Genomic DNA, 72,089 nt, shown 5'->3' on the forward strand with positions numbered 1-72,089 from the left:
CCTGTTGATGGCGTGGCAAGCCGTGTTCACGGCTTCCGACCAAAAGCACTCGGGGGTCTTGAATTCTCCTAGCATCGTCCTCACCATATCAATTAGCGTCCTGTTCTTCCTCTCTACCACACCATTTTGTTGTGGTGTGTAGGGAGCGGAGAACTCGTGCTTGATCCCTTCCTCCTCAAGGAACTCCTCCACTTGAAGGTTCTTGAACTCGGACCCGTTGTCGCTTCTTATCTTCTTCACTTTGAGCTCAAACTCATTTTGTGCTCTCCTTAGGAAGCGCTTGAGGGTCCCTTGGGTTTCAGACTTATCCTGCAAAAAGAACACCCAAGTGAAGCGGGAAAAGTCATCAACAATAACTAAACCATACTTACTTCCTCCTATGCTTAGATAGGCGACGGGTCCGAAGAGGTCCATATGTAGCAGCTCCAGGGGCCTTGATGTAGTCATCACATTCTTGCTGTGATGTGCTCCTCCCACTTGTTTACCTGCTTGACAAGCTGCACAAGGTCTATCTTTTTCGAATTGCACGTTAGTCAAACCTATCACGTGTTCTCCCTTTAGAAGCTTGTGAAGGTTCTTCATCCCCACATGTGCTAAGCGGCGATGCCACAGCCAGCCCATGCTAGTCTTAGCTATTAAGCATGCATCTAGACCGGCATCTTCTTTTGCAAAATCAACTAAATAAAGTTTGCCGTCTAATACACCCTTAAAAGCTAGTGAACCATCACTTCTTCTAAAGACAGACACATCTATATTTGTAAATAGACAGTTATATCCCATATTGCATAATTGACTAACCGATAGCAAATTATATCCAAGAGACTCTACTAAAAACACATTAGAGATAGAGTGCTCATTAGAAATTGCAATTTTACCTAACCCTTTTACCTTGCCTTGATTCCCATCACCGAATATAATTGAATCTTGGGAATCCTTATTTTTGACGTAGGAGGTGAACATTTTCTTCTCCCCCGTCATGTGGTTTGTGCATCCGCTGTCGATAATCCAGCTTGAACCCCCGGATGCATAAACCTGCAAGGCAAATTTAGGCTTGGGTCTTAGGTACCCAACTCATGTTGGGTCCTACAAGGTTAGTGCAAATATCCTTAGGGACCCAAATGCAAGTTTTGTCTCCCTTGCATTTGGCCCCTAACTTCCTAGCAACTATTTTCCTATCCTTTCTACAAATAGCAAAGGAAGCATTCAAAGCATGATATATTGTAGAAGGTTCATTAACTTTCCTAGGAACATTAACAACATTTCTCCTAGGCATATTGTGAACAACATTTCTCCTACAAACATTTCTATCATGCACATAGAAAGAACTAGAAGCAAACATGTCATGAGAATCAAAATCATCATAAGCATTGTAACTCCTATAAGCATTTCTAGTTTGTCTCTTATCATGGTACATAAAAGCATGATTCTTTTTAGCACTACTTGCCATTAGGGGCCTTCCCTTTCTCCTTGGCGGAGATGGGAGCCTTATGGCTTGTTAAGTTCTTGGCTTCCCTCTTGAAGCCAAGTCCATCCTTAATTGAGGGGTGTCTACCAACCGTGTAAGCATCCCTAGCAAATTTTAGTTTCTCAAAATCACTTTTGCTAGTCTCAAGTTGGGCATTAAGACTAGCTACCTCTTCATTTAATTTAGAAATGCAAGCTAGGTGTTCACTATAAGCATCAATGTTAATATCTTTACACCTAGTGCACGTTACAACATTTTCTACACAAGAGGTAGATTTACTAGCAATCTCTAACTTAGCATTCAAATCATCATTGATGCTCCTTAATTTAGAAATTGTCTCATGGCAAGAAGATACTTCACAAGAAAGCATTTCATTTCTTTTAACTTCTAGAGCATGAGATCTTTGTGCTTCTACAAATTTATCATGTTCTTCATACAACAAATCCTCTTGCTTTTCTAAAAGCATATTCTTATCATTCAAGGCATCAATCAATTCATTAATTTTGTCTACCTTGGTTCTATCTAGGCCTTTAAACAAACATGAGTAATCTACTTCATCCTCATCACTAGATTCGTCCTCACTTGAAGAATCATAGGTAGAGTTTCGAGTACATACCTTCTTCTCCCTTGCCATAAGGCATGTGTGACGCTCGTTGGGGAAGAGGGTTGATTTGTTGAAGGCGGTGGCGGCGAGTCCTTCATTGTCGGAGTCGGAAGAGGAGCAGTCCGAGTCCCACTCCTTGCCTAGAGGCGCCTCGCCCTTTGCCTTCTTATAGTTCTTCTTCTTCTCCCTCTTGTTCCCTTGATCCTGATCACTATCATTGTTGGGACAGTTAGCAATAAAATGACCAAGCTTACCACATTTGAAGCATGAGCGCTTCCCCTTTGTCTTGGTCTTGCTTGGCTGCCCCTTGCGGCCTTTTAGTGCCGTCTTGAATCTCTTGATGATGAGAGCCATCTCTTCATCATTAAGTCCGGCCGCCTCAATTTGTGCCACCTTGCTAGGTAGCATCTCCTTGCTTCTTGTTGCCTTGAGAGCAAGAGGTTGAGGCTCATTGATTGGACCGTTTAGAGCGTCGTCGACGTATCTCGCCTCCTTGATCATCATCCGCCCGCTTACGAATTTTCCGAGTACCTCCTCGGGCGTCATCATCGTGTACCTGGGATTCTCACGAATATTGTTTACGAGATGAGGATCAAGAAAGGTAAAGGACCTTAGCATTAGGCGGACGACGTCGTGGTCCGTCCATCGCGTGCTTCCGTAGCTCCTTATTTTGTTGATAAGGGTTTTGAGCCGGTTGTAAGTTTGGGTTGGCTCCTCTCCCCTTATCATTGTGAATCGTCCAAGCTCGCCCTCCACCAACTCCATTTTAGTGAGCATGGTGATGTCGTTCCCCTCGTGAGAGATCTTGAGGGTGTCCCATATCTGCTTGGCGTTGTCCAAGCCGCTCACCTTATTGTACTCTTCCCTGCACAAAGATGCTAATAGAACAGTAGTAGCTTGTGCATTTCTATGGATTTGTTCATTTATAAGCATAGGGCTATCCGAGCTATCAAATTTCATTCCATTCTCTACAATCTCCCATATGCTTGGATGGAGAGAGAATAAGTGACTACGCATTTTGTGACTCCAAAATCCGTAGTCCTCCCCATCGAAGTGTGGAGGTTTGCCAAGAGGAATGGAAAGCAAATGCGAATTCGAACTATGTGGAATACGAGAATAATCAAATGAAAAGTTCGAATTGACCGTCTTCCTGTAGTCGTTGTCGTCGTCCTTTTGGGAAGAAGAGGATTCGTCGCTGTCGTAGTAGACGATCTCCTTGATGCGCCTTGTCTTCTTCTTCTTCCCGTCTTTGCGCTTGTGGCCCGAGCCCGAGTCAGTAGGCTTGTCATTCTTCGGCTCGTTGACGAAGGATTCCTTCTCCTTGTCGTTGATCACGATTCCCTTCCCCTTAGGATCCATCTCTTCGGGCGATTAGTCCCTTCTTGAAGAGAACGGCTCCGATACCAATTGAGAGCACCTAGAGGGGGGGTGAATAGGTGATCCTGTGAAACTTAAACTTATAGCCACAAAAACTTTGATTAAGCGTTAGCACAATAGTTGCCAAGTGGCTAGAGATGAGTCCAAACACAATAACCACAAGAAATCAAACACAGAGATGGCACGGTGTTTATCCCGTGGTTCGGCCAAGTACAAAACTTGCCTACTCCACGTTGTGGCGTCCCAACGGACGAGAGTTGCACTCAACTCCTCTCAAGTGATCCAATGATCAACTTGAATACCACGGTGTTCTTCTTTACTTTGATCTTTTCCCGTTTGCGAGGAATCTCCACAACTTGGAGTCTCTCGCCCTTACAATTGAATTTCACAAAGAAGTGCAGAGTAAGGGAGGGAAGCAACACACACAAATCCACAGCAAAATGCGCACACACACGGCCAAGAATCGAGCTCAAAAGACTATCTCAAAGTTCTCACTAGAACGGAGCTCGAATCACTGAGAATGACAAACGAATGCGCAAAGACTGAGTGTGGATGATCAAGAATGCTCTAAGGTTGCTTGGTGTGCTCCTCCATGCGCCTAGGGGTCCCTTTTATAGCCCCAAGGCAGCTAGGAGCCGTTGAGAGCAAATCTGGAAGGCCATTCTTGCCTTCTGTCGTCGGGTGCACCGGACAGTCCGGTGCCCGATTTCCTTCCTTAAACAGCGCAACCGACCGTTGCAGATCTGGGAGCCGTTGGCGCACCGGACATGTCCGGTGCACACCGGACAGTCCGGTGCCCCCTTCCGACCGTTGGCTCGGCCACGTGTCTCGCGCAGATCGCGCGGCCGACCGTTGGCCCGGCCGACCGTTGGCTCACCGGACAGTCCGGTGCACACCGGACAGTCCGGTGAATTATAGCCGTACGCCGTCGGCGAATTCCCGAGAGCGGCCACTTCACGCCGAGTCAGCCTGGCGCACCGGACACTGTCCGGTGCACCACCGGACAGTCCGGTGTGCCAGACTGGGCTGAGTCTTGGCTGTACACAGCCAAGCTTTTTTCATCTCTTTTCTTTTCTTCTTCTTTCTGTTTCTAACACTTAGACAAGTATATTAGTACACAAAACCAATGTACTAAGGCTTAGAAACATACCTTTACTCTTGATTTGCACTTTGTTCATCCATGAGCATAAATTCACACTTAAGCACTTGTGTTGGCACACAATCACCAAAATACTTAGAAATGGCCCAAGGGCACATTTCCCTTTCAGAAGCTACATGGGAGACTGAGGATTTTCTACGCTCCCGCTTCCCCGACTTTCTACCCAAAGGAGTCGGTACGTAACCCAAAAACCCCACCCCCACCTGCCCTTTGAATACAATTATAAGAAAAACTTAGATAACAAGGATAGTCTAAGTTGTGGATTTAACTTGAAAAGGGCTTCCTTCTGAAGTTGCAAAGAGAATGACATTCGAAGAGCAGTTAACAAGAGAAACTTGGGTATAAAGAAAGAGTAGCACACCAACACACCTTCAAGCACCCCTCCAAGGGACTCTACCTAAAATCTCGGGACGAGATTCCCTTAAGGGGCGAGGGCTGTAACACCCCAGGTGTTACTCAGGGTGTCCACCCAGGGCTACACCATTTTGAGCTACTATCACATGTGGGTTAGTTGAGGAAAGTACATCAAACTTAGATATCAAGGTCCTAAGCAAGTGCAACCCATCTTGGATATCATACCCTAGCTTGTCATGGACATCTAAGGGGAGAATTTCCCAAAACCCTAAAGCAAACCCCTTTTGGACAATAGGAACCCTAGATGTAAGTAGGATCAAAAGGTCATGTAAACCTTATAATCATGGCTTGGGACAAATATAAAAGTTGTAGTACACTTAATAACTTACAAATAATAGTGAGGAAGTAACCCCAAAAATAATTCAGAAAAGCCCTAAAAAGTTCACCCAAGGTTGAGCACAAGAGAAAATTCAGAAATTGCCTAAGTCTAAAAACTAAACCTTGGACAAAGATCACACATGTTCACCTTCATCCAAAATTCAAAACACTTCGACCCAATTGACAAAGTGGCGCCAAATTAACCCTAGAATGCCCTGGAAAGAGATGACCCCTACCCTTAGACGTTTGACACGACTTGGTACCATTTCTGTCTCGGTTTGGACATGTCTGACACAGCCGACTTCCCACCCCCATATCTCTCTAACCCGACCACATCTACTCTTGGAACTCACATGAACTAGGTAGCTCTAGGTGCAGGGAAGAGATCTCCCACAGGCTCTAGGGCAAGATTCGTACGTTTTGGCCGCTCAGCAGAGGGAAGAACACGGGCAGAAGCAAAGAGCCACGTGTTCGACGCGCTATGAGCTCGCCAGAGCACGCCCGCGCGCGCCCCCGCGTGCCCCGCGTCGCACCAAAGGCCAGCCGACGCCATGGCCCGCGCCCGCGCCTATAAAGCCCGCTCGGGTGTCAACCACACTCTTCCGCGCACACTCAAACCTCACCGGAGCTCAACTCACCGTCGTTTGCCCGTATGCGGCGTGTCCGCGGCCACCCGAGCCCCTGCCGCCGTAGACCGGCCAGCCTGATGTAGCTGAGGTGCCCGATCTTTCGGCGAGTAGAGATAATTCCGATTTGGCGGAAGATGACCCTTGCGATCCGACTACGACGAGCAAGCCCGAGGCGCCAATGCAATCGCTGAACCAACTCCTTGTGGTTACCGACCTTGCTGATGCGAGATCGGCCTGATCACGAGGATCGTTTCCTGTGCGCAATCGAAGAACGAACAAGAAAAGATGCGAGCAATCTAATCTATTACTCGAGGGTGGAGTTCTGAATACACGAAGACAGCGCAGATTTGCGCGTGTTTCGAGAGTAGCTAAGGCTAACGTAAAACAAAACTCGAAAATAAAGGAGGCGCAGCTCCTGGATAAATAGAGGGGCGCAGCCCCTACGGGCGGCCAACCCTAGGTCGTCCACTATGGGCCGCAGTTGGGCTGGTCGTCTATTCTTCTGGGCCCTCATTCTTCAGTAGCATGACGAAGTTAAGATCTCTGGCACGAGCCTGAGTGATTGGCCCAGCTAATGAAGGAAGTGGCGCTTGATGTTGAGGTGCTGCTGGTGTAGTCGTACTCATAGTGATGTCCTCATCATCCTCCCCTTCTTGAAGTGAAGTCGTCCTCAACGACAACTCCTCATCCTTGGCCATATATGGTTTCAAATCTGCAACATTAAAACTAGTGGAAACACCAAATTCCGCAGGCAGGTCAAGGATATAAGCATTATCATTAATCTTTGTTAGCACCTTAAAAGGACCAGCAGCACGAGGCATTAATTTAGAACGGCGCAAAGTAGGAAACCGATCCTTTCTCAAGTGCAACCAAACCATATCACCTGGCTCAAAAGTAACATGTTTTCTTCCTTTACTACCAGCAACCTGATTTTTTGCATTAGTAGCAGCAATGTTCTATTTCGTTTGTTCATGTATGGTAATCATTTGTTCAACATGTGCATCAGCATCTACATGTGGGGCGTTCGCAACATTAAGTGAAATCAAATCAATAGGTGCCCTAGGGATGTAACCATAAACAATCTGGAAAGGGCACATCTTTGTAGAAGAATGTGTGGCATGATTGTAAGCAAATTCAACATGAGGCAAGCAATCCTCCCAACGTCTCAAATTCTTGTCTAAAACAGCCCTAAGCATGGTAGATAAAGTTCTATTTACTACCTCAGTTTGTCCATCAGTCTGAGGGTGACAAGTAGTGCTAAACAACAATTTAGTTCCCAATTTATTCCAAAGAGATCTCCAAAAATGGCTTAGAAACTTAGCATCGCGATCAGAAGCTATTGTTTTTGGAATACCATGTAAACGAATAATTTCTCTAAAGAACAATTCAGCAACAATGCTAGCATCATCAGTTTTATGACAAGGTATAAAGTGAGCCATTTTAGAGAATCTATCAACAACCACAAAAATACTATCCCTCCCCTTCTTAGTTCTAGGCAAGCCCAAAACAAAGTCCATAGAGATATCAAGCCAAGGAGAAGAAGGGACAGGCAAAGGCATATACAAACCATGGTTGTTCAACCGTGACTTAGCTTTCTGACAAGTAGTGCAGCATGCAACAAGGCGCTCAACATCAGCGCGCATCCGAGGCCAAAAGAAGTGGGCAGCCAACACCTCATGCGTTTTGTAGACGCCAAAATGCCCCATGAGACCGCCTCCATGCGCCTCCTGTAACAACAAAAGACGAACCAAACTAGCTGGAACACACAGCTTGTTAGCGCGAAACAGGAATCCATCCTGTATGTGAAATTTGCCCCATGGTATCCCATTAATACAATGGCCGAAAGCATCTTTAAAATCAGCATCGTCAACATATTGATCCTTCACAGTGTCCAAACCAAAGATTTTAAAATCTAATTGTGACAGCATGGTATAGCGACGAGACAAAGCATCAGCAATAACATTGTCCTTCCCGTTCTTGTGTTTAATAATGTAAGGAAAGGACTCAATGAATTCGACCCATTTAGCATGACGACGGTTCAGATTTGTTTGGGTACGAATATGTTTTAAAGCATCATGATCAGAATGAATTATGAACTCACGATGCCAAAGATAGTGCTGCCATGTATGCAAAGTGCGCACTAAAGCGTAAAGCTCCTTATCATAAGTAGAATATTTCAGACTAGCACCGCTTAATTTTTCACTAAAATAAGCAACTGGTTTTCCTTCTTGTAACAAAACAGCACCTAGCCCAATACCGCTAGCATCGCATTCAAGCTCAAAAACTTTATTAAAATCAGGCAATTGCAAGAGGGGAGCTTGGGTTAACTTATCTTTCAAAGTGCTGAACGCTACCTCCTGCGAATCACTCCAAGCAAACGGCACATCTTTCTTTGTAAGCTCATGTAGAGGCGCTGCAATGGAGCTAAAATCACGAACAAATCTGCGGTAGAAACCGGCAAGTCCAAGAAAGCTCCGAATTTGTGTGACCGTCGTCGGTGTAGGCCACTCCCGAATGGCAGCAATCTTGCTGCTATCCACCTCAATGCCCTGCGGAGTAACCACATAACCAAGAAACGAGACACGTTGCGTGCAAAATGTGCACTTTTCCATGTTACCAAACAAGCGAGCAGCACGCAAAGCATCAAAAACAGCACGCAAATGTTCTAAATGCTCCTCTATAGACTTGCTGTAAATAAGGATATCATCGAAATAAACAACAACAAACAAACCTATGAAGGCCCGTAGAACTTCGTTCATTAAACGCATAAAGGTGCTGGGAGCATTAGTCAATCCAAATGGCATAACCAACCATTCATATAAACCAAATTTCGTTTTAAAAGCTGTTTTCCATTCATCACCGAGTTTCATTCTAATCTGATGGTAACCGCTACGCAAATCAACCTTAGAGAAAATAACGGCACCACTAAGCTCATCTAACATATCATCAAGGCGTGGAATAGGATATCGATAACGAACTGTGATGTTATTAATAGCACGACAATCTACGCACATACGCCATGACCCATCTTTCTTTGGAACGAGTAAAACAGGAACCGAGCAAGGGCTAAGAGACTCACGAATGTAACACTTATCAAGCAGCGTCTGCACCTGGCGCTGGATCTCCTTCGTCTCCTCTGGATTTGTACGGTACGGGGCGCGGTTCGGAAGAGAAGCGCCGGGGATGAGATCGATCTGATGCTCAATGCCACGGAGGGGAGGAAGACCCGGTGGTAAGTTCGTAGGATAAACATCAGCATACTCCTGCAAAAGGTTAACAAGAGCAGGGGGTATATCCAAAGACGGTGCATCATCAAGCGGAACAAGCATGCGCGAGCATACAAGTGCATAACAGGGCATATGATCTTCATGGAGATCATCAAAATCAGCACGTGTAGCAAGTAAAACAGGAGAGTGCAACTTGATTTTAGATTTAATAGGTGCGGCTGATGTCGATTTGACTTGTTGTGCAGTTTTAGCAGCCCTAGTAAGATCATCTTTCAAAATTTGGTCAGGGGTCATTGGATGTATAATTATTTTCTGGCCTTTAAACATGAAAGAATAATGATTTGAACGACCATGATGTAAACTATCAGTATCATATTGCTAAGGTCGACCCAATAACAAAGAGCATGCTTCCATAGGAATAACATCGCAATCAGCATAATCAGAATAAGAACCCAGCGAAAAGGGGACACGTACCGAACGTGTTACCTTTATTTTACCACCATCATTAAGCCATTGAATGTGATACGGATGTGGATGTGTGCGAGTGGGCAAGGATAATTTCTCTACCAACGCTGTACTTGCCAAATTGTTGCAGCTGCCACTATCGATGATGATGCGAATCGACCGTTCGTGCACGACGCCCTTGGTATGGAATAGAGTGTGTCACTGATTTTTTTCGGCCTGGGCAACCTGTGTGCTGAGAACACGCTGCACAACAAGACTCTCATACCTATCGGCGACGATGGGATCAATGTGGACTTCCTCATTTTCTGCATGGTTAGTGGCAATCATAGCATGACTAGTTTCCTCAGAATCACTGGCTGAAGAGTACTCACCATTGTCACGTATAAGCAAGGTACGCTTGTTTGGGCAGTCCCGAATCATATGCCCAAACCCTCTGCAACGATGGCACTAAATATCCCGTGTACGTCCTGTGGAAGAAGCGGCGCCTTTGGCAGGGGGCGCCACTGGCTTGGTCGTCCCTGTGCACGATGTAGTGCTAGGCGTAGAAGGTGCAGGGCTGGAAGAAGTTGAGCTGTGTGTTGGACCCCGGCCTGCAAAAGAGTTAGTATATGTCTTTGATCGTCGTCCCTGCACTTCACGTTTATATCAAAATAATCCTTATAATCAAGTATATCCTGAATTTCCCTGTTCAAACCACCACGAAAACGCGCCATAGCAGCGTCATCCGACTCAACCAAACCACAACGAAGCATACCCTTTTGTAACTCCTGATAATATTCCTCAACAGACTGTGAACCTTGTTGAAAACGCTGCATTTTGTTAAGCAAATCACGAGCATAATAGGAAGGAACAAATCTGTGGCGCATGGCAGTTTTTAATTGGGTCCAAGTAATGACACTGTTAATGGGAAGTTTTTGTTTATACTCACGCCACCAAATTAAAGCAAAATCAGTAAATTCACTAATGGCAGCCTTCACTTGGCTATTAGCAGGAATATCATGGCATGAAAATTTCTGTTCTACCTCTAATTCCCAATCAAGATATGCAGCAGGATCATATTTACCATTAAAAGATGGAATTTTAAATTTAATCTTAGAAAATAAGTCATTAGGGGGATGACGAACCACACGACGTGCACGACCACGGCGATCTCCATCGTCCTGCTCAGTGTCACCGCCGTATTCCTGCTCCATCTTTGTGGTCAATGCATCAAGGCGTGCCAGGATGGTGTCGAGTGTGGTGCGAGTCGCCGTTTGAGCAAGGTCAAGTTGGTTGAAACGCTCGGTCGTCGAAGTGATCGTTGAATCAAGCCGTTCATGCATCGTCCTAATGTCAGCATCAAGTCCATCAACTTGTCCCCTTACTTCCTACAACTGGGCATCCACCATGTCGTGTGCTCCTGCCATAGTTAGCGCAAACACCAAAATACCAAAAGGAGAAAAACCAACAACAAAAATAGGGGTGTACTGCTCACAAGGCGCTCACACTAGTGCTGTTATCAAGTTCTTATCCGTTCTTACCAAGCCACAGTGGTGAACTGCAACCAACAGGTGGAACCGGTGAAAGATTGGATGAGCGATTGCCTGGAGAAACAGAAACCTTCTCGTCGTAGAAATATGTGGAGTTTTGGGTAGGCTGCACTCAAGTCAAGGATTAGCACGATCAAACAATAATGCAAAGTTGAATTATAGTGCAAAACAAGAAACTATATTGCTGGCCACAAGTGCAAAGGACGGATGGAACTAGCAGAATGGCAGTACCATAAATATTGTACTAGCGAGGCCACTAGTAGGAATCACAAGTGATTTTGTTTTTCTTTTTTTGTATGATTTTTTTGATATTTTTCTCAGCACAAGAAGCAACAAAATAGGAGCTACACGAAGTTTCACCTAAAACAGAAATCAGATGTGGTCTATAGAAAATCAGGAAGTTCTCTGAAAAGCGTGCGAGAACTTTGACGAATTTTTTTTCTTTATTTTCCTGAATTTTTTTGACAATTTTGTCGAACCCCAAACAGACCGTAGGTGAGTTTGGCCGGCCTCAGAATGGTGTCAACAAGCTCCTGTAAAAATTTCAGATTTTTTGGACACCCGAGCGAAAAGTTATGCCCGTTTTACGGAAGGTACCTCAAGTTATGTTTTAAAAACGACCGGGATGAAACAACCGTATCCTTTCTCCTTCGTTTTCTTTTTTTTGTTTCTGTTTTTTTTGACGTAACCGAAGGAGAAAAACAAGGAAGCGGTCGTTGACTCGGTTTGTTTTTTTTCTGTTTTTTTTCGTAACCGAAGGAGAAAATCAAGGAAACGGCCGTTGACTCGGTTTGTTTTTTCTTTTTTTTGACGTAACCGAAGGAGAAAAACAAGGAAACGATGTTGACTCGGTTTGTGACGTGATCAAACGGGAGATGGTGGCGGCGCTAGGGTTTGAATGGTGGAAGAACACAATGCAACCAGCAACAAATGACGCGAAAGCACACAAATTCAACAATGCAGATTATTGAAAGAAAGTGCGAGGCTCAAAAGGGTGCTGGGATAAGATCTAACCTGAATTTTTATGTGGTTTTGTGGACTATAGGAAAAAAACGCTCGATAAACTCACCGATCAACCTGGAGCTCTGATACCAATTGATGTAGCTGAGGTGCCCGATCTTTCGGCGAGTAGAGATAATTCCGATTTGGCGGAAGATGACCCTTGCGATCCGACTACGACGAGCAAGCCCGAGGCGCCAATGCAATCGCTGAACCAACTCCCTGTGGTTACCGACCTTGCTGATGCGAGATCGGCCTGATCACGAGGATCGTTTCCTGTGCGCAATCGAAGAACGAACAAGAAAAGATGCGAGCAATCTAATCTATTACTCGAGGGTGGAGTTCTGAATACACGAAGACAGCGCAGATTTGCGCGTGTTCGAGAGTAGCTAAGGCTAACGTAAAACAAAACTCGAAAATAAAGGAGGTGCAGCTCCTGGATAAATAGAGGGGGCGCAGCCCCTAGGGGCGGCCAACCCTAGGTCGTCCACTATGGGCCGCAGTTGGGCTGGTCGTCTATTCTTCTGGGCCCTCATTCTTCAGTAGCATGACGAAGTTAAGATCTCTAGCACGGGCCCGAGTGATTGGCCCAGCTAATGAAGAAAGTGGCGCTTGATGTGGAGGTGCTGCTGGTGTTGTCGTACTCATAGTGATGTCCTCATCACAGCCCTAGCCCTTCCCGACCGTGTCCAACCCTCGGAGACGAGTGAGCACACCTCAGTGAAGCTCCCCGAGCGAGGAATCGAAGCCTGCTTCGCCGGAGAGGCCAGTCCACGGTCGCCGGAGTTCACAACCCCGCCGGAGTGCGTGGACCGGGTAATCCACTGAATCTTTTTCCGATTCCTTGTGCACACGGTCTCTATGTCACCCCGTGAAGCTCACCGTGCCCTTGGATGGAACTAGATCGCCATGGTTTGGCCGGCACACTCGCCGCCGATGAAGACACACGCCTGCGCACGTGGACCGAGCGATTCCGGCCATCCCCGCCGTCGAGCCGTACATCGTTGTGACCACCAGAGCCTCCCCGAGCCAACCCCGCCCCTCGCCGGACCCCTCTCGCCGCCGGTAAGCCTCGCCGCCCTTTTCTTTCCCGCGGGTACTGTTTACATTAGGGGAAGGACCTCGAGGAAGAAGAAGGAAAGGTCAGGGGGCTTTTTGAACTGTCAGCGACTCAGGGGAATAGTGGCGCAGGGGTAGATTTGAGTGGGTTGATTTAGTTTAAACCCAGGGTCCTCGGTGTAAACTGTTTTTCCAGGAAACCTTTATTTAAATTTGATTTAAATTTGAACAGAAACTTTAATAATTCATAACATCTGTTTAGTTCATCTAAATTTGGTCAAACCAATTTTGGCAGACTTTAAATAATGTAAGCTGCTTAGGAAAAATATAAAACCCTTAAGTACTGCATAAAACTATAAGGTTCTGATTTAATTATTGTTTTGGCTAAAAAACTAAATAATATGACTAAAAATAGTTGCATTATTTGACTAGGGTTAGAAAAATTTGGAGAAGTTTATATCCACCTACTGACCTGTTTAAAAATGCTAAACTTCTCTGTCCAACCCATTAAGCCTATTTTTGCCAATCATTTTACAATATGCTTAAGGTTAAGAAAAATAAAAAAGATGATTTTAAAAATGAACCAGAGAGCACCCCTATTTTTGTTAGAATACTTGTTTAATGTAGTTCACTAGAAAAATCTATTATGCCCTGGTTTAGTATAAAATGAGTAGGATACCTTTCATTTTAATAAAACAAGGAAAACTTAGAAAAACCTTCCAAAAATAACCCCAAGGTGAAAACACCCCAACCCTTGGGATAATTAATGTTTTGTTAATAAGAACTTAGGAAAAATAGGAAATCTGCTGTTTGACATTTTTCAAATAACAATGTAGTAGAAAGTGCCTTTTTGGCATTTAACTTTAGAAAATCATAACTAAATGTCCATCCCTTAGCTTTCTGTAGTTTTTGGCACAGAGGCCTATTAATACTATTAGATGCCAACAAAAATAACCCTTAGGGCAGAACTCACCCCTAATTAAGAGATGTAGTGTAAAGTGGCCCATTTTACACAACTCTTGTTATTTTTGTCTAAAGCATAGCCTTTATATTTTAAGCCTCAAATTCTTAACACACGCTAGAATAGCAAATGGCAACCCACTGTAATTTTTACAGAATTTTTGGAAAATATTAAACCACTGTCATAGTTCAAACCTACACTAGAAACCATAAGTAGAAAATAAAGAAAGGGAAAAATGAATAATAGGAATTAGTGTAATCCTAAAACTCTTTATTAACTTGTCCACTGAAATATATATAGAGGCAGTACAAATCCCTTATGCCTATCCCTAGCAAAACCTAAACCTAGAAGTGATAAGCATAAACCATTAAAAGCCACATATGACCCGGAAACCCTAAGTTACTCATTAACTTAGTTTTTCTTCTCTCAGCATAATGTTATTAAATCTTGCATAATCATGACATACATGTTCATTGCATTTCGATAGACTGTAACCTTGCTGACGGAGAGTACGTCCTCGTGCCGGAGCAAGGAGCTGCTCAGGAGGTAGCCCAGATCCAGCCCTAGAGCCTGCACAAGAGGACCTGCCTGCCACAGCTTTGGAAGGCAAGCCCCGGTTTATGCATAACCTGTTATTTATGCTATTTTACTATACTTAATGGTTGTAGGATTGAATGTGCACTTAGGTGTAGGAGTTGTTTGAAGCCCTAGTTGCATGATCTCAGGAATCCTTTTGAAATGGATACTAGTATGCTAGGTCGAGTAGTTGCTTTATTTAATTAGGATCTCGGTAGAAGACGAGTGATTTTTCTAGCACTCGCGCGAGATCAGGAAATTGGTTGTGCCCACTTTCATACTATCATGATACTAGATGTGGACAACAATCCATGGGGATTGGTTGTTTACGAGATGGGAAAATGGAATAAGGATTAACGTGCGGATACCTGTGTCAAGCGTTTGAATGTACTAAGCACATGCCGATAAATATGGTAAATTGGTAAGCCTAGTACCTGAGTGAACCTGGCAGTGGACATATCCCCTCACGCGACCTGAGACGTGGTCTCCCATTCCGGTTATGGTGGGTACAAGTGCGGTCACTGCATGACGGCAGTCGGGGTCAGTGAGGCATTGTATGCCAAGGCGGTGAGCCCTGATCTGCTGACGGGGAATCGATGGGGACGGTTGATGTGTGTGAGGACGGAGTGCCCCTGCATGTCGTGTGTTTAGGTTTACCTTGCAAGGATAAAAACTCGATTTGAATCGTCTGCTTCTCTCAGCTAATGAGACTGCTTGATCCATTGTACTGCATTGAGTAACAAGTGGAAATATGATGAGTTGATATAAGATGTTGATTGCTAATAATGTTTGCTACTATGTATGAGTAGATAGTACACATTTAGCCTTAAGAGAGTCACACTTAAATTGACAAAGTTAAAACTTGACTTAGAAACTCAGCTAGCGCTTTTGGCAACCAAACCCCACAGCCAAACAGCTGCATTTCTAGAGGTAGAGGAGTAGACTCCTCACACCGGGTAAGTCTAGCTGAGTATTAGTATACTCAGCCTTGCTTGTGGCATAATTTTACAGGTTCTCTGGAGGACATGGTTGCTGGAGTGACTTGGCCGTCAATCTTGCCACCGGGTTGGACTGTCGAGTGGGACCCTACCTCGGCTGAGGAGGAGCATGAGGAGTGATGGGACAGGCTTCCCCATCTCTCTGTTTATTTACCGTTAGTTTATTTCCGCTGCACTTCGAACAATGATGACTACTTTTGCAAAACTCCGATGGTGATGTAATAATTTAATACTCTTACATGCATGGTTTTATGCTTTATTGTATTTGCTCTGTGACTCACCATCGAGTGAGATTGTGGTACTTGATCCTGTCAGTGGCCGTGTCGGACTAGATCCGAGGGATTGACCGGTTATTCCCATTTAAGTGTGGTCTAGCCTCTAAGGCGGGGCTTAAGCACTTAAGTCGGAATAATTCTGGCAGTTCCGCCACAGCATCCGTACCGGCGATTATTGCCCAAGTAATGCTAGCCACGCGATGGAGTGGCACGACGGCGATGAAGGAGCTCCGGTGAGCAATTGCTAGTGCCCAGCGCGCCAAAAATGCTTGGAGTGACCACGAGCACTCGTCTGAGAACATGGGGAAGCTCTCAGACTTGCTGTCGAGACTCCACCGACGGTGTACACGTGATTCGATCGCGGCAGATCTCACTCTTATTTCAGCCCAACCGGTGAAGGTGAGTGGAATTGCATAGGCTAGGTACATGGAGGGGGCGGGGCAGGGCACACTTTTTGTAACACCCTGAATTTGGGGGTATAAAATTTCTTTCTAATGATCACCCAAATTCATGTGTTACTCTTCTCTCTCTCACCCTAGGTTTTATCTCTCTCTAGATTATCTCTCCCTTTTCCCTTTTAGGTAGAATTAGCTTAAAGTTAGGGGGATTTAATTATTTATTTTTTTCTAAAACATTATGGGTCATGACATGTTGCATCATGCTAAGCTTAAAATATTCTTTGAAGTGTTGCACATGTTTGACTTTATTTGAATTTGAAACCTAATTTGAATTTGGAATTGAAAACCCTATAGAAAAGAAACAGAAAAAGGAATTAGAAAATCCAGAGAAAAAGAAAAAGGAAAACCAGCCCAGCAGCCCAGCTCGGCCTAGCCAGGCCGCGCGCCCGCCTGTCAGCGGCTGCTTTCTGTCCCACGCGCTCTCTCTCTCTCTCGCCCTCTGCCCGCTGGGGCCGACCTGTCGGCGCCAGTTGCTTCGCCCACGCGCGTCCCTCTTCTCTCTCTGCCCCGCGGGCCCGTTCTGTCAGGCGCTGAGTCGTTGCCCGTGCGCCCCTTTTCTCTCTCTATGCGCTGTGGACCCTCCCTGTCAGTTCCGCCCTCGCCGTGGACCGGCGCGTGCACACTCGCGCACGTCGTCGGAATTCTTGGCCACGGCGCCGACCCACGCGCCCCTGCTCCCTCTTAGAGCCCCGCAAGAGCCCGCACTCACTCCACCGCCTCATTTCTGACAGCTCCGCCCTCTCTCACGCTCAGCCCATGCCGCCAAACGCCGCCAGAGACCCGCGCCCGCTTCTCTGGCCATCCAGCTCGCTGGAGACCGTGCCAAGCCACCCCAAGCTCCGCCCCGAGGTGAGACACCTTTGCCCGTGTCTAATTTCCCCGATTTTCACTCTGTGCTTGGCCAATTTTGGCATCACCGATTCTCGGCCGTGGAGGTCCGCCGCGCCCACGTGGTGGTCGACCAATTTAGCCCGGTCCAGTGCCCCGGTGTGAGTCCCTAAGGTACCCCTCCCTCTGCTGAAGCCTTCCCAAGCCTTAGCGCGCCTCAAGCCCCCTCCCCGTGGCCGGAATCCTTCACCGGAGTTCCTCCGGTCCGCCCGAGGCTTTCTCCTTGCCATTCTTCCCCCTCTGTCCGCGGATTCATGGCCTTTTCCCCGCCACTGAGTTCACCGTGGCATTCTCTCCCTCTCTGCCCAACTCCGGTGTCCCCGGAACCACCCTAGCACGCGCCTGCCTCAACTCCGACGACCTCACCGCCGCAGAGAGGAGCAGTGCTGCCCACAACCGTTCATCCCTCCCTAGTCTGATCCCCTCAGTCCGGTCTTGATCGCATGGCCCAGATCGCGGATACCGCTTCGCGCACGCACGCCCTGCGCCCCTGGCTCACCTGTCAGCGCCCGTGTTCCTTGGCGTTGGGCCCGCTCGATCAGTGCGCCCTCCCCCTCTGTCACTGACACCCCTTGGCCACCTGTCAGCGCTCGGCCACTCGCACGCGCGCCCTCGGTCGCAGATCTAATCTCGGCCGTCGGTTTCTGATCTAACGGTTAGAATCACCCGATACCCCTTCGCGCGGTAGTTTTATTAAAGAGACCCTCGGTTTGTTTAGAATCAACCCGTCGTCCCTGGTTTTCGCGCGCAGGCCTCTGTATTATTGCAGATTGAACCCTGGACTTTTAAATATTCATAGAATTAGACCTAATTTCATATTTTGAATTCCCAAACTTGTTTATTTCATATCTTTTGCATATGAACTCCAAATTTAGTTATTCAAATTGCAAAATGTTCATAGTATTATTCTTTGTTCAAATAAATTAGTTCCATTTACACCTTGTGCTTCCTAATTTTATGGATAACTATTAACTAGTATATGTATATATTTGGTGTATTTAATAAAATAAAAAAGGGAAAACCCTAGAGATTAAAACATGCCTAATCTTGTGAGATTAATAATGTATATTACATGAATTCATCTCTGTTCTAATTTTTAGGTCACAATAAAATAAATTGAACTACGTTATGTATTTGTGAGTAACACTTAGAGAAATAATAATCTATTTCCAAATGAAGTTAGTTTATGATTACAGTTTATGTTGTACTTTGATCTCATTATCCCTTATGTAGTATTGTGTCTTTTTAAGATGTATTCCTATGTTTGTACATGTTTGGTGTGCTGTTCATTTGTACTTTTCAAATGTATTGAGTGCATGCTCGCTTTATTTAGACAACGAGCAGTCCGAGGTTCCTGAGTGTGTTGTTGGAGACCTTCCTGAGCAACAACCTGGTGAAGGCAAGTGTCCTCTTACCTATTATGTCCTACATACTTTACAATTCACTGTCCCGCATTACATTACTTAAGCCTAAGGATTGACTAGCTTTGTATCTACCATATCCTTTCCTTTTGGGTTATCATGGTTAGCATCTTGCTTTTGCTTAACTTTAATCAATGAATATGATGTGAACATTTAAGATACGATACTGTTATCCTGATTGTCACTACTACAGATCATGCTATATGAGACAGTTAATTTTTAGTTATTAAGACGCTTATGAAGTGTCCAAATTTGATGGAGTCGCAAAAGAAATCTCTCGTTTAAGATGGTTGTAAACCGTCTTAAAAGATATTATATAAGACAATTTTTAATTTATAACCGTCTAAAAAGATATTTATTTAAGTCATTTTGTCTGATAAATTGTCTTACATTAGGTTTTTGTTTAAGACACTCCTTCTAAAGAACTGTCGAGAATACAAACATTATAAGTCTCAAAGTATTTATGAAACTGACTAGAATATCCTTTAATAATAGACGTTTGCAATAGAAAAACCATATTATTTAGGAGACTGATATTAGACGTTTTAGTAACCGTCTTATTTAGGAGTCTTATTTAGGAGACTGATATTAGACGTTTTGGAAACTCTCTTATTAAGATTTAAAGTACATTCTTCAATTTATAATCATTTTGAGATAACACATTATAATAATTTGAAAGAGAAATATACATACACACATTTATTTAATAACATTATAATTAATATAATATAGATAGGTATCATTCAATCTCTTATAAACAAGCATTGTCAAATAACTCATACATATGTTCATAAACAAGCATTGTCAAATAACTCATACATATGTGTACTCTAAATTCAAACTAAAATACTAATTGAAAAACTTGGTCATCAACTGTCTCCACACTTGTGCGACCACTAAAATTTGAGTTTCATTTCATCTTTTCCTATACAACAAATAGGAGAAGGCAATAATTAGTAGTTAGACATGGTTGAATACCTCACATCGTCACATATCACAAAGGTCATATGGATATTTAAATGATAGAATAATGCTAGATTTTTCATCTATCATAAGAACTTACCTTCTCTGGACAACTTTGCTGGAAGCAAACGTGCTAACAATTGGTGAGACAATCATTTTTTGCCACATTTGAGCAAAACTTGCATTTGGGTCAAGCAGATTTGACAGACCAAGAAATAGTATCTGAAGAAGCATTAAACATTCTCCCATCCTATTGAAAGAAATTAGTCAATATTGATGTCGACGTGTGGTACATGATCTTGTACTATTGAAGATACCAACATATTGTGGCAGAACCACCCGAATTATTCCAGCTTAAGTGCCTAAGTCACGCCTCAGGGGCCGTAACACACTTAAATCGGAATAACCCGTCAGTCCCTCAGATCTAGTCTGATAGAGCCACTTAACCAGGATCAAATTCCACAATCTCACTCGAAGGTGAGTCACAGAAGAAATACAATAAAACAGGAAACCTCAAATTAAGTACTGAGTTATTACATAAATCGGAGTTTTTGAGTAGCAAATAAAGTTCACAACATAAAGTGCAGCGGATAATCGATGTCGTCGATAATGAGGAAATGGGCAAGGCCTAGCCCACTACTCCTCAGGCTCCTCTCCTGCCGGAGCAACATCCCACTCGACCGTCCAACCCGGTGGCAGGGTGGTAGGCCAAGTCACACCATCAACTACATCCTGCATGGTACCTGCAAAAATGGTGCCACAAGCAAGGCTGAGTATACTAATACTCAGCTAGACTTAACCGGTGTGAGGAGTCTACTCCTCTACCTCTAGACTATGCAGCTGTTTGGCTGAGGGGTTTGGTTTGCCAAAAGCACTAGCTATTTCTAAAATCAACTTTTAGCTTTTCAATTTCTACCATCATTAATTCAGCTAGATTTGCTCCTTCTAAGCATACATGGTAACAAGCAATTAGCTCAATCAACAAGTTATCTCATGTAATCCACATTTCACTTCTTACTCGATGCAGTACAAGGAATCAAGCAGTCTCATTAGCTGCGAGAAGCAGACGATTCGAATCGAGTTTTAACCTTGCAAGGTAAACCTAAACACACGGCATGTCAGGGTACTCCGACCCCACACATGACAACCGTCCCCATCGATTCCCCGTTCGCGTCCAGGCCTCACCGTCTTGGCATACAATGCTCCACTGACCCCGGCTGCCGCCGTGCAGTGACCGCACTTGTACCCACCATAGCTAGCATGGGAGACCCTGTCTCAGGTCGCATGAGGGATAAAGTCCGCGCCCGGCTTCACTCAGGTACTAGGTTTACCGGTTACCATTTTTCCCGGCATGTGCTTAGTACGTTCAAAAGCTTGACTCAGGTATCCACACATTAATCCTTAATTCATTTTTCCCGTCTCATGGACAAGGCATCCTCCCTGGATCCAAGTCCATAGACCAACATAGATCCCGTTATCAAGATGAATACAATCAATTCCTGACCTCGCGCGAGTGCTAGAAAAATCACTCGACTTCTACCGAGATCCTGATTAGCAAGCAGTTACTCGACCTAGCATACTAGTATTCATCTCAAAAGGAATCCTAAGTTCATGCAACTAGAGGTTTCAAGCAACTCCTACACTTAAGTGCACATTACAGTCCTACAAGCATTAAGTGTAGTAAAGTAGCATATAATAACATGGTTATGCATAAAACCGGGGCTTGCCTTCAATTGCTGGGGCTGCGGGGAGATCCTCAATAGCAGCCTCTGAAGCCTGCTCCTGGTCCTCCTCTTGGACAGGTCCTTGCTCGGGGATGAGCACGTACTCTCCGTCGGCAAGATTACAATCTAATGAATGCAATGCGTAAGATATATGCATGATATGATATGTGCTTTTAGAAATTATAACTTTACAGGTGTATGGTTCTTTTGAATTTAAACAAGTTAACCTTACTTATGTAAAACCTTTTAGTGGTATACTTGGTAAATTGGGTTAGTTTTAATGGGATGAGGTTTATTCCTTCTTCTCTTTTCTTTTATTCTTTTTAATGTTTTGGAGTAGGTTTGAACTACAAGTTGCTTTTATAAAATTCCAAAAATTCTGCAAAAATTACAGTGGCTTGTTACTGGTGTATGATTCTCTGTCTCAAAATTTGGGGTTCAGAAAGTGAATGGTTTTCTCTGGACAAAATTACCAAATTTTAGAGCAGAAGGGGTACTTTGAACTACAACTATTATTTAACAGTGGGTAATTCTTTAAAACTTATTTTTGCTGGCTTTTAGGTGTCATAACATGACTTGATACAATTTTCTAGTCATTAATACCCTTTAATTCTTTCCCTAAGATTTTCTTAAGGTTTCTAGCCAAAGGGGTGCTTTCTACTACCACTATACTTGAAAAACATCAAACAACAGAGTTCTTATTTTTCTTAGTTAGTATTTTATGCAAGAGCAATCATTCTGAAGTTTGGCTTCTTTTTGCTTAAGGGAAGGGGTGGTTTGCATTATTTAAGTCAAATGGCCTTTCTCACAAATTACTAGCAAAAGGCATGGGTTCACTTCTTTTTCATGGGTTTGTATTTTTCTTTGGTGGTTTATCTCATCATGGACTTAGCAAATTTTTGGTTGCCCAATGTCACATTATTTGAGGTTGTTTATGATTTATTGGGAAAATGCCTTATTACCACTTTGTATTTATTTTCCTTACTTAAAACGTTAGGCTGGGGTGCTCTGTATTTTTGTAGTGGGGCTCTGGTGGTTATAAGTTCACTGGATTTTTGTTAACCACTTTGGTTATAGTTTTGCAATTCTAATAATTGATTTTCAGTCTACATAAGGCTAATTAAAGCATCTTAATTAGAAACTGGTCCTAATTAATGGTCTCTGCATTTTTCCTAGGTTCTTTGTTGCATAAGTAAACTAGGAAAAATATTGCTAATCACTGTTCAACATTTTCTAATGCTTTTCTGATTTTCTCTAAGTTTTGGACAAAATGGCTTTAAATGAATAACTACATCATAATCTCTAATACTGGGGCTCCTACTATTTTTAAACAGTGTCTAATTAAGGTATAAGCATCTACAAATTTTCTTAAGCTCAGCACAAAAGAAAAACTAATTTTCCTTAATTAAACAAGGTTTAGGGGGTTTCTGTTTTTAATTTTAAACTCTAAAATTTAGAACATAAAGCATATGGTTCACTATTTTTAAATGAAGGGTCATAATATTCCAGAGTTAGCAAAATTGGTTTGACAGCTTTTCATTAAGATTTCATCAAGTTATGGATTTTCTAAGTTCTCTGGTTATTTTAAAAGAATAACAGAATTGATTAAATGGAAAACCACTTTGCACTGGGGTCCCTGGCGGTTTTTCTAAGTTTCCTTCGCGAATCAGTCCTTAGGTTACTATTCACATGAGTCGCTGACATTACAGAAAACCCCTCGGGTTCTACAAAACCTAACCCGAGGTCCTTCTTCTACCTCCAACAGTAGCCGCGGCGAAGAAAAGGGCGGAGGGGCTTACCGGCGGCGAGACTGTTCCGGTGAAGTGGTCGAGGACGAAGGGGAGGTCGCGGGGATCACAACGGTGTGCGGAACGCCGTCGGAGATGGCTGGAGTCGGTCGGTCCACGCGCGCAGGCGGGGATGCTCGTCGGCGGCGAGGAGACCGGCCTGGTCACGGCGAGATAGTTCAATCAAATAGGTCAGGGAGGTCCACGGGTTGCCAGAGAAGACATGAGTGAAAGGAATCGGGCGGAGACTCACTGGATAGCTCGGTCCACGCGCGGCGGCGGAAGACCGAAGTCCGGTGAGGTTGATCTCGGGCCTCCGGTGAAGTCCGGTCGGGTCCGAGGGCTTGGCAAGCTTCACGGGCTACTGGCGGAGCTAGCCGAAGCACTGGTTGGGCTGGAGGGTGGCTGGAGTGGGCTGGCCACGGCGGCCGTAGCTCTGGCGGCAATGGCGGGCGGAAATACGCTCGCCGGAGCTAAGGAACGGTGGCTGGCCGGTGAGGGTGAGTGCGGGGCGAAGAGAGGTGCGCCCGGGGAGGCTTTATAGGCGCGGGCGGGCACGGCCGAGGGCGTGGGCGCGCGGCGGACTTGACCGGACGCCGGGGTGAGCGCGCGCGCGGGTTGGGCGAGCTCTGGCGTGCCGACCAGGGTCGAACACGTGTGCCCGTGCGTTCTGCCCAAGCTCTGGCGCGTGTGGTCGCTCATCCGAGCCTGCTCTCGCCTTAGTCAGTGCACGAAACCTCTTCTCCTCCCTACAAGCTACCATTCTTGTGTGGGTGCCATAGGATTTTGCCTACTGGTTGCAGAGATATGGAGCCAGGAAATCTGGTCTGTCTCCCTGCCTAAACCCGAGGCAAATCCAAGGTTTTGTCGTGTCTAGGGCTCGCGTCCCAATGCCATCTTCTGGCACACGACAGAGGGGTTAGTTAGACACAATTTTGTCAATGGGGCCATTAGGATTCGAGTTAGGGATCAAGGTGAACATCCCTGATCTTTGGCTCAAGGTCTGAATTTCAGAATTCTGAAATTCAGAATTCCCAATGAGTCCCAACAAAAGAAGCTTGATTTGGGGTTTTATTTGGATTATTTTGGCTAAGCTTCCTCAATCTTTCTTGTTGCTTATCAAATATACTTTAACTTATATAATTGGCTCAACTCAAAATTTTAAACTTTTCATTCCCTTTTTCTTATTTTCTTGAATTTTGTTCATGGGATTCACTTAGGGTTCTTAATTAGGGTTGCACATTCTTATCTTTTCAAAGACTCAATTGTTTTGATCATGACACATTTAAGTATATACTTGGTGAATTCTTTATTACTTAAGTTAATTTGATGATCATGCTTACTTTGGTTCACATAAAATAATGGTTCTTGGTTTGGCTTTTTAAGAGAAACCCTAGGTGACACTGGGGTGTCACAGCCTTCCCCCTTAAAAGGAATCTCGTCCCGAGATTCGGGCCAGAGTCCTTCCGAGGTGAAGCGAAGGGTGAGACTGATAGGAAAAGGGTGGGGATTGTTATTATTAGGGCAAAACTGCTCTTCGAATGTCATTCTCTTTGCAACTTCAGAAGGAAGTCCTTTTAAGTTTTACTTTATAGTTACTTCATTCTGAATTAAGATCATATTTTTGGAAATTAGATTCGAAAGGCAGGAGGAGGGGTTGGGGGTGATTACATACCAGCTTCCTTAGGTAGGCAATCGGGGAAGTTGGATCTTAAGAATTCCTCGGTTTCCCAAGTAGCTTCCTCCTCTGAGTGATTACTCCACTGGACCTTGAACATCTCGATCGATTTAGCCTGAGTTGATCTTTCCTTGCAATCCAGAATCTTGGAGGGGTACTCTTGGTACGAGAGATCTGGCTCTATCTCCAATTCTGGCTCTGCTATGATCTCAGTCGGCAATCGAATACACTTCTTCAGCTGAGATACATGGAATACATTGTGAATGGCAGACATCTTTGAAGGTAACTTCAGCTTGTATGCCACGGGTCCACATGCTTCAATGATCTCATAAGGTCCAATGTAACGAGGGGCTAGCTTGCCTTTGATCCCAAACCTCTGCACTCCCTTGGTGGGTGATACCTTGAGGTATACAAAACTTCCCACCTCGAACTGGAGAGGTTTCCTTCTTTTATCATGATAGCTCTTCTGCCTGGCCTGAGCAGCTTCTAGATTCTTCCTGATTAGCTTGACCTTCCTTTCGGCTTCAGTCACCAAATCAGGTCCAAAAACTTCTCTTTCACCAGGTTGAGACCAATTGAGTGGTGTCCTGCACCTTCTTCCATAGAGAGCTTCAAAAGGTGCCATCTTTAGGCTGGATTGATAACTATTGTTATAAGCAAACTCTGCCAAGGAGAGGTGCTTATCCCAGTTCTTGCCACAATCGATTGCACAAGCTCTCAGCGTATCTTCCAGAATCTGGTTTACTCTTTCCGTCTGACCATCAGTCTGTGGGTGGTAAGCTGAACTCCTGATTAGCTTGGTTCCCAAAGACTCTTGCAATTGTTCCCAAAATCTGGCAACAAATTGGGCTCCTCGGTCAGAAACAATGGTCCGAGGTAATCCATGCAAACACACGATCCGGTCAATATACAATTCTGCATACTTCTGAGCCTTATCAGTGGTGTGCACAGGAAGAAAATGCGCCACTTTCGTCAATCGGTCCACAATAACCCAAATTGAATTATGATGACGAGAGGTGTTGGGTAGACCCACAATGAAATCCATGCTGATGTCGTCCCACTTCCACGAAGGTACAGACAGTGGTCGCAAAGCTCCAGCGGACTTCAAGTGGCTTGCCTTTATCCTCTGACAGGTGTCACACTCTGATACATACTGGGCTATCTCCCTCTTCATTCTGGTCCACCAGTACAAAAGCTTCAAATCATGGTACATCTTGGTGCTTCCCGGATGCATAGAGAATTTGGAGAGATGAGCCTCATCCAAAATTTTCTTCTTGAGATCCTGGTCCTTAGGAATTACCAATCTGTTTTTGAACCATAACACACCCTTCTCATCCTGGCGGAAACAATTATACTTCTCGACCTTCTGATGGAGATTCTTCTTGATAATCTGCACTCCCTTGTCACTGAGCTGGGCCATGATAATCTGGTCTTGCAAAGCTGGCTCAACAGCAATGTGAGACAAAGAACCAGAAGGAATCACTTCAATCTGCATCTTGCTCAACTCATCACACAAGGTGTTATCATGAGAATCCATCAGAATACAGTTGCATTGCAACTTCCGACTCAAGGCATCTGCTACCACATTAGCTTTCCCTGGGTGATAATGTACCTCCAGGTCATAATCCTTGATCAGCTCTAGCCATCTTCTCTGCCTCATGTTGAGATCAGCCTGAGTAAAAATGTACTTAAGGCTCTTATGATCAGTGAAGATGTTGCAGTGGGTTCCCATTAGATAGTGCCTCCACATCTTCAATGCATGAACCACTGCTGCTAACTCAAGGTCATGAGTAGGATAATTTTGCTCATGAGGCCTGAGTGCTCTTGAGGCATAAGCAATGACTCGGTTGTCTTGCATCAAGACACAACCTAGCCCGGTGCCAGAGGCATCGCAATACACATCAAAAGGCTTGCTGCTGTCGGGTTGCGCCAATACTGGGGCGGTGGTCAGATGCTGCCTTAATGCATGGAAGGCATTTTCGCACTTCTGACTCCACACAAACTTGACTTCTTTCTTCAGCAACTCAGTAATAGGCTTCGCAATTCGAGAGAAGTCCGGAATAAATCTTCGGTAATAACCAGCTAATCCCAGAAAACTCCGAATCTGGCGAACAGTCGTTGGTGGCCTCCAGTTCATCACCTCTTGCACTTTATCAGGATCAACAGCTATTCCAGCCTGAGAGATAGTGTGACCCAAGAATTTGATTTCCTTTAGCCAAAAATCACACTTGGATAACTTGGCATAAAGGTGGTGCTCTCGCAGACGTTGAAGCACTACATGCAAATGCCCGACATGTTCTTCTTCGTTCCTTGAGTACACCAGAATATCATCGATGAAAACCACCACGAACTTGTCCAATTCCGGCATGAAAACAGAATTCATCAGATACATGAAATATACTGGTGCATTTGTCAGCCCGAATGACATCACCAAGAATTCATATGACTCATATCTGGTTGAGAATGCCGTCTTCGGAATATCACTTGCTCGTATTTTGATCTGATGGTAGCCAGAGCGAAGGTCTATCTTGGAAAACACCTTGGCCCCGACCAACTGGTCAAAGAGAACATCAATACGAGGCAAAGGATACTTGTTCTTGATAGTTACCGCATTAAGAGGGCGGTAATCTATACACAGCCTCAAGCTTTCATCCTTCTTCTTCACAAACAGTGCTGGACATCCCCAAGGCGAAGTGCTTGGGCGAATGAATCCCTTATCCAGCAACTCTTGCAACTGCTTCTTCAACTCTGCCAACTCAGCGGGTGGCATTCGGTAGGGCCTCTTGGAAATTGGGGCCGTTCCCGGTTGCAACTCGATGGCGAATTCAATATCCCGATCCGGTGGCATCCCTGGCAATTCATCAGGAAAGACATCTGCATACTCACAGACCACTGGGATCTTCTTCAGGGGTAACTCCGTCATAGAGAAAGCACATGACTGAGAAGAACCCTGACTAGGCAGAATCAAAGTGAAATTCCCGCAGAAAGGAGAATTAACTTCCACGGTACGACTGGCTATATCAAGCACAACTTGGTGCAAGGTCATCCAATTTTCTCCTAGAATAATGTCCACATTTTCCAATCCCAACACAAGAAGAGTGGTTTTGACAATGTGGCTTCCCAGTTGAATAGGCACACTTTGGTTTAATTGATTAGTTGCAATTTTACCCCCAGGTGTGACTATCATGAATGACCCTTTTGAGTGAGAGAATGGCAGTTTGCAATTAGCACTGAACTTTTGGCTAATGAAGCTATGAGATGCACCAGAATCAAACAGAATTAAAGCAGGTTGATTATAAACTGAAAAGGTACCGGTCATGATAGGAGCTCCTTCCGGCACTTCCTCTAGAGCAGTGAAGTTGAGCTTCCCTTGCCTGACTTGCACCTTCTGCTTTCTTCCCTTGTCTTGATTTGGTGCTGGCATCTGCCTCTGCTGGTTCCTGGGACAATTCTTGGCATAGTGGCCCACATTGCCACAAGTGAAACACTTGTTCCCATTGCCCTGGCGGAACTGCTGCTGCTGCGGAGGTTGATTGTTTCTTGGGGCGGGAGCTGGATAGCGGTTGGGTGCCGGCTGCTGCTGCTGCTGAGGTGGCCTGATCACCCATCTGCCTGCCTGCTGCTGAAAACCCCTGCTCTGATTGTGAGAAACAATCCGGAACCTCTGAAGCCTGAGCGGATGGTGCTGCCATTGGTGCCTTCCTCTTCTTCTCTGCCCGGTGAGCAACAATGCAATCCTCCTGAGAGATGGCCATGTTGACCAACTCATTGAAGCTATCAGCCCGGACAGTGTTGAGTCGTTCCCGCAGCTTGGTATTGAGACCCCTGCGGAAGCGATCCCTCTTCTTTTCATCAGAATCAGCATGATACCCTGCATACTGGCATAAGTCGTTGAAGGCTTGCGCATACTGCAGTACCGTGCGGGTTCCTTGATTGAGGGCCAGGAATTCGTTCAACTTCCGATCAAGAATGCCAGCTGGAATGTGGTGTCCTCTGAAGGCAGTCTTGAATTCCTCCCAAGATACCTCACGATCAGCGGGGAGCATAGCACGGAAGTGGTCCCACCAAGTCCGAGCAGGGCCGCGAAGCTGCTGTGCGGCGAAGCGAGCCTTGGCCTCATCAGGGCAGTCTCCTGTGAGGAGGGGAAACTTGGACTCGACGACGCGAAGCCACACGTCGGCGTCCAACGGATCCTCTGCCTTGGTGAACAAGGGCGGCTGCGTGCTCAGAAACTCCTGGTACGTTGCCATAGCCGGAGGTCGCTGATGCTGGCCTCCACCATGATGCTGAGGGTGGGGCTGGCGCTGCAAGAGCTGTCGCAGAATTTCATTCTGCTGGGCCATCAGCTCCTGCACTGTGGGAGCTGGAGGAGGTGGCGGGGGAGCTTGCTCATTTTGCCCGCGACGCTGCCTCGCTGCCATCTGAAAACAGAGATTGTCGCCATTGTTATCCCAATTCATATTTCCGAACGACAAGACATCATCTCATATGGAAGGAAAATGCCATAATCATAATATTAGGTTCGAAATGAAGATAACATGGTGACAAGGGTCCCACAGACATCAAAAGTTCACAGGGTTACATTAAATAGGGGAAGTACCCACAAGCCTAGTCCAAAATGTGATACTACTAAGCTCGCATAGGTTTCTATCCGCCTAAAAATGTCAAAGCGACTGCTTAACCCTGAGCGGTGGAAGCGACACTGGATACGGGTGAAGGGGGCATCGCGGAGGTAGTCCCATTGGCACCAGGGGCTGGTCCTAGCTCCTCGGGAGCCTCTTCTCCCTCGCTTCCTGCTTCATTGGCCTCCATCTCCAGGTGGTGCATGTCCAAGTGGTCATTGGCTTCCTCAAGTTCCCTCTGCACGTCGTGAAGCTGGTTCTCCAAGACATCAATAGTGTTATCTCGGATCTCCACTTGCTGCTCCAGGGTGGTGATACGCTGGTTCAGCCTCTCCACCTGCAGATCCTTCTCCACCAACTCTGTGGATAGGTCGACCACAAAATCTTCCCGACTGTCGAGGGTGAGCTTGGCAGCCTGAGCGGTGTTAGCAAGAAGTGTCATAGCATCGCTCTGAAGGGCCTGAAGGCGGTACAGCGCACTCATGCACTGAACAGTGACCCTCCCAACCAAGTCAGGATACATTGCCCACACATCCTTCACATGGCTCACGCGGTTACACCACATGGGATCATCCTTCTTCTCAGCAGGGAAGAGTCCCAAGGGGTGCATCACCATCTCCAGGGGATGGTAGCCACAGAAAGTCGTCAGAGTCTTCATGGCTGCTGCCTCAACGGTGTCGTCCGTCCTGAGTCCAATCGTCTCAGAGTCAAGAGAATGCCAACCCGGCTGAAGGGGATGAGCCTCCAAAGTTAGCCAGACCCGACAACGAGGTACCCGATGCTCCTCATACAACTGCACTGTGTACAAAGGGGGCGTAGGGTAACCGGCGGAGTTAAGCACTTCCCACAAGATGGAAGGAAAGCCATCGCGAGAAAGGAAGTCAGAACTGAAACGAGAATCTCCTCCACTGGCGGGGGTGGGTGAATTCATCTGCGGAAGGGAATCAAAGATAAAGATTATGGTGGAAGGAAAAAGAAAAAGAGAGCCCGGATGATTTCGAAGAAAAGGGGTTAGCTCAATTTTAATTCCTCTTTGTGTTTTATAATGCATGCATGCGGAAAGAAACGTTGCCTCTCAAAAGGAAAATAGGGTGCCTTTTTAGGGCATCCTAAAATATAAGTATTGGCCCACAGGGCCTAATTAATTAGCCACCTATTTCTCCCTCTATGCCTAAGGCCTTTCGTCCTAGGTCTAGCGGTCTAGTCCTGACGATCCGTAACAGTTTCTAGGCAAGTTTTAGATTTTGAAAATTGGTATTCATGGTTTATTGTCCTCATCTATGGTGGAATTTGCTCCGATACCAGCTGTGGCAGAACTACCCGAATTATTCCAGCTTAAGTGCCTAAGTCACGCCTCAGGGGCCGTAACACACTTAAATCGGAATAACCCGTCAGTCCCTCAGATCTAGTCTGATAGAGCCACTTAACCAGGATCAAATTCCACAATCTCACTCGAAGGTGAGTCACAGAAGAAATACAATAAAACAGGAAACCTCAAATTAAGTACTGAGTTATTACATAAATCGGAGTTTTTGAGTAGCAAATAAAGTTCACAACATAAAGTGCAGCGGATAATCGATGTCGTCGGTAATGAGGAAATGGGCAAGGCCTAGCCCACTACTCCTCAGGCTCCTCTCCTGCCGGAGCAACATCCCACTCGACCGTCCAACCCGGTGGCAGGGTGGTAGGCCAAGTCACACCATCAACTACATCCTGCATGGTACCTGCAAAAATGGTGCCACAAGCAAGGCTGAGTATACTAATACTCAGCTAGACTTAACCGGTGTGAGGAGTCTACTCCTCTACCTCTAGACTATGCAGCTGTTTGGCTGAGGGGTTTGGTTTGCCAAAAGCACTAGCTGTTTCTAAAATCAACTTTTAGCTTTTCAATTTCTACCATCATTAATTCAGCTAGATTTGCTCCTTCTAAGCATACATGGTAACAAGCAATTAGCTCAATCAACAAGTTATCTCATGTAATCCACATTTCACTTCTTACTCGATGCAGTACAAGGAATCAAGCAGTCTCATTAGCTGCGAGAAGCAGACGATTCGAATTCGAGTTTTAACCTTGCAAGGTAAACCTAAACACACGGCATGTCAGGGTACTCCGACCCCACACATGACAACCGTCCCCATCGATTCCCCGTTCGCGTCCAGGCCTCACCGCCTTGGCATACAATGCTCCACTAACCCCGGCTGCCGCCGTGCAGTGACCGCACTTGTACCCACCATAGCTAGCATGGGAGACCCTGTCTCAGGTCGCATGAGGGATAAAGTCCACGCCCGGCTTCACTCAGGTACTAGGTTTACCGGTTACCATTTTTGCCGGCATGTGCTTAGTACGTTCAAAAGCTTGACTCAGGTATCCACACATTAATCCTTAATTCATTTTTCCCGTCTCATGGACAAGGCATCCTCCCTGGATCCAAGTCCATAGACCAACATAGATCCCGTTATCAAGATGAATACAATCAATTCCTGACCTCGCGCGAGTGCTAGAAAAATCACTCGACTTCTACCGAGATCCTGATTAGCAAGCAGCTACTCGACCTAGCATACTAGTATTCATCTCAAAAGGAATCCTAAGTTCATGCAACTAGAGGTTTCAAGCAACTCCTACACTTAAGTGCACATTACAGTCCTACAAGCATTAAGTGTAGTAAAGTAGCATATAATAACATGGTTATGCATAAAACCGGGGCTTGCCTTCAATTGCTGGGGCTGCGGGGAGATCCTCAATAGCAGCCTCTGAAGCCTGCTCCTGGTCCTCCTCTTGGACAGGTCCTTGCTCGGGGATGAGCACGTACTCTCCGTCGGCAAGATTACAATCTAATGAATGCAATGCGTAAGATATATGCATGATATGATATGTGCTTTTAGAAATTATAACTTTACAGGTGTATGGTCCTTTTGAATTTAAACAAGTTAACCTTACTTATGTAAAACCTTTTAGTGGTATACTTGGTAAATTGGGTTAGTTTTAATGGGATGAGGTTTATTCCTTCTTCTCTTTTCTTTTATTCTTTTTAATGTTTTGGAGTAGGTTTGAACTACAAGTTGCTTTTATAAAATTCCAAAAATTCTGCAAAAATTACAGTGGCTTGTTACTGGTGTATGATTCTCTGTCTCAAAATTTGGGGTTCAGAAAGTGAATGGTTTTCTCTGGACAAAATTACCAAATTTTAGGGCAGAAGGGGTACTTTGAACTACAACTATTATTTAACAGTGGGTAATTCTTTAAAACTTATTTTTGTTGGCTTTTAGGTGTCATAACATGACTTGATACAATTTTCTAGTCATTAATACCCTTTAATTCTTTCCCTAAGATTTTCTTAAGGTTTCTAGCCAAAGGGGTGCTTTCTACTACCACTATACTTGAAAAACATCAAACAACTAGAGTTCTTATTTTTCTTAGTTGGTATTTTGTGCAAGAGCAATCATTCTGAAGTTTGGCTTCTTTTTGCTTAAGGGAAGGGGTGGTTTGCATTATTTAAGTCAAATGGCCTTTCTCACAAATTACTAGCAAAAGGCATGGGTTCACTTCTTTTTCATGGGTTTGTATTTTTCTTTGGTGGTTTATCTCATCATGAACTTAGCAAATTTTTGGTTGCCCAATGTCACATTATTTGAGGTTGTTTATGATTTATTGGGAAAATGCCTTATTACCACTTTGTATTTATTTTCCTTACTTAAAAAGTTAGGCTGGGGTGCTCTGTATTTTTGTAGTGGGGCTCTGGTGGTTATAAGTTCACTGGATTTTTGTTAACCACTTTGGTTATAGTTTTGCAATTCTAATAATTGATTTTCAGTCTACATAAGGCTAATTAAAGCATCTTAATTAGAAACTGGTCCTAATTAATGGTCTCTGCATTTTTCCTAGGTTCTTTGTTGCATAAGTAAACTAGGAAAAATATTGCTAATCACTGTTCAACATTTTCTAATGTTTTTCTGATTTTCTCTAAGTTTTGGACAAAATGGCTTTAAATGAATAACTACATCATAATCTCTAATGCTGGGGCTCCTACTATTTTTAAACAGTGTCTAATTAAAGTATAAGCATCTACAAATTTTCTTAAGCTCAGCACAAAAGAAAAACTAATTTTCCTTAATTAAACAAGGTTTAGGGGGTTTCTGTTTTTAATTTTAAACTCTAAAATTTAGAACAGAAAGCATATGGTTCACTATTTTTAAATGAAGGGTCATAATATTCAAGAGTTAGCAAAATTGGTTTGACAGCTTTTCATTAAGATTTCATCAAGTTATGGATTTTCTAAGTTCTCTGGTTATTTTAAAAGAATAACAGAATTGATTAAATGGAAAACCACTTTGCACTGGGGTCCCTGACGGTTTTTCTAAGTTTCCTTCGCGAATCAGTCCTTAGGTTACTATTCACATGAGTCGCTGACATTACAGAAAACCCCTCGGGTTCTACAAAACCTAACCCGAGGTCCTTCTTCTACCTCCAACAGTAGCCGCGGTGAAGAAAAGGGCGGAGGGGCTTACCGGCGGCGAGACTGTTCCGGTGAAGTGGTCGAGGACGAAGGGGAGGTCGCGGGGATCACAACGGTGTGCGGAACGCCGTCGGAGATGGCCGGAGTCGGTCGGTCCACGCGCGCAGGCGGGGATGCTCGTCGGCGGCGAGGAGACCGGCCTGGTCACGGCGAGATAGTTCAATCAAATAGGTCAGGGAGGTCCACGGGTTGCCAGAGAAGACATGAGTGAAAGGAATCGGGCGGAGACTCACTGGATAGCTCGGTCCACGCGCGGCGGCGGAAGACCGAAGTCCGGTGAGGTTGATCTCGGGCCTCCGGTGAAGTCCGGTCGGGTCCGAGGGCTTGGCAAGCTTCACGGGCTACTGGCGGAGCTAGCCGAAGCACTGGTTGGGCTGGAGGGTGGCTGGAGTGGGCTGGCCACGGCGGCCGTAGCTCTGGCGGCAATGGCGGGCGGAAATACGCTCGCCGGAGCTAAGGAACGGTGACTGGCCGGTGAGGGTGAGTGCGGGGCGAAGAGAGGTGCACCCGGGGAGGCTTTATAGGCACGGGCGGGCACGGCCGAGGGCGTGGGCGCGCGGCGGACTTGACCGGACGCCGGGGTGAGCGCGCGCGCGGGTTGGGCGAGCTCTGGCGTGCCGACCAGGGTCGAACACGTGTGCCCGTGCGTTCTGCCCAAGCTCTGGCGCGTGTGGTCGCTCATCCGAGCCTGCTCTCGCCTTAGTCAGTGCACGAAACCTCTTCTCCTCCCTACAAGCTACCATTCTTGTGTGGGTGCCATAGGATTTTGCCTACTGGTTGCAGAGATATGGAGCCAGGAAATCTGGTCTGTCTCCCTGCCTAAACCCGAGGCAAATCCAAGGTTTTGTCGTGTCTAGGGCTCGCGTCCCAATGCCATCTTCTGGCACACGACAGAGGGGTTAGTTAGACACAATTTTGTCAATGGGGCCATTAGGATTCGAGTTAGGGATCAAGGTGAACATCCCTGATCTTTGGCTCAAGGTCTGAATTTCAGAATTCTGAAATTCAGAATTCCCAATGAGTCCCAACAAAAGAAGCTTGATTTGGGGTTTTATTTGGATTATTTTGGCTAAGCTTCCTCAATCTTTCTTGTTGCTTATCAAATATACTTTAACTTATATAATTGGCTCAACTCAAAATTTTAAACTTTTCATTCCCTTTTTCTTATTTTCTTGAATTTTGTTCATGGGATTCACTTAGGGTTCTTAATTAGGGTTGCACATTCTTATCTTTTCAAAGACTCAATTGTTTTGATCATGACACATTTAAGTATATACTTGGTGAATTCTTTATTACTTAAGTTAATTTGATGCTCATGCTTACTTTGGTTCACATAAAATAATGGTTCTTGGTTTGGCTTTTTAAGAGAAACCCTAGGTGACACTGGGGTGTCACACATATTGTATGTTTTCCACAAAACTGACCTTTGACCTGAAAATTAATATCAAAAGACACTCAATGTCTGTTGTCTACAAACTCAAAATAATGCATAGAAAAACTGCTAATCAGTAATCTAAACATCTAGGCCATGATTACACAAGAAAGAAAATTGAAAAGATATGACAAATATTTTGTAGTAACGCTCTTATTGAATCTCATAAATAAACAAGCAATCACAAAGTTCTTATTCTATCTTCGCATGATAGTTCATTGACAACTATAAGGAATGACTTTGCAGATAAAATGAAACTATTCTTGTGGTACTGCAATACTATGGTTCAAATGTGAGGATTACATTTATCAAATTTCATGTGTTTTGTCTTCTGTATTGAAAGTTGTAACAAAATAATAACTGCTTCGTAAAAAATAGTTTGATTGTAGTTAGTAGTTAACTTTCTGATGGTTTAGCCTATTGTGAACAACTGGTTCATTAGGACTGGAGCAAGAATTACATCATTGCATATCTTGCAATTAAGCATTCTCATAGAATTTATCAAACATTGTCTATGTCCTACTCGGTATGTACTATGTAGTGCAACACTATTTAGACTGTACAAAAGTGAAATGTATTTTATTCCCCAAAAATATTTAAACGTTTACACAGACCAACAAGTGGTTTTAATTTGTGCTAACAGATTCTAGCATCTTTTTTCAGAATAACCACAACCCATGCCTTGCCTATGTATTAGGAGCCATTTCCATTCTAATATAAAACAAAGACATCTCAAACACAGTTGCAACAATCAATCATCCATATTCAGTTATACCTCGTGTACGTACCTTGTGTAGTAGGACCTATTTCATTGGCTGTACAAGCGGAATAGCACCAATAACACATAAGAGCAGTCCCTAAGCATAGAAAAAACCTTCGTCACGAGAAAATAAGCACAATCTTATTCAACATCCTTTTATAATTTTCTTCTAGTCATCTATCACATATTGACCTGCAACAACCATTTGAAATGTCCTCAAATGAAACAATATAGAGTACGGTCTAATAGATAAAACAAATGAATCTAAAACGATCCAATAGAAAATGTGGGTTAATGGCTGAAAAATCCGAATTCTGAATGAGACAGTACAACCTGGCTGAGTGAACAAAAGAACCAAGTTTGGATACACAAGCTACTTGGAAATTGTTTATGCGCATGGGATGAAATGCATGAATGAAAAGATAAAACATCAAACCCATCTGCAGCTATGCCTTTCCTCTATTATAAGAACATTGAATGTATACTTGCATCTATCTACACCTTCCATTGCAATATCGCAGAGAAGATATTAATTGGATGGCATCCAGACGTGAAGTAGGAAAATGTCATGTATTTTGGTTCCATTGTTCCTGAACTGTTAGTTAAGAACAGAAGTTAAAAATCATCTCATAAGAACACATAGCCAAAAACGCTTCATATGGCCACAAAATATTTTGGACAGCAGTACAGCAGTCAGCGGTTTTGCTCATAACTTACAAAATATTCATCCAAAAATCGTGAACTAAGACTTTCTAGAAAGCATAAGAAGTCCTCTACAACTTTTGTATTATCATCACAGTGAGACTTGACATTTAGAATGGTCAAACAATGCTAGACGTAAATTCTATTCAGATTTGGACAGAATTCGACTACTTACTTTAAAAAAATCATAACTGGAGTTTCAGGCATCCAAATCAGGTGATCCTAGACTTTTTAGAAAGCTAATAGAATTCTCTACAATTTATTTATGAACATCCCAGGTTAGTTTAATATATATCAAGGTCAGAAAACATGAGAAAGGCTCTACTGTCCAAATTGGGACAGATTCAGATATCCTAACTCAAACATCACTAACTTAATTTATAGATCACCAAAAAGGGCGATCCAAATTTTTTTGGAAAACTTAAGAAAAGTACTGCAACTTATTTATAATTACTAAGAACTGATTCTCAGTTTAACTTAATCAAACAAGACAGTTTTTGAAATCTGTACAGAATCTGAACAGATTCGTATACTGTACTTGGAAAAATCATAACTCCTAAACTACTAAACCTGTGGTCATGAAATTTTTACACAAGCAAGATAAAGAAGTGATCTACAACTTTCCTATATAACATTTCTACAGAAAACATGGTTTACTTCCCTAAACTACCTGCATACTAAAACTGAACACAGTCCAAACAGCAAGTATTCAATTTACTCCTATAATTATCATGTGCTTGGCACTTTCTAATCACATCTATAGATTAATTCTACTTTTCATTTGAACGACAACCATATTATCTCACACAACTAAAACATTTCATCGCATTGGTGAAGCGCGAGGCACAACGTCGATGGTGGCTGCGATTAACGACACACAACGGTTCAACATTTTATCAAGCACTAGGGATGCGAAAAACAACAGGCTACTAGCGAGGGGCTCACTGCTACACGGCACTGGTGGAGGCTCCACGACGACAAAAGCAAAGCTGCAACCATGGCGACGACGTGCTCCGTCTCTTCTTCACCTAGATTTCACGGATTTCGCTCCTCAACACACATAGGCACATAAACACAATTCACATTAGTGCTTCGTCTCTTCTTCACCTAGATTTCACGGATTTCGCTCCTCAACACACATAGGCACATAAACACAATTCACATTAGCAAATAGACGTCGATCGATGAAATGACAAAGCAAGAACGAATCCTCACCGATGGTCGACGGCGTCGTAGACGGGATGCGCAAAACATCAAACATCCGACGACGCCAAAAGGGTTGGCCACGACACGACACTCCTCTTGAGCATTTATACAAACACCTTACACGCACGGGGACGCAGGGGCTGCAAAGAAAGGCACTAAAGAGAGGGGGTTCGGCATCCATGGCTGAGGGCTGGCGTCCATGGGAGGTGGCTGGAACAGGGAAGTGGAGATTAGGCGAGCAGGAATGCAGGGGCGAGCTCGCCACCTGGGGCAAGGAAAGGGGCGGCCATGGAGAAATCTGGAGCAGGGAGGGAGTGCGAGGTCGACCAACGCAGGGGGAAACAGAGGTGAGCACCAGGGAGATGCGGCGTCAGGCACTGAAGGGGGCTCAGCCGGCGACCAGCACGACGGCGCAGCAGGGCGCGACCTCATGGAGAAGGACGAGCCAGAGAAATGAAGGAACGACTGGGAGAGACGTGCGTGAGGTGGGAGAGGAGTTGAGGCTGTGTGCTAGTTTGAGGGAGGAAAATGGTTGGGCGGCAGTGAGATAAGGCCAGCAGATGAGCGGCGGCAGGGAATGAGCTGAGGGAGGGCGGCGTGGAAGGATCTAGGGAGAGGGAGAAGACGTGTGGGGATAAGGAGAAAAGATTAAACGGTGGAGAGATAATTACAAATTCTGATTTTTCTTCTCCCATTTTCTTCAACCAAATAAGACATAAAAATATTAAAATCAAAATTAGGGTCTGACCAGGGTATAATTGAATCGGATCACTGCGAAACCGTTCGACAGTACATGAGATAAGATTTAGATGAGATGTCGATAGATCAAATCGAACGACATCAGGGTCGATACATTAAGACCATGCTTTATTTGATTTGATTCGAAACCGATAATCCATCCACAGTCTGAGCAGGAAAACAGATTAATTATGCATACTCAATATCGGCTCTAATTATCTTGCATCAATACTCTTGTCGCCGAGCATCTAATAAAATTTACTCGGGTCAAAAATCACAAGAGTGGTCGAGGTTCCAAATTCGTATTCGCTTAATCGATAAATTTTAAAACAGACACAAGGCTCAACATTTCGTGAAATAAATACGCGAAATTGATACCGCATCGAAATTGTGATCCTTTCGAAATCGATGTCACGCAACGTTCACGTGGGCGAGAGGTTGTGCGTTGTCCAGGCACCGGTTAGCACCAGCCACGCGCCACGATGCCAGGCCACAGAGAGACACGTGCAACGCAAGTGTGAAAGAATTTGAAACAAAGTTTATGAACCAGATCCAATTTCAAGAATTTAGAGTTTGAGGCAAGACGTCGATGGCTCAACCCAAATGATATTGGATTCAATGTTTCGAAAGATTACTAAAGTCTGAATTTTTGCAAAATAAATCAGGATAATTTAGACAGATGGAGATAGACACGATATCAAAATCGTGATAGACGAAGATGATTAAAATTTAGTGTCCATTTTATTCACCGCTATCACGTGTTAAAGTCTGCACTCGTGGTCGAGCCGACAATAAACACCTGGGGTGTTACGAGACGGCCTCCAGCGGTGGCGATTCTTGGGGTTCAGAGTCCATGATTATTGGGCGGCGGCGGTCGTTCCCGAGGGAGACATTGGGTGTGTATGGTGAGAAGGCGTCGCGGGATGGAAACAAAATGATAGCGATTTGTATATATCATCAACTCAGGGTGATTTCACTATTTGCTATATTTTTCATATACATCTTGTTAGACTATCATGTGAAGACGGTTCCATATTTATAAGTGTCTAGTATACTCACTAACATCTATGACGGTTCTTATAGTCTAGACGACTCTAATAGTATTCTTATTTGAGATGGTTTCATACATAGAAGTGTCTCAAATACTCATTGCCATCTAAGATAGTTGTTAAAGTAGGGATGACTCAAATACTATCCTTATTTGAGACAGTTAATAATAAAAATATGTCTTAAATCAATATAAGACATTTTTTACGACGTAACTGTCTCAAAAAACTTTTCCAATTAAGACGGATTTCCAAAAAAATGTCTTATCTTACTCAACATCGTATGATATAAGACACTTCTATAAAATATACTTATATGAGTCTTTAATGGTGTGTCTTAAATAGTCATATATGTAGTAGTGTATGTTGATGACCTTGTGATACTCTAGGGGGCTCAGGCCTTTTTCCTGAGTACCTCTCCATAAGGACCTTTTCATGGAGTGACCACCCGGGATAACAGTGCAACCATGAGGGTGGAATGGGACGCCCTTAGCTGATTAATTAGATGAACCTGGGGGTGTAGTTGGCTTTGCCGGAGGGCCGTCAATGGGGGTCGGGGCGTATTGCTCGCTTTGCCAAGGTTGGGGTGCAGATGTTCATTCGATTTGGGTTTTGTTAGTCACCCACCTTGGGGAGGTGTACTGTGTTTGTACGACTGGCGAAACCTAACGAGCAGCTATGCACCAGGGGAGTCTTTGTAAAGGCTACATAGTGTATCCCTGGCCATTCACCTTGGTAGTGAAGATCGGGTCTGTACAACCTAGGCTGGAAAGGGATCATGACTCATGGGTAAAGTGTGCAACCTCTGCAGAGTGTTAGAAACTGGTATATCAGCTGAGCTCATGGTTAAGAGCAGCCTTGGGATCCTCTTTGATTAGAAGAACTTTGGATATTTTTATGATGATGGTTAACAATGATGTTATAAATCTGATCTCTGGTATTTCCTCTTTTGAGGGAGTACTTTTGGGTAATAATTGGGTTTATTACTAAAACTTGGCTCTACTAATAATAATAAACACTTGACCAATTAAAAGCAACTGCTTAACTTCAACCCTACATACAGTTAGTCCACTTTAGCCAAACGGGACATTTGCTGAGTACGTTGATTTGTACTCACCCTTGCTTTACACACCACCCCAACCCTAGGTTGTCCCCATTGTAGTCAGTGCTCAGGAGGTGATGCTGGCAACATGGAGGACTTCGAGGAGTTCTAGGATTACGACGAGTTTTAGTTTATCTTAGTGGCAAACCCCCCAGTCAGGTACCTGTGTAGGCTTACCATCTACGTTTGGTTTCTCCGCACTTTGATAATTATGTTAGAGACAATGGTTATGTAATAGACTCTGTTGATGTCTTGGACATCTTGATGTAATTAAGTACCTTTCCGCTATTTATTTCAAGCATTGTGTGATGATGTCCAATTATGTAATCGCTGTGTACGTGAGTTTCTGATCCTAGCACGTACATGGTTCGCATTCGGTTTACCTTCCAAAATCGGGTGTGACATAAGTGGTATCAAAGCCTTGCTGACTGTAGGACCGCTAACCTAGACTAGAATGGTCAACCTAAGGAACTAAAGACCCCTACTCTTACCTTGATCTTTAGAGTTCTTTCAAAAGTTGGTCATCTTGACCAACTCTATGTTATCTACTTATCTCAAAAAGTTTTGTCTCACTTTTCTTTCTGTTTACTTTCTGGTCTCATAGTTTTACTCTTACTCTTGTACTTACGATGTCTTTTGTAGATGGCCCGTATCAGGTGCACTGCACGTAAGTCTATGATCCCCTTTTTGCCTTCTCGCCTGGCGGAGCGTCCACTGTGTCGCACGGTGCCTGGTCAGTCCAGTCACCTGGAGAGACTACATCGTCGCCTGCACGAGGAGCAGGAGCGTCGACGCCAGGAGCAGAAGCAGGAGCAGCAGGACTCTTCCCCCTTGCCTCAGCAGGAGGTGGAGTCTAAGAGGCTGCCTTCCCCTGCATCTCAGCCAGAGATGCCCCCCTGCACCACCACAGGGCATCCCGACTACTGGAGGAGACCCTGAAGGAGACAGAGACGATGACGATGCCGGTGGCAGTTCCAGCCACGGCACGGAGCTCTCGGAGGAGCTGGAGGGATGGATCGCTAGACCCATCACTCATGACACCGCTCGCGGGTGTAACTTCCACGACGCTCTCGACACCCTGCTGCGTCGGGCCTTCGACCGACACACTTGGTCCATCGAGTACCGTTGTGTAGTCTACCAGCATCGTCGCAGGTTATACCCGGACCAGTGGGAGGCTACTTGCTTGGTGCGTCGTCCGGACGATGATCTCCGGGATGCAGAGGCCTTCTCAGAGCACTATTCTATTACTGAGAGGGATATTGCCGAGGCAGCCATGCAAGATGCAGCACGACGAGCACTTTCTCAGTATTGCTTGTTGTTCAGTGGGGTAGATGATGGCCTCAATCTGAAGTACTACCCTCGTCGTTCGACCGGCAGTGCTGGAGGTGTGATTGTCTCGCCAGTTGGTGAGGGCAATCCCAGACTGAACAACATGGTCAACTTGGCCGCCGTGCTCAACATAGAGTTGGACCACGCCCTTGACGAGTTGGGCAAGGTTTGGGCGGAGGTTGCGGAATTGTGTGCTGAGTGCGCAGCACGCCACTATCTGGATGGTGGTTCTCCCGCCCCTGTCGGGATTCAGCACCCTTACCGTTCACCGCCCCATGGTCGCTTCGACTATGGTACCCCAGACTGCAGGACTCGGATAGATTTGGATCCATAGATTGACAGAGTTAGAGTCTGTAATAATGCTTAGTTTAGTGTCTTAGTCTAGTCAGTCTTAGTTAGAGTTAGTTTGCTTATCTTATGTTGGATGCTTGTTATGATGGACATGTACTGAAGTTGGATCTTTGTAATGATTGTCACCAAGGTGTGGGTATCCCCTGTAACTTGATGTAGTTATTAATAAAGTCAGATATTTAGTTGGGTAATCCATTTATTTCCACTTTCCTCTTTTTCTGAGAAGCTGTCAGTGAAGAAGGTCATTTGTTCAGTGCTATGAGGATTTTCTATACATCTTTTCTTATGCTGAAAGACTGCAGAGTTAGACTTGATATATGTGTGTGATTTCTACAGATGTCTGAGAACAAGCGCAGAGGTGCGAGGCGTGCTTAGCCAGAATAGCAGGCACCCCAAGAGGAAGCAGCCCCGCAACAGCATTTGCCACCTCAACCCCCGATGACCATTGAGCAAATGTTCCTGATGCAGACCCAAGCAGTCCAGGCAATTGGTCAGACCCTAGCAGCTATGCAGCAGGTGCAGCAGCAGCCACCCCTGCCTCAGCCTCTAGTGCAGGTCCAGATGCCACAAGTGCCTAGAGACAAGTGGGCAGAATTCATGAGGGGCCATCCCCGAGTCTTTGCCCATTCTGCTGATCCCATGGACGCTGAAGATTGGCTGCGTACTGTGGAGCGTGAGTTGCACACTGCCCTCTTCAACTATCGTGAGAAGGTGTTGTACGGTCCCCGACAGCTGAGGGGAGCAGCCTAGTCTTGGTGGGAGTCTTACCTCGCCACCCATGCCAACCCTAAAGCCATCACTTGGGAAGAATTCAGGGACAACTTCTGTCGCTACCATGTGCCCGAGGGACTGATGATAGTGAGGAAGGAGGAGTTTCTCGCCCTAAAGCAAGGTCCCCTGTCCGTCAGCGAGTACTGGGACAAGTGTCACACCCGGTTCCAGGGGGTAGAACCGAGCGCATACCATATGTGTGCCAGGATCCATTTCCACACATATGTTGACGTCACAAGTGTAATATATCAAAAGACAATGCAATAAAGGCGTAAAGAGAGTATAATACTTTATTACATCATTTGAAACATTGTATCACATCAAAGTACAACGGAAATAAACAATTGGGCAATCTTCCACAGGAAGTTGACCGGCGTATCGTTAGACTTAGAATTCCTCGTCGTCAAAAACTCCATCAAAGTCTCCAGCATCACCCTCTGATCAAAATAAGCAAGGGTGAGCTCACTTATGGTCGGGGCTCAGCAAGTGGGGGAAAAACTAATGCAGGTATAACAAGGTGAGGCTATGGTTGAGCAGTAAGCATTTTAGTTGGTCAATATTTTATTAACAACACCTGTCTTACTAATAAATGTGAATCCCAAATATCCCATTTAAACAAAGGAATATTAATATAACAAAAACACTTAAGTGAAATCACTTAAGCAAATTATTGGCAGATCATCGGATCTCAATTTAATTCCATCTTCAAGTTCAATTATCATGTGAGGAGTCTAGGTCGCTCATAACCGGGAGCACGGCTGATTTATCAGTTTTACACTCTGCAGAGGTGGTACAACTTTACCCACAAGCCATGTATCCCATCTAGCCCGGGTTGATCGGACCCTTAAACACTGCCGAGGTGAATGGCTAGGGATCCATTATGAGGCTTTCACAAAATACACTTAATACGAAGCAACCCGCTAAGGTTTCTAAGACGATGGTGGTGGCCCCCTGGGTGAAGTACCTTAGCCAAGAATACGACCCCATGTTAACGTGGGCTGCCAGCACCTACCGCTCCCCCTCTTGCCCATCTTTCAGGTAAGGTTGCTAGGCACTAAGCATATAGAGCTAATTACCAAAGCCAGAGCCATGATAGCACTCGTGGTTGCACTGTTATCCTGGGTGGTCACTCCATGTTCCAATTAATAAGAAGTAATATTGTTTTAACCATCGGGTTAATATCATAATTGCCAATTTGGAACATTAATACCAATTCATGAGTGACATTAAGATCATTAAGTTGGGCGGTAGCATAAATTTTGCACAGCTTAATAATTTTCCCAGGTTAAACAAGGAATACAGGTAGTAAATCTAGGAAATCCTTAATTAGGCTATCCCATCAAATTATGCAATATATCAAAATAAACATTATTATATGCAATGAATAGGTACAAACAGAATATGCAGAGGGAGAATCCACTTGCCTTGTTCAAGCGGGTCCTGCGGATCGTCTTCGAACGAGTTCGGATCGTCTACCGCACAATCCGCTTCTAATAGGGTCGCATAGCGCACATACAAAAATAAAACATACACCAATAAATAAACATGCACCATTCATAAACATACACCAATACGTCATTAAGAACACATTAACACATCGCACTAATTATCTCTTAATTACGTATTAATCGCGTAAATACTTATTAATTCAATTACAGCTATTAATGTGAATCCTAATGGTGAATTTATGAGTGAGTGTAATAAATATATTTTAACATCATTAATAAAAATAAATAATATTTATTGTCTTTTAAAACTAATAAATAAATTAATACCTTTTATCTCTCTTTATTTCTAACTCAAATTATTGAACATAGTAAAAAAAATGAATATAATATTCTAAAAATCCTTATAAACTACTAATTGAATATTTTCTAACACAAGCGGGGTTATTTGACATAAACTAGTATTTTGCTTAATCTAAAAATCTAAGTGCTCAATTTGCGAACATGATCATTTAACTAGTAAAAATCTATTTACCACACTACCGGTGATCTTTTCTCTTTTCTTTCTAAAAAGAAAATGCTAATAAAATAATTAGATAAATCATCTAAAAATCCTATAATATTCATATGACATCTATACCATTTTCCAAATCCATTTAAAATGCACCTATAATTCTCCAAGTAGTTTCTAAAATTTATTGTGACCAAATTTAACTACAAAAATTCCTATCTAACATTTTTTATCGCCAACGTGTGACTACTAAATGTTGTCATATTTCTCTAATCCAAAATTCAACGCCACGACTAACATGACATAACACGGTGCACTACTAATCGCATATCTCTAACAAATTCCATAGCGCACACATACACATAAATCGGAATCACATGTGTTCATATTACAACAAACAAACTATACAACACATGAATCGAATCAAAAGCACTTTATAAAATACATAAAATAAATTTGGGTCGTCATCAACCTCGGGTTCGTGCGTGTGACGGAGATGGATCGACGGGTTTCGGCCGGACGGAGAGCGGGGCTCGACTACGGACAGCGAGTGCGTGGCTCCGATGAACTCCGGCGACGAACGACACACTCCGGCGAACTCCACGGGCTCCGGCGACGAACGGCAACGGCACTAGCGATGAGCGTGGAGTGCTAGAGAGAGAGGCAAATTCGAGTAGGCAGGAATGGGGAGGCTCTGCTGTTCCCTTTTATAGAGAGAGGGAGGGAAGAAGAGAAGTCTGCCAGGGAGAGGGAACGATCGGCGTCTTCATGGCTACCATTGGTGGCGTTCTTCACTGGGAGAGGTAATGGGGGAAACAGATGCATTAATCGCAGAAACGGTCGCAGTGATAATTCCTTAACGCAGTCGGCGAACGGACGTCTTGGTCGTGGTTGGTCGGCGCGCTGTCGGGCTGGCGGCTCTAGGCGGCTGCGCACTTGGCGAGGCTGGGCGCTCGGGCTGCTTGCGCGGTCGGCCGCGGCAAGGCCGGCTCGCGGCGCGCGGCCAGAGGCCTGCTCGCGGCGGCTGGGGAGCGCGGCTTGGAGGCCGACTGCACGCTCGGTCGAGCCTGGGCACCAGCGCGTTGAAGAGAGAGAGAGAGGTGAGGGAGAGAGAGAAGTGAGGGAGAGAGAGAAGAATGAGGGAGGCGGCGGCGGCTGCTGCCTGGCATTTGCGAGCAGCGCGCGCGCACGCGGTAGAGTTAGGGTTTGGGGATTGGGCCCCTAAGTGGGCTGGCTGGGTGGGTTTAGGTTTTTTTTCCTTTTTTTGTTCTTTTTTTTATTCCGAAATTCATTTTTAAAGAGCTCTAAAAATCATAAAAAAAATTACCAAAAATATTTATAAATGGAGTACTTGTTTTTAGACTAATATTTACTATAATACTTAATTATTATTTAATTACTAGTATCTCTTTTAAAATGAATTGATATTAAACATCCGATAAGAAATCAAGCGCATGCAAGGAAAACGATGCAAATAAATAATTAAACACTAAAAAAATTATTACCCTAATTAATATAATATCTAAATTTGTTATTTTAATTGATGGCTTTTATGGTGTTACAAACCTACCCCTCTTAAAAAGAATCTCGTCCTCGAGATTAAGAAACTTCCGAGAATAACTGGGGAAATTCTGTTCTGAGTTCATCTTCTCTTTCCCAAGTGGCCTCATCTTCCGAATGATGACTCCACTGAACTTTGCACATGTTAATGACTTTACTCCGCGTAATTCTGCGAGATGTTTCCAGAATTCTGATCGGGTACTCCGAATAAGTCAAATCCTCATTAACATTCAGTTCTTTCATGGGTAGCTGTTCCTCTGGTACTCTCAAGCACTTCTTGAGTTGTGATACGTGAAATACGTCATGCACATCCGATAATCTATTGGGTAGCTCTAATTGGTAGGCAACTTCACCTTTTCTTTCCAAAATCTTGAATGGGCCAATATAGCGAGGTGATAATTTTCCTTTAACCTTAAACCTTTTCATTCCTCTCATCGGTGAAACTTTAAGGTATACGAAGTCTCCTACTTCGAACATCAACTCTCTTCTTCTATTATCAGCATAGCTTTTCTGTCTTGACTGTGCTGTCTTCAAATTTTCTCTGATAATTTGCACTTGCTTTTCCGCCTCTTGGAGAATTTATGGACCAAATACTTGACTTTCTCCAGTCTGATTCCAATAAAGCGGTGTTCTACACTTTCGTCCGTAGAGTGCTTCAAATGGTGCCATTTTGAGACTTGCTTGATAACTGTTGTTATACGAAAATTCTGCATAAGGCAAACTTTTATCCCAGCTTCTACCATGCTTTAGAGCGCAAGCTCTTAGCATATCTTCCAACACTTGGTTCGTTCTTTCCGTTTGCCCATCCGTTTGAGGATGATAAGCTGAACTAAAGTTTAGCTTGGTATCCATGGACTCATGAAGTCTTTTCCAAAAGCGCGAGGTAAACTGGGTTCCTCGATCTGATACGATCTTCTTCGGTACTCCATGCAGACAAACAATCCTCGACATGTACAACTCTGCTAACTGGGCTCCTGAGTAAGTTGTCTTCACAGGTATAAAATGTGCCACTTTAGTTAACCTGTCTACTATGACCCATATTGAATCATAGCCATCTCGAGTATGGGGTAGTCCAACTATGAAATCCATACTGATTTCTTCCCATTTCCATTCCGGTACCTTGAGAGGTTGTAGCAATCCTGCTGGTCTTTGGTGTTCAGCTTTAACTCGCTGACACACGTCACATAATGCAACATGAGTAGCAACATCTCTTTTCAAACCGTACCACCAATATTTTTCCTTAAGATCCTGGTACATCTTTGTACTTCTAGGGTGAATAGAGTAAGCTGAATCATGAGCTTCTCTCAAAATAAGTTGGCGCAAGTGCTCGATTTCTGGTACACAGATTCTCTTCTTAAACCATATTGTGCCTTGATCATCTTCAGTGAAATCTGGGGCTTTACCCAAACCAATCAAAGCTTTAATTTCCTTAATTTTCTCATCAGATTCTTGTCCTTTACGAATAACTTCTTCCAAAGTATATTCAACTTCCATAACCGTTGCTTCTACATAATTGATCATACCAAGGTTGAGTTGTTCCATTTCCCAGCACAATTCCTGTGACATCAAATGAGTAGTGATGTTGTTCACTTGACCCTTACGGCTCAAAGCATCAGCTACTACATTTGCTTTTCCTGGGTGATATTGTATTTCCAAATCATAGTCCTTAATCAACTCAAGCCATCTTCTTTGTCTGAGGTTGAGTTCCTTCTGAGTGAATATATATTTCAAGCTTTTGTGATCTGTGAAGATTTTGCACTTGTTTCCAATCATATAGTGCCTCCAAATCTTCAAAGCATGCACTACGGCAGCTAGTTCCAAATCATGCGTAGGATAATTCTTCTCATGTTTCCTTAACTGTCTTGAAGCATAAGCAATCACCTTTCCTTCTTGCATTAGCACACATCCAAGTCCAAGGTGTGATGCATCGCAATACACATCAAATCCCTTGTGGATGTCTGGCATTACCAATATTGGTGCAGTGGTTAACCTCTTCTTGAGTTCTTCAAAACAATTTTGGCAAGCTTCATCCCATTTGAACTCTTTGCCTTTCTCCAGTAGAGAGGTAAGTGGTTTTACTAACTTGGAAAAACCTTCAATAAATCTTCTATAGTATCCAGCCAATCCAAGAAAACTTCTGATCTTGGACGCATCCTTTGGTTGCTTCCAATCTAGTATCTCACTTATCTTTCCTGGGTCCACTTTAATTCCACCATCGGTAACAATATGCCCTAAGAAAGCAACTTCCTTCAACCAAAAATCACACTTTGAGAATTTTGCGTACAGTTGGTTGTCACGAAGCTTTTGTAGGACTAGCCTTAGATGATCTTCGTGTGCTTCTTCATTCGGAGAATATATCAGTATGTCGTCAATGAATACGACCACAAACTGATCCAGATATTCCATGAATACTTTATTCATCAAGTTCATAAAGTATGCTGGTGCATTAGTCAGTCCAAACGACATGACCAAAAACTCATATAATCCATATCTTGTCGTAAAGGCTGTCTTCGGTACATCTTCTGCTCGAATCTTTAACTGATGATATCCCGATCTTAGATCTATCTTCGAGAATATCTTAGCTCCCTTCATTTGATCGAATAAATCTTCAATCCGAGGCAGCGGGTATTTATTCTTGATGGTTACTTCATTCAAACTTCTATAATCAACACACATTCTCCTCGAACCATCTTTCTTGTTCACAAATAGCACTGGGGCTCCCCAAGGGGATGAACTTGGGCGAATGAAACCTTTTTCTAGTAATTCTTCTATTTGTTTCTTCAATTCTACTAAATCTTTAACATCCATTCTATATGGTCTTTTCGAGATAGGTGCGGTTCCGGGTACTAATTCAATAGAAAACTCTATATCACGGTCAGGTGGCATACCTGGCAATTCCTCCGGAAATACGTCTGGGTATTCGCACACTACTTTGATATTTTCCAAAGGCTTTTCTTCCAAGTGATTGATCACTGTCTTCCCTTTTTCATCTGTTGACTTGTCTATGTTAACTTGGATTCTTTCACCTTGAGGACTTGTCAACATAATTGTTCCATTGGCACACCGTATCACTCCATCACAACTTTTCAACCAGTTGCATCCAAGAATCACATCAATCCCGTTGGATCCTAGGACCACTGGGTCGACTGTAAAATCTATTCCTTGAATCTTGATATTAACATGAGGGCATGAGTGTGTGGCCTTCATGTCACCTCCCGGTGAACTAATGTGTAATATCCTCTTCAGAGGGTACTTAGGTATGTTATGGTTTTCCACGAATGACTCAGTTATAAATGAATGTGATGCTCCAGAGTCAAATAAAACTGATGCAGGTATGGAGTTAACAAGGAACATACCATACACTATGTCGGCATCCTCAGGCACTGATTCCGCAGTGACGTGATTGACCCTTCCTCTGCTCTGGTTCTGTGGTGTCTTGTTCTGAGCAGATCCACGAGCGGGGGTGTTCTGGTCATTCCTCTGAGTATTGCTTTTCTGAGGTGTCTGTTGGTTGCGCATTGGGCAGTTGTTGGCATAGTGGCCCAGTTCACCGCACTTGAAACAACCGTTGGGTTGGACTGGTGCGTTGTTTCTGGCCTGCGTGTTGTTGGTGCCACCTTGACGGTTCTGTGAATTTCCACCAGACCTCTGGTTGGTCTGGGAGTTGCTCCTTTGCTGGCTCTGGTTCTGATTATTCCTCTGGCTTTGCTGTCCAGAGCGTTGTACTTGATAATTGTTTCCGCCTTGATTTCCAGAACGGAACTGCGAACCTTGAGCATTATTCGGATGAGTGTTCCTGCTTGACTGACCTTGGAACTTCCTTTTGTGGTCAGATAGCTCCTTCCTTTTACTCTCAAGGCCAATTGCCTTGTTCAGGAGTGTCTGGAAGTTGGGAAAAGTGTGACTCTGAAGTTGGTAATTTAGAGGTCCAATTAGTCCTTCCAAGAAACGCTCTTGGCGCTTCTCATCCGTATCCACTTCTTCTGGTGCGTAGCGTGAAAGCTGAGTGAAGCGATCACGATACTCGCTGACAGACATATTCCCTTGAGTAAGGGAAAGGAATTCCTTTTTCTTCAACTTCATGATTCCCGAGGGAATATGGTGAGCGCGGAAGTTCGCTTGGAACTCCTGTCAAGTTATGGTATCAGCATTGGGATGTGCCGCTGTGAAGGCATCTCACCAATCGGACGCAGCTCCCTCGAGTCTTCCCGAGGCGTACAAGACCTTCTCCCGGTCGTTGCACTGAGTGATGTCCAGCTTCTTTCCAATGACCTTGAGCCAGTCATCGGCATCCAGAGGATCAACCGCATGAGAGAATGTTGGCGGGTGATGACTCATGAAATCCCGGTGCTTATCTCTGGCCGGGGGCGCATACTGCTGCTGCTGGGGTTGTTGATTCTGTTGGTTCTGTTGTAATTGCTGAACAGCCGCAGTGAGTCCTTGCAGAATCTGCATCTGGGCGGCGATGAACTGCTCCATATTGGGATTCGGTGGTGGTGGTGGTACTTGTTGTCCACTGCTGGTTCCGGTTGTTAGGTCCTTGACGTTGGTTCACCATCTGATTGGTTAGAAAGTGAACATCTTAGAGAAGAGAAGAGTAGAAAGATTCTAGAGGGGAAATGACTTAAGTTTTAAAAATTTTATATGTTCTTATGGCCATCATTCCATAAGACCATTGCACTCAAACAAAGATCCAAATCAAACATTTCAATCAATCACCATCACATGGTTGATATTTATTAATATGATAACTTAAAGAGAGTATCATCGTCTAACGCAAGTATAACTTATTACATCATGACTCAAAACTCCTAAAGCAGCCTAGTGACTGATCCGGGCTCTCCATAGCGCATCCTCTTGCGGGGAGGAGACAACGCCACGGCGGGGACCTGAGCTTCTGGCGGATCCAGTCCTTGCAGTTGGGCTTCCAGGGCTGCAATCCTGGCGTGGGCATTCTCCAGCTCCAAGTGCACACTGTAGAGGTCCAGAGTGGCACTGTCCAGGTCGGTGTTGAGACCGGCCACTACACCAGCTAGGGTGTTGAGGCGATCCTCACCAGGTTCACCTGGGACAATGTTGGTCTGGCTTTCTCCACGCAGGCGCTGAGGAAGGTGCCTGAACCTCGTGTTCTGCAGCTGCTACCGGTAGGTGTGGCTGAGCGACCACAGGGTCCGACGGGCAGCATCGCTGACCGAGGCAGCGTAGGTGGACAGCGGTATCAGGGACTCGTGAGCAGACAGAGTCCTGAATCCCCTGTCACCTGCATCCATTACCCTGACATGGATGCGAGTGATGTAATAGCAAGCCCGGGGAGGCTCGCTCACTCGCCTCGTCTCGTACAGGGGGCGGACGTGGGCTCCTAGCTCGTGCAGCACTGCTTGCAGCAGGTTGGGGAAGTGTCCTGTCTCGAACATTGATGTGTAATGTTCGACAACTGGACCAATCCCCATGAAGTGGTCCTGCTGGGCGTAGTCAGCTTCCTCGTTGATGTGTCCGTCTTCTCCATCGTCTTCGTCGTCGTCGTCCTCGTCATCGCCGTCTCCGGAGTCGTCAGGGTCGTCGCCTCCAGGTGCAGGTGCTTGAAAGGCTGGTGCCGACGATGTTGACGTCGATGACCCAGCTGCGAAGGCCAGGGACTCGGCCAACGGGGTGGGGGTCGGCAGCTGCTCCTCCGAGCTGTCCTCCAGGATGATCACGTTCTCCACTCGGACGAGAGGGAGATTCGCCGGAACTTCCTCGACTACCACTGGGTAGACCGGGACCTGCCGGGGCTGAGGGGCGTAGCTGGTGTTGACGCGGGTAGTTTGGAGGGTGCGAACCATCTACAAGAGAAGTGTCAACTTAGTTGAATTTCAAAGAGGTAAGACTGATAAAGGAATTTATAGGAATGAAATTAGCAAGTTTTGAACAACTAGGCTTTCCATTTCTAACTAATCTAACGACCTAGGGTCAGCATACCTTTGATACCACTTCTGTCACACCCGGTTCCAGGGGGTAGAACCGAGCGCATACCATATGTGTGCCAGGATCCATTTCCACACATATGTTGACGTCACAAGTGTAATATATCAAAAGACAATGCAATAAAGGCGTAAAGAGAGTATAATACTTTATTACATCATTTGAAACATTGTATCACATCAAAGTACAACGGAAATAAACAATTGGGCAATCTTCCACAGGAAGTTGACCGGCGTATCGTTAGACTTAGAATTCCTCGTCGTCAAAAACTCCATCAAAGTCTCCAGCATCACCCTCTGATCAAACTAAGCAAGGGTGAGCTCACTTATGGTCGGGGCTCAGCAAGTGGGGGAAAAACTAATGCAGGTATAACAAGGTGAGGCTATGGTTGAGCAGTAAGCATTTTAGTTGGTCAATATTTTATTAACAACACCTGTCTTACTAATAAATGTGAATCCCAAATATCCCATTTAAACAAAGGAATATTAATATAACAAAAACACTTAAGTGAAATCACTTAAGCAAATTATTGGCAAATCATCGGATCTCAATTTAATTCCATCTTCAAGTTCAATTATCATGTGAGGAGTCTAGGTCGCTCATAACCGGGAGCACGGCTGATATATCAGTTTTACACTCTGCAGAGGTGGTACAACTTTACCCACAAGCCATGTATCCCATCTAGCCTGGGTTGATCGGACCCTTAAACACTGCCGAGGTGAATGGCTAGGGATCCATTATGAGGCTTTCACAAAATACACTTAATACGAAGCAACCCGCTAAGGTTTCTAAGACGATGGTGGTGGCCCCTGGGTGAAGTACCTTAGCCAAGAATACGACCCCATGTTAACGTGGGCTGCCAGCACCTACCGCTCCCCCTCTTGCCCATCTTTCAGGTAAGGTTGCTAGGCACTAAGCATATAGAGCTAATTACCAAAGCCAGAGCCATGATAGCACTCGTGGTTGCACTGTTATCCTGGGTGGTCACTCCATGTTCCAATTAATAAGAAGTAATATTGTTTTAACCATCGGGTTAATATCATAATTGCCAATTTGGAACATTAATACCAATTCATGAGTGACATTAAGATCATTAAGTTGGGCGGTAGCATAAATTTTGCACAGCTTAATAATTTTCCCAGGTTAAACAAGGAATACAAGTAGTAAATCTAGGAAATCCTTAATTAGGCTATCCCATCAAATTATGCAATATATCAAAATAAACATTATTATATGCAATGAATAGGTACAAACAGAATATGCAGAGGGAGAATCCACTTGCCTTGTTCAAGCGGGTCCTGCGGATCGTCTTCGAACGAGTTCGGATCGTCTACCGCACAATCCGCTTCTAATAGGGTCGCATAGCGCACATACAAAAATAAAACATACACCAATAAATAAACATGCACCATTCATAAACATACACCAATACGTCATTAAGCACACATTAACACATCGCACTAATTATCTCTTAATTACGTATTAATCGCGTAAATACTTATTAATTCAATTACAGCTATTAATGTGAATCCTAATGGTGAATTTATGAGTGAGTGTAATAAATATATTTTAACATCATTAATAAAAATAAATAATATTTATTGTCTTTTAATACTAATAAATAAATTAATACCTTTTATCTCTCTTTATTTCTAACTCAAATTATTGAACATAGTAAAAAAATGAATATAATATTCTAAAAATCCTTATAAACTACTAATTGAACATTTTCTAACACAAGCGGGGTTATTTGACATAAACTAGTATTTTGCTTAATCTAAAAATCTAATTGCTCAATTTGCGAACATGATCATTTAACTAGTAAAAATCTATTTACCACACTACCGGTGATCTTTTCTCTTTTCTTTCTAAAAAGAAAATGCTAATAAAATAATTAGATAAATCATCTAAAAATCCTATAATATTCATATGACATCTATACCATTTTCCAAATCCATTTAAAATGCACCTATAATTCTCCAAGTAGTTTCTAAAATTTATTGTGACCAAATTTAACTACAAAAATTCCTATCTAACATTTTTTATCGCCAACGTGTGACTACTAAATGTTGTCATATTTCTCTAATCCAAAATTCAACGCCACGACTAACATGACATAACACGGTGCACTACTAATCTCATATCTCTAACAAATTCCATAGCGCACACATACACATAAATCGGAATCACATGTGTTCATATTACAACAAACAAACTATACAACACATGAATCGAATCAAAAGCACTTTATAAAATACATAAAATAAATTTGGGTCGTCATCAACCTTGGGTTCGTGCGTGTGACGGAGATGGATCGACGGGTTTCGGCCGGACGGAGAGCGGGGCTCGACTACGGACAGCGAGTGCGTGGCTCCGATGAACTCCGGCGACGAACGACACACTCCGGCGAACTCCACGGGCTCCGGCGACGAACGACAAACTCCGGCGACGAACGGCAACGACACTAGCGATGAGCGTGGAGTGCTAGAGAGAGAGGCAAATTCGAGTAGGCAGGAATGGGGAGGCTCTGCTGTTCCCTTTTATAGAGAGAGGGAGGGAAGAAGAGAAGTCTGCCAGGGAGAGGGAACGATCGGCGTCTTCATGGCTACCATTGGTGGCGTTCTTCACTGGGAGAGGTAATGGGGGAAACGGATGCATTAATCTCAGAAACGATCATAGTGATAATTCCTTAACGCAGTCGGCGAACGGACGTCTTGGCCGTGGCTGGTCGGCGCGCTGTCGGGCTGGCGGCTCTAGGCGGCTGCGCACTTGGCGAGGCTGGGCGCTCGGGCTGCTTGCGCGGTCGGCCGCGGCAAGGCCGGCTCGCGGCGCGCGGCCAGAGGCCTGCTCGCGGCGGCTGGGGAGCGCGGCTTGGAGGCCGGCTGCACGCGCGGTCGAGCCTGGGCGCCAGCGCGTTGAAGAGAGAGAGAGAGAGGTGAGGGAGAGAGAGAGAAGTGAGGGAGAGAGAGAAGAATGAGGGAGGCGGCGGCGGCTGCTGCCTGGCATTTGCCAGCAGCGCGCGCGCGCACGCGGTAGAGTTAGGGTTTGGGGATTGGGCCCTAAGTGGGCCGGCTGGGTGGGTTTAGGTTTTTTTTCCTTTTTTTTCTTCTTTTTTTTATTCCGAAATTCATTTTTAAAGAGCTCTAAAAATCATAAAAAAAATTACCAAAAATATTTATAAATGGAGTACTTGTTTTTAGACTAATAATTACTATAATACTTAATTATTATTTAATTACTAGTATCTCTTTTAAAATGAATTGATATTAAACATCCGATAAGAAATCAAGCGCATGCAAGGAAAACGATGCAAATAAATAATTAAACACTAAAAAAATTATTACCCTAATTAATATAATATCTAAATTTGTTATTTTAATTGATGGCTTTTATGGTGTTACAAACCTACCCCTCTTAAAAAGAATCTCGTCCTCGAGATTAAGAAACTTGGAGGCCAGGTCAGACAGAATGCAGCTCAGCAGCAGCCAGCTCCCAATGCCCAAGTCAGACAGAATGCAATGCAGCAAGGAGGCAACAACCATGGGTAGCCTCGTGCCCAGTATGGAAAGGTGAACCACTTGGAGGCCGACACAGTCTAGGAGACTGCAGGAGTGGCACTAGGTACGTTTTCAGTGGAGTACCATTCTGCCAATGTCTTATTTGATACTGGAGCAACACATTCTTTTGTGACTGCATCTTCGGTAGAAACACATAATATACCAGTAGCACCCATGTATCCACCTATGAGGGTTAGTTCAGTTGGTGGAAGGACCCAAACAGAAAGATTTTGCCCTAGTGCAAAGGTTCAAATAAGGAGGATAGAGTTCCCCGCTGATTTAATAGTTATGGGTAACCAGGATACAACTATAGATGTCATCCTAGGGATGAATTGGCTAACCAAGTATCAAGCCAGTCTTAGCTGTGATAAGAGAACGGTGAAGTTAGTGTCCCTATCAGGAGAAGAAGTGTTAGTAAAGTTGTCTTGTCTGGACCAAGGAAAGGGAGTTGTCACCAAGTCACCGCCCATATTGAGGAGAATAAACCATCAGAGGCTATCAATGTAGTATCAGAATTCCCAGATGTGTTTCTCGAGGAGTTACCGGGTATGCCACCTGAAAGGAAGGTTGAATTTGCCATAGAGCTTATACCAGGCACCGCCCCTATTTCCATGAGAGCCTATCGAGTGTCCGGACTAGAGTTGGTGGAACTCAAGAAGCAGATTGATGAGTTTTCAGAGAAAGGCTACATCAGACCGAGTACCTCGCCTTGGGCAGCCCCAGTGCTGTTTGTGGAGAAGAAGGATGGCACGAAGAGGATGTGCATCGATTACCGAGCTCTGAATGAAGTTACTATCAAGAACAAGTACCCCCTGCCCAGGATTGAAGATTTATTCGATCACTTGAGAGGAGCCAGTGTGTTCTCGAAGATAGATCTGAGGTCAGGCTACCATTAGCTCAGAATCCGACCTTCGAGTATACCAAAGAAGACATTCATCACCAAGTATGGACTGTATGAGTTCACGGTCATGTCATTCGGTTTGACGAATGCGCCAGCTTACTTCATGTACTTGATGAACAGTGTGTTCATGGACTACCTCGATAGATTCGTGGTGGTGTTTATTGATGACATTCTTATATATTCCCAGAATGAGTAAGAGCATGAGGAGCATTTGAGGAAGGTACTTCAGAGGCTACGAGATTGTTAGCTGTATGCCAAGCTTAGCAAGTGCGAGTTCTGAATTAGAGAAGTCCTGTTCTTAGGTCACATTATAAACCAAGAGGGATTGGAGGTAGATCCGAAGAAGGTAACAACTATCTTGGACTGGAAAGCACCAAAAGATGTCCGAGGAATCAAGAGTTTCATCGGAATGGCCGGTTATTATCGGCATTTCATTGAAGGTTTCTCCAAGATTTCCAAGCCAATGACAGCCTTGTTGGCAAAGAAGGTTGAGTTCAAGTGGACCCCAGCATGCCAGAAGTCTTTTGAGACATTGAAGGAGAAGTTGACAACGGCACCAGTACTGATTCTGCTAGATGTTCACAAGCCATTCTCAGTATATTGCGATGCTTCGTACACCGTGTCGGCGTTTCGACCCCGAGGGGTCCCTAGACCGACGAGTAAATTGTCGCTGCGTGTCCCAACCCAGATGGGTCGGCACGAGACGGAACACAAGGGGGAAAACAGTAAGGGGAAACCGCGGCCTCATGTTGTCCTGCGCCTAGGGCGGATGCGCTTGCAGTAGGGGGTTACAAGCATTCGTGAGGGAGAGAGAGAGAGCGAGAGCCTTGTGCGTCAGCCCGTTCTCCCGCACGGCCACCCTTTCGTACGAGGGCCCTAGACCTTCCTTTTATAGATGTAAGGAGAAGGCCCAGGTGTACAATGGGGGTGTAGCAATGTGCTAACGTGTCTAGTAGAGGGAAGCCAGAGTCCTATGTACAGGCCGACGTGGCTGTCGGAGAGGATTTGGCGCCCTATTCATGTGATGTCGTGGCCGTCGGAGGAGCGCTTGAGCCCTGTAGGAGCACAGCTGTTGGAGCTGCCGGGTCCTTGCTGACGTCTCCTTGCTTCCGTAGGGGGCTGAGAACCGCTGTCGTCATGGAGCACGCGGGGTGCCATCATTACTTGTTTTACCGGGACGAGCCAGATGGGACGCCGGTCTTGTTCCCCGTAGCCTGAGCTAGCTAGGGGTACGGTAATGATGTGCCCCCCCTGCGACGTGGTCGGTCCGAGCCCAAGGTCGGGCGAGGCGGAGGCTCCTCCGAGGTCGAGGCTGAGTCCGAGCCCTGGGGTCGGGCAAGGCAGAGACCGTCGTCTGAGGTCGAGGTTGAGTCTGAGCCCTAGGGTCGGGCGAGGCGGAGTCCGTCGTCCGAGGTCGAGGTTGAGTCCGAGCCCTGGGGTCGGGCGAGGTGGAGCTTCCTATGGCGCCTGAGGCCGGACTTGGCGTCTGTCAGCCTCACCCTAACGGGTGTGACAACAGTCGGAGCAGCGCAGGCGGCGCTGTTTTCCTGTCAGGTCAGCCAGTGGAGGGGCGAAGTGACTGCGGTCACTTCGGCTCTATCGACTGAAGAGCGCGCATCAGGATAAGGTGTCAGGCGATCCTTGCATTGAATGCTCCTGCGATTCGGTCGGCTGGCGAGGCGATCTAGCCAAGGTTGCTTCTCCGTGAAGCCTGCCCGAGCTGGGCCTCGGGCGAGTCGAAGGTGTGCCCGTTGCTTGAGGCAACCCTCGGGCGAAACGTGAATCCTCCTGGGTCGGCTGTCTTTGCCCGAGGCTGGGCTCGGGCGAGGCGAGATCGTGTCCCTTGAGTGGACGGAGCCTTGACCTGAATTGCGCCCATCAGGCCTTTGCAGCTTTGTGCTGATGGGGGTTACCAGCTGAGATTAGGAGTCTTGGGGGTACCCCTAATTATGGTCCCCGACAGTAGCCCCCGAGCCTCAAAGGGAGTGTGGGTACTCGCTTGGAGGCTTTGTCGCATTTTTTTGCAAGGGGACCGGCCTCTCTCGGTTGCATTTTGTTCCGGTGGGTGCGCGCGAGCGCACCCGCCGGTTGTAGCCCCCGAGGCCTCGGAGGAGTGGTTTGACTCCTTCGAGGTCTTAATGACTTTCGTGATGCCTCGACCGGTCTGATTGTTCCCTCATGCGAACTGGTCGTAGCCCGGGTGCATAGTCAGGTTCAGAGTTCTCGGGCTGGTATGTTGACGCTGTCAACGGTTTGGCCGGAGCCGGGTTTGCGAGAGCAGCCCCCGAGCCTCCACATAGAGCGAGAGGACGGTCAAGGACTGACTCGGCTTTTATCATATGCCCCTTCATCGCCTTTCCGCAAGGAAGAGGGGGGGGGGGAAAGCGCCATGTTGCCCTCGGAGGGCGTCGAACATGGTGTCTCCAGTGAGTTGCTAACGGGTGATCCGAGTGGACGCCCGTGCCCTATTCGATAAGGGTCGGCTAGTGTCCCAGAGGCGCGCTCCAAAAGTACCTGCAGGTGATTTGCCAGACCCGGTCTCGTTTGATAGGGTCCGAGGGCTCGATGCCTCCCTCTGATGGGATTCCGTTACAGAATCGCTCCTGCCGGTCTCGGAAATGTCCTAGGGTACCTCGGGAGCGTAGCCCGAGCCTCGACCATGTATCGGACGTACCCAGAGTCATCCCTCGCTCTGCGTGTTCTGAGGCGGCTGTCGAACCCTTCGGGGCCAACCTACGAACCCCTGATCAGTAGTGGGCGCGGAGCCCGAGTGGCCTGAGGCGGCTGTCGAACCCTTCCGAGGGGCCAGCCTTCAAACCCCTGACCAGTAGTGGGCGCGGAGCCCGAGTGCTCTGAGGCAGCCGTCGAACCCTTCCGAGGGGCTAGCCTTCGAACCTCTGATCAGTAGGTGGGCTCGGGGCTCGCTTCCTTTGCGGAGAAGGATCCCTTTCGGAGTATCCCCTTTCCCAGTCCCTGTAGCAAGAGAAAGAAAGGGGAAGAGGAAAAGGATACGAAATTGAACGACGTGGCGCACCTTTTTTGACGCGGTCATTATGGCGGAGGTGAAGCGTCGCCCGCTTCGCCTGCCAAAGGTGTCGCCTGCCCTGCCGCAGAGTTAACGCGACGGGACAAGTGGTTGGCGGGGCAGCCGTTGTGCGTGCGCGAGCCGTTCGAGGAACGGAACACGGGCGCGTCGTCTTCACGCCGTGGGAGAGGGCTCTCCTGCTGCTCCAGGAGGGGATGTGAGCCTGCAGTCGATTTGACTGCCGCTTTCGCCCGCCTGCCGCCGCCATTACTGCCGGCCCATTTTTGGCCTATTGACCGTCGCGCCTTCTCCCGCGGCTGACTGACCCGTGACCGATGTGCTCGGTTAGCACTATTGGGCCATGCGCAGGGTTGCCTCGAGTCGCGGCACCGGTTCCGCAGTCGAGAAGGCGCGGTACTGGCGCAAGTGGCGGTGCAGTTTCTTGCACGTAGTTACCGGCGTGCTGGTTACATGACGTGTGGGCCTAGGCCTCCATGCTGGACACGTCGAAGTCGAAAGGGTGCGTCCCCTTGGTGCAGTTGCATGCCGCCTGCATGGCGGTCCGCCCTTTCACTCGCTGGTTTAGGCGAAGATGGAGGAGTGCTCGTAACCGCTGGGCAGTTACGCGCTCCGCGCGCTACGGTTTGGCTTCTTTTGTCCTGGGCCAGCTTGCATGACGCGTGGGACCCAGCCCCCGTGTCGCAGGGGGAGGACCTTGTAGCGTGTTGGTGAAGACTCAGTCCGTGACGGCTGAGGACACAAGTGGGGAGAGTCGCCTTTAAAAAGGGGGCGACCCTCTTGGATGACAGCCATGCCTTCGCACTCCCCTCATGCATTGCGCCCTTCCACCTTCCGAGCCCCCGGATGGGGAGCGCCCGCGTTGCTTTCGTCTTGCTGCTGTTGGAGGAGCGCAACTTTGCGGAAGTTGGTACCTTTCAGCCATCGCTCGGCTTCAAGGATTTTCATCAGGCAGCCCGGCTGCATCCCCTCGCCGATGGTCACCCAAGACGGTGACCACCAGTTTGATGGTGGGGAGAAGCAAGCCGGGCTGCGGCCTCTGCCTCGCCCTCAGCTTCAAGGATCTTCATCATCCTTGCTGGGGCAGAGGGCGAGCTGAGCCGGAGCTCTACCTCCCGCACAGGTTCGTGGGCCACCTTCTCCTTCAGCATTCAGGGGAGAGGGCGCTCACCGGCCTAGCGGAAGGGGCGGACTTCGACAACGCGGGGCCGAGCGGCCGCAAGCGTCGTCAGCTCCAGCATGCCTGGTTTGCTGGCTCAGCTGGCTCTGGCATGGCTTCCAGTGCCACCTCCCACCGCTAGGCGGAGTGCGACTATCTGCCCGCCATACGGGCGGCTGTTGCGCTGCGCGCACTAGGGGACCGCCCAAGACATCGCGCGCTGCTAGGGCGGCGTTCGTGTTCTTGGGCTGTCCTGCCCTTGCTCTAGCACGACGCCTTCGCTCAGAGGTCGGTGCTCGCCCGTCCAGGATGACTTGAGTGGGGATCTACCGGTGGGAAGATGGCTACCGTCGTTGGTGCTAAGGTGGTGGCGGCTGGAGAAGTCCTCGTCGCCGATGAGATCGCCGCTGCCATCCGCGCTCCGAGTCTCGGCTCTTTGGCTTTGATAGCTTGTCCTCGCTCCTCGAGTGGGGACGTGGGCGAGGGCCTTATCGCAGCAGCATCTGCCCTGAGGTAATCGCTGCTGCTGTTTGGCCGCCTAGAGCGGAGGTCGTTGTCGCTGCTGCCGGAGTGGGCGGCGGCGAGTGTGGCAGAACCACCCGAATTATTCCAGCTTAAGTGCCTAAGTCACGCCTCAGGGGCCGTAACACACTTAAATCGGAATAACCCGTCAGTCCCTCAGATCTAGTCTGATAGAGCCACTTAACCAGGATCAAATTCCACAATCTCACTCGAAGGTGAGTCACAGAAGAAATACAATAAAACAGGAAACCTCAAATTAAGTACGGAGTTATTACATAAATCGGAGTTTTTGGAGTAGCAAATAAAGTTCACAAATTAAAGTGCAGCGGATAATCGATGTCGTCGGTAATGAGGAAATGGGCAAGGCCTAGCCCACTACTCCTCAGGCTCCTCTCCTGCCGGAGCAACATCCCACTCGACCGTCCAACCCGGTGGCAGGGTGGTAGGCCAAGTCACACCATCAACTACATCCTGCATGGTACCTGCAAAAATGGTGCCACAAGCAAGGCTGAGTATACTAATACTCAGCTAGACTTAACCGGTGTGAGGAGTCTACTCCTCTACCTCTAGACTATGCAGCTGTTTGGCTGAGGGGTTTGGTTTGCCAAAAGCACTAGCTGTTTCTAAAATCAACTTTTAGCTTTTCAATTTCTACCATCATTAACTTAGCTAGATTTGCTCCTTCTAAGCATACATGGTAACAATCAATTAGTTCAACCAACAAGTTATCTCATATAATCCACATTTCACTTCTTACTCGATGCAGTACAAGGAATCAAGCAGTCTCATTAGCTGCGAGAAGCAGACGATTCGAATCGAGTTTTAAACCTTGCAAGGTAAACCTAAACACACGGCATGTCAGGGTACTCCGACCCCACACATGACAACCGTCCCCATCGATTCCCCGTTCGCGTCCAGGCCTCACCGCCTTGGCATACAATGCTCCACTGACCCCGGCTGCCGCCGTGCAGTGACCGCACTTGTACCCACCATAGCTAGCATGGGAGACCCCGTCTCAGGTCGCATGAGGGATAAAGTCCGCGCCCGGCTTCACTCAGGTACTAGGTTTACCGGTTACCATTTTTCCCGGCATGTGCTTAGTACGTTCAAAAGCTTGACTCAGGTATCCACACATTAATCCTTAATTCATTTTTCCCGTCTCATGGACAAGGCATCCTCCCTGGATCCAAGTCCATAGACCAACATATATCCCATTATCAAGATGAATACAATCAATTCCTGACCTCGCGCGAGTGCTAGAAAAATCACTCGACTTCTACCGAGATCCTGATTAGCAAGCAGCTACTCGACCTAGCATACTAGTATTCATCTCAAAAGGAGTCCTAAGTTCATGCAACTAGAGGTTTCAAGCAACTCCTACACTTAAGTGCACATTACAGTCCTACAAGCATTAAGTGTAGTAAAGTAGCATATAATAACATGGTTATGCATAAAACCGGGGCTTGCCTTCGACTGCTGGGGCTGCGGGGAGATCCTCAATAGCAGCCTCTGAAGCCTGCTCCTGGTCCTCCTCTTGGACAGGTCCTTGCTCGGGGATGAGCACGTACTCTCCGTCGGCAAGATTACAATCTAATGAATGCAATGCGTAAGATATATGCATGATATGATATGTGCTTTAGAATTTACAACTTTAAAGATGTAGGGTCTTTCGAATTTAAACAAGTTAACCTTACTTATGTAAAACCCTTTTAGTGGTATACTTGGTAAATTGGGTTAGTTTTAATGGGATGAGGTTTATTCCTTCTTCTCTTTTCTTTTATTCTCTTAAATGTTTTGGAGTAGGTTTGAACTACAAGTTGCTTTTATAGAATTCCAAAAATTCTGAAAAAATTACAGTGGCTTGCTACTGGTGTATGATTCTCTGTCTCAAAATTTGGGGTTCAGAAAGTAAATTGTTTTCTTTGGACAAAATTACCAAATTTTAGGGCAGAAGGGGTACTTTGAACTACAACTATTATTTAACAGTGGGTAATTCTTTAAAACTTATTTTTGCTGGCTTTTAGGTGTCATAACATGACTTGATACAAATTTCTAGTCATTAATACCTTTTAATTCTTTTCCTATGGTTTTCTTAAGGTTTCTAGCCAAAGGGGTGCTTTCTACTACCACTATGTTTGAAAAACATCAAACAACAGAGTTCTTATTTTTCTTAGCTAGTATTTTGTGCAAGAGCAATCTTTCTGAAGTTTGGCTTATTTTTGCTTAAGGGAAGGGGTGGTTTGCATTATTTAAGTCAAATGGCCTTTCTCACAAATTACTAGCAAAAGGTATGGGTTCACTTCTTTTTCATGGGTTTGCATTTTTCTCTGGTGGTTTATCTCATCATGGACTTAGCTAATTTTTGGTTGCCCATTATCTCATTATTTGAGGTTGTTTATGATTTATTGGGAAAAAGCCTTATTACCACTTTGTATTTATTTTCCTTACTTAAAAAGTTAGGCTGGGGTGCTCTGTATTTTTGTAGTGGGGCTCTGGTGGTTATAAGTTCACTGGATTTTTGTTAACCACTTTGGTTATGGTGTTGCAATTTTAATAATTGATTTTCAGTCTACATAAGGCTAATTAAAGCATCTTAATTAGAAACTGGTCCTAATTAATGGTCTCTGCATTTTTCCTAGGTTCTTGGTTGCATAAGTAAACTAGGAAAAATATTACTAATCACTGTTCAACATTTTCTAATGCTTTTCTGATTTTCTCTAAGTTGTGGACAAAATGGCTTTAAATGAATAACTACATCATAATCTCTAATGCTGGGGCTCCTACTATTTTTAAATAGTGTCTAATTAGGGTATAAGCATCTACAAATTTTCTTAAGCTTAGTACAGAAGAAAAACTAATTTTTCTTAATTAAACAAGGTTTAGGGGGTTTCTGTTTTTAATTTTAAGCTCTAAAATTTAGAACAGAAGCATATGGTTTAATAATTTTAAATGATAGATCATAATATTCCAGAGCTAGCAAAATTGGTTTGACAGCTTTTCATTAAGGTTTCATCGAGTTATGAATTTTCTAAGTTCTCTGGTTATTTTAAAAGAATAATAGAATTGATTAAAGGGAAAACCACTTTGCACTGGGGTCCCTGGCGGTTTTTTCTAGGTTTTCCTCGCGAATCAGTCCTTAGGTTACTATTCATATGGGTCGCTGACATTACAGAAAACCCCTCGGGTTCTACAAAACCTAACCCGAGGTCCTTCTTCTACCTCAAACAGTAGCCGCGGCGAAGAAAAGGGCGGAGGGGCTTACCGGCGGCGAGACTGTTCCGGTGAAGTGGTCGAGGGTGAAGGGGAGGTCGCGGGGATCACAACGGTGTGCGGAACGTCGACGGAGATGGCCGGAGTCGGTCGGTCCACGCGCGCAGGCGGGGATGCTCGTCGGCGGCGAGGAGACCGGCCTGGTCACGGCGAGGTAGTTCAATCAAATAGGTCAGAGAGGTCCACGGGGTGCCAGAGAAGACATGAGCGAAAGGAATTGGGCGGAGACTCACTGGATAGCTCGGTCCACGCGCGGCGGCGGAAGACCGAAGTCCGGTGAGGTTGATCTCGGGCCTCCGGTGAAGTCCGGTCGGGTCCGAGGGCTTGGCGAGCTTCACGGGCTACTGGCGGAGCTAGCCGAAGCACAGGTTGGGCTGGAGGGCGGCTGGAGTGGGCTGGCCACGGCGGCCGTAGCTCTGGCGGCAATGGCGGGCGGAAATACGCTCGCCGGAGCTAAGGAACGGTGGCTGGCCTGTGAGGGTGAGTGCGGGGCGAAGAGAGGTGCGCTCGGGGAGGCTTTATAGGCGCGGGCGGGCACGGCCGAGGGCGTGGGCGCGCGGCGGACTTGACCGGACGCCGGGGCGAGCGCGCGCGCGGGTTGGGCGAGCTCTGGCGTGCCGACCAGGGTCGAACACGTGTGCCCGTGCGTTCTGCCCAAGCTCTGGCGCGTGTGGTCGCTCATCCGAGCCTGCTCTCGCCTTGGCCAGTGCACGAAACCTCTTCTCCTCCCTACAAGCTACCATTTTTGTGTGGAGGGCATAGGATTTTGCCTACTGGTTGCAGAGATATGGAGCCAGGAAATCTGGTCTGTCTCCCTGCCCAAACCCAAGGCAAATCCCAAGTTTTGTCGTGTCTAGGGCTCGCGTCCCAATGCCATCTTCTGGCACACGACAGAGGGGTTAGTTAGACACAATTTTGTCAATGGGGCCATTAGGATTCGAGTTAGGGATCAAGGTGAACATCCCTGATCTTTGGCTCAAGGTCTGAATTTCAGAATTCTGAAATTCAGAATTCCCAATGAGTCCCAACAAAAGGAGCTTGATTTGGGGGTTTTCTTGAATTATTTTGGCTAAGCTTTCTCAATCTATTTTGTTGCTTATCAAATATACTTTAACTTATATAATTGGCTCAACACAAAATTTTAAACTTTTCATTCCCTTTTGCTTATTTTCTTGAATTTTGCCCATGGGGTTCACTTAGAGTTCTTAATTAGGGTTGCACATTCTTATCTTTTCAAAGACTCAATTGTTTTGATCATGACACTTTTAACCATATACTTGGTGAATTCTTTATTACTTAAGTTATTTTGATGCTCATGCTTACTTGGTTCACATAAAATAATGGTTCTTGGTGTGGCTTTTTAAGAGAAACCCTAGGTGACACTGGGGTGTCACAGCCTTCCCCCCTTAAAGGAATCTCGTCCCGAGATTCAGGCCAGAGTCCTTCCGGGGTGAAGCGAAGGGTGAGACTGATAGGAAAAAGGGTGGGGATTGTTATTATTAGGGCAAAACTGCTCTTCGAATGTCATTCTCTTTGCAACTTCAGAAGGAAGTCCTTTTAAGTTTTACTTTATAGTTACTTCATTCTGAATTAAGATCATATTTTTGGAAATTAGATTCGAAAGGCAGGAGGAGGGGTTGGGGGTGATTACATACCAGCTTCCTTAGGTAGGCAATCGGGGAAGTTGGATCTTAAGAATTCCTCGGTTTCCCAAGTAGCTTCCTCCTCTGAGTGATTACTCCACTGGACCTTGAACATCTTGATCGATTTAGCCCGAGTTGATCTTTCCTTGCAATCCAGAATCTTGGAGGGGTACTCTTGGTACGAGAGATCTGGCTCTATCTCCAATTCTGGCTCTGCTAGAATCTCAGTCGGCAATCGAACACACTTCTTTAGCTGAGACACATGGAATACACTATGAATGGCAGACATCTTTGAAGGTAACTTCAGCTTGTATGCCACTGGTCCACATGCTTCAATGATCTCATAAGGTCCAATGTACCGAGGGGCTAGCTTGCCTTTGATTCCAAACCTCTGCACTCCCTTGGTGGGTGATACCTTGAGGTATACAAAACTTCCCACCTCGAACTGGAGAGGTTTCCTTCTTCTGTCATGATAGCTCTTCTGCCTGGCCTGAGCAGCTTCTAGATTCTTCCTGATTAGCTTGACCTTCCTTTCGGCTTCAGTCACCAAATCAGGTCCAAAAACTTCTCTTTCACCAGGCTGAGACCAATTGAGTGGTGTCCTGCACCTTCTCCCATAGAGAGCTTCAAAAGGTGCCATCTTTAGGCTGGATTGATAACTATTGTTATAAGCAAACTCTGCCAAGGAGAGGTGCTTATCCCAGTTCTTGCCACAATCGATCGCACAAGCTCTCAGCATATCTTCCAGAATCTGGTTTACCCTTTCCGTCTGACCATCAGTCTGTGGGTGGTAAGCTGAACTCCTGATTAGCTTGGTTCCCAAAGACTCTTGCAATTGTTCCCAAAATCTGGCAACAAATTGGGCTCCTCGGTCAGAAACAATGGTCCGAGGTAATCCATGCAAACACACGATCCGGTCGATATACAATTCTGCATACTTCTGAGCCTTATCAGTGGTGTGCACAGGAAGAAAATGTGCCACTTTCATCAATCGGTCCACAATAACCCAAATTGAATCATGATGACGGGAGGTGTTGGGTAGACCCACAATGAAATCCATGCTGATATCGTCCCACTTCCACGAAGGTACGGACAGTGGTCGCAAAGCTCCAGCGGACTTCAAGTGGCTTGCCTTAACCCTCTGACAGGTGTCACACTCTGATACATACTGGGCTATCTCCCTCTTCATTCTGGTCCACCAGTATAAAAGCTTCAGATCATGGTACATCTTGGTGCTTCCCGGATGCATAGAGAATTTGGAGAGATGAGCCTCATCCAAAATTTTCTTCTTGAGATCCCGGTCCTTAGGAATTACCAATCTGCTTTTGAACCATAACACACCCTTCTCATCCTGGCGGAAACAATTATACTTCTCAACCTTCTGATGGAGATTCTTCTTGATAATCTGCACTCCCTTGTCACTGAGCTGGGCCATGATAATCTGGTCTTGCAAAGCTGGCTCAACAGAAATGTGAGACAAAGAACCAGAAGGAATCACTTCAATTTGCATCTTGCTCAACTCATCACACAAGGTGTTAACATGAGAATCCATCAGAATACAGTTGCATTGCAACTTCCGACTCAAGGCATCAGCTACCACATTAGCTTTCCCTGGGTGATAATGTACCTCCAGGTCATAATCCTTGATCAGCTCTAGCCATCTTCTCTGCCTCATGTTGAGATCAGCCTGAGTAAAAATGTACTTAAGGCTCTTATGATCAGTGAAGATGTTGCAGTGGGTTCCCATTAGATAGTGCCTCCACATCTTCAATGCATGAACCACTGCTGCTAACTCAAGGTCATGAGTGGGATAATTTTGCTCATGAGGCCTGAGTGCTCTTGAGGCATAAGCAATGACTCGGTTGTCTTGCATCAAGACACAACCTAGCCCGGTGCCAGAGGCATCGCAATACACGTCAAAAGGCTTGCTGCTGTCGGGTTGCGCCAATACTGGTGCTGTGGTCAGATGCTGCCTCAACGCATGGAAGGCATCTTCGCACTTCTGACTCCACACAAACTTGACTTCTTTCTTCAGCAACTCAGTAATAGGCTTCGCAATTCGAGAGAAGTCCGGAATAAATCTTCGGTAATAACCGGCCAATCCCAGAAAACTCCGAATCTGGCGAACAGTCGTTGGTGGCCTCCAATTCATCACCTCTTGCACTTTATCAGGATCAACAGCTATTCCATCCTGAGAGATAGTGTGACCCAAGAATTTGATTTCCTTTAGCCAAAAATCACACTTGGATAGCTTGGCATAAAGGTGGTGCTCTCGCAGACGTTGAAGCACTACATGCAAATGCCCGACATGTTCTTCTTCGTTCTTCGAGTACACCAGAATATCATCGATGAAAACCACTACGAACTTGTCCAATTCCGGCATGAAAACAGAATTCATCAGATACATGAAGTATGCTGGTGCATTTGTCAGCCCGAATGACATCACCAAGAACTCATACAGCCCATATCTGGTTGAGAATGCCGTCTTCGGAATATCACTTGCTCGTATTTTGATCTGATGGTAGCCAGAGCGAAGGTCTATTTTGGAAAACACCTTGGCCCCGACCAACTAGTCAAAGAGAACATCAATACGAGGCAAAGGATACTTGTTCTTGATAGTTACCGCATTAAGAGGGCGGTAATCTATACACAGCCTCAAGCTTTCATCCTTCTTCTTCACAAATAGCGCTGGACATCCCCAAGGCGAAGTGCTTGGGCGAATAAATCCCTTATCCAGCAACTCTTGCAACTGCTTCTTCAACTCTGCCAACTCAGCGGGTGGCATTCGGTAGGGCCTCTTGGAAATTGGGGCCGTTCCTGGTTGCAACTCGATGGCAAATTCAATATCCCGGTCCGGTGGCATTCCTGGCAATTCATCAGGAAAGACATCTGCATACTCACAGACCACTGGGATCTTCTTCAGGGGTAACTCCGTCATAGAGAAAGCACATGACTGAGAAGAACCCTGACTAGGCAGAATCAAAGTGAAATTCCCGCAGAAAGGAGAATTAACTTCCACGGTACGACTGGCTATATCAAGCACAACTTGGTGCAAGGTCATCCAATTTGCTCCTAGAATAATGTCCACATTTTCCAATCCCAATACAAGAAGAGTGGTTTTGATAATGTGGCTTCCCAGTTGAATAGGCACACTTTGGTTTAATTGATTAGTTGCAATTTTACCCCCAGGTGTGACTATCATGAATGACCCTTTTGAGTGAGAGAATGGCAGTTTGCAATTAGCACTGAACTTTTGGCTAATGAAACTATGAGATGCACCAGAATCAAACAGAATTAAAGCAGGTTGATTATAAACTGAAAAGGTACCGGTCATGATAGGAGCTCCTTCTGGCACTTCCTCTAGAGTAGTGAAGTTGAGCTTCCCTTGCCTGACTTGCACCTTCTGCTTTCTTCCCTTGTCTTGATTTGGTGCTGGCATCTGCCTCTGCTGGTTCCTGGGACAATTCTTGGCATAGTGGCCCACATTGCCACAAGTGAAACACTTGTTCCCATTGCCCTGGCGGAACTGCTGCTGCTGCGGAGGCTGATTGTTCCTTGGGGCGGGAGCTGGATAGCGGTTGGGTGCCGGCTGCTGCTGCTGCTGAGGTGGCCTGATCACCCATCTGCCTGCCTGCTGCTGAAAACCCCTGCTCTGATTGTGAGAAACAATCCGGAACCTCTGAGCCTGAGCGGATGGTGCTGCCATTGGTGCCTTCCTCTTCTTCTCTGCCCGGTGAGCAACAATGCAATCCTCCTGAGAGATGGCCATGTTGACCAACTCATTGAAGCTATTGGCCCGGACAGTGTTGAGTCGTTCCCGCAGCTTGGTATTGAGACCCCTGCGGAAGCGATCCCTCTTCTTTTCATCAGAATCAGCATGATACCCTGCATACTGGCATAAGTCGTTGAAGGCTTGCGCATACTGCAGTACCGTGCGGGTTCCTTGATTGAGGGCCAGGAATTCATTCAACTTCCTATCAAGAATGCCAGCTGGAATGTGGTGTCCTCTGAAGGCAGTCTTGAATTCCTCCCAAGATACTTCACGATCAGCGGGGAGCATAGCACGGAAGTGGTCCCACCAAGTCCGAGCTGGGCCGCGAAGCTGCTGTGCGGCGAAGCGAGCCTTGGCCTCATCAGGGCAGTCTCCCGTGAGGAGGGGAAACTTGGACTCGACGACGCGAAGCCACACGTCGGCGTCCAACGGATCCTCTGCCTTGGTGAACAAGGGCGGCTGCGTGCTCAGAAACTCCTGGTATGTTGCCATAGCCGGAGGTCGCTGATGCTGGCCTCCACCATGATGCTGTTGGTGGGGCTGGCGCTGCAAGAGCTGTCGCAGAATCTCATTCTGCTGGCCCATCAGCTCCTGCACTGTGGGAGCTGGAGGAGGTGGCGGGGGAGCTTGCTCATTCTGCCCGCGACGCTGCCTCGCTGCCATCTGAAAACAGAGATTGTCGCCAATGTTATCCCGACTCATATTTCCGAACGACAAGATATCATCTCATATGGAAGGAAAAGGCCATAATCATAATATTAGGTTCGAAAATGAAGATAACATGGTGACAAGGATCCCACAGATAACAAAAGTTTACAGGGTTACATCAATCAGGGGAAAGTACCCACAAGCCTAGTCCAAAATGTGATACTACTAAGCTCGCATAGGTTTCTATCCGCCTAAAGAAATGTCAAAGCGACTGCTCAACCCTGAGCGGTGGAAGCGACACTGGATACGGGTGAAGGAGGTATCGCGGAGGTAGTCCCATTGGCACCAGGGGCTGGTCCTAGCTCCTCGGGAGCCTCTTCTCCCTCGCTTCCTGCTTCATTGGCCTCCATCTCCAGGTGGTGCATGTCCAAGTGGTCATTGGCTTCCTCGAGTTCCCTCTGCACGTCGTGAAGCTGGTTCTCCAAGACATCAATAGTGTTATCTCGGATCTCCACTTGCTGCTCCAGGGTGGTAATACGCTGGCTCAGCC

The 72,089-nt window shown here is 45.7% G+C and overlaps 1 long non-coding RNA gene across 2 annotated transcripts; it reads right to left on the reverse strand.

The window, feature by feature from the left end:
- Window positions 1-19,520: 19,520 nt before the first annotated feature.
- On the reverse strand, window positions 19,521-38,777 carry LOC103638561 (uncharacterized). 2 transcript variants are annotated; one of them, XR_004852656.1, is made up of 4 exons: window positions 37,950-38,777; window positions 36,331-36,399; window positions 19,886-20,035; window positions 19,521-19,747 (listed from the first exon to the last, which is right to left on the reverse strand). It is a non-coding gene; the product is annotated as an uncharacterized lncRNA (long non-coding RNA). The 2 variants fall into 2 exon arrangements; XR_002264923.2 differs by lacking the exon at window positions 37,950-38,777 and adding an exon at window positions 36,804-37,251 and having other exon boundaries at window positions 36,331-36,494.
- Between the last annotated feature and the right edge of the window lie 33,312 nt (window positions 38,778-72,089).

This window comes from Zea mays, chromosome 9, assembly GCF_902167145.1.
Source record: "Zea mays cultivar B73 chromosome 9, Zm-B73-REFERENCE-NAM-5.0, whole genome shotgun sequence".
Taxonomy (NCBI): Eukaryota; Viridiplantae; Streptophyta; class Magnoliopsida; order Poales; family Poaceae; genus Zea; species Zea mays.